Consider the following 72,089-nt stretch of genomic DNA (forward strand, 5'->3'; position numbering starts at 1 on the left):
CCTGGTTCTTAACAGTTCGTGGACCAGTACTAGTCGATGGCTCAGGGACTGGGGATCCCGGCCTAGAAAGTTGAGAGCAATGGTAGAGATGAGTATTAGAAAATTCTTCATGTTCTTATGTTGATTTCCTTCCTCTTTAACTTCTGCTTATTGGCCCTCAAAAGCATGGTGAGAAGAATCCTGCCACCTTTGCACTTCACAGCCTTTGAATGTAAAGATGTCTGTGTCATCCCTGCAATTTATTCTCTTATAGGTTAAATGTTATCAGTTCTCTCCTTCATCATGTGAGATAATTTCCAGCCATTATCTTGGTTGCCTTTGTCTGGATACATTGTTTTGACAGTGTTTCTTTTACAACACAGCATTGAGAAATACAGTGTCCTAGATCTGGCTTTACTAACATCTTGGATTCTGTTCTGTAGAGTTTATTTTACATTTTTATTTTCTTTTTTTAAGATTCACTTCAACTTATACTTGAAATATATGCTTATGCATGACCTCTGATCATATGCTATCTCTCAAATTGTTTAATAGTATCATTGTACAAACGATGTATCTAAAAATAATGTATCACATAATGGATGCTTGGATGAGGTAATAGAAGCAAAGGCTGTTTGTAAGTCATTAAACACTGTACAAGTATGAGATGTTGCAATTAAGGTCCTCATAGTTTCAACATGTCAGTTTGAAATTATTGTTGAAATACCTTTGCATCTGTAAAACTTAATTCTGGTTATTTTATTGAGGCAAAGTAACCAAATATTTTCCAACTCAACAAATGTTTTTTTTCCTGATCATTTTTTTCTTTTTCTGAAATAAATTAATTGGGCCTACATTTATCACAAATTAATCAGGAAATAGTTATTGAGCACTGATAAATGTACTGTTAAGCTCTTCAGTGGATACAAAGAAATCTTGGACACTGTGTCACCAATAAGTCTCTCTCATGAAATCAGGGTGGCCTTGGGTAAAACTGAATTTGTCTTTCCTGTTTTCATTAAAATATTCTTTCCAAAAAGTGCCCATTTGCTGGAAGAAGAGGGAACTAAAGCCTGGGAGATTAGAAAAGAGTGATTGATTTTGGTGTATGTAGAAAATGTGTGATCTTTAGTTTTCAAATATTTGCACTGAGCTGTCGTGGACCGTCCGGACGGGTAGGCACGTCTGCCCGGGGGTCTCTCGACCTGCAAGAGGGTCCCAATACCTGGAAGAGGGAGTGCGCCTGAGAAAATAATAAAGACAGAGAGAGAGAAAGCGAGGCGTCTGGAGGGCTGATAGGCTGTGCCTAAACAGCAAATTTTATTTTTCAAAGGCCAGGAATAAATACACTTTCTTGGCTCTGGTTTACGTCATAGTAAGAGGAATGTAAATGTATGCCTCACATGGCCTATACAGTAGAGAAGTCAAATACACGATGGTTGCAAGACGAAATGTAAATGTATACCTTACATGGCCTATACAATTGAAAAGTCAGATACACAATCAGTGGTTGTAAAAGGTAACAGAATTTCCTGTAATCACAAAGCTTGTTTGCATCCAGACATTATTCCTCCTGGCTGCAGGTGTCTCTGGTTTTGCTTATCAGAATATCTCTTAACCGGATTCTCCTTTGTCTACTCCTAACTCAACTCAATTTCCTCATTCAGGAATCTCTGAGTCAGGAATCAAAGCCATCCCTTATGGTGGCATTTGCTTTGTAAATATCGACAGTTAAACCATTATCTAGGGTGCAAGGCAGTCTGGTAAGTAAGGTTTAAGGATTATTCTTAAAGTCATAAAAAGGTTAAAAGCAGGAACTGGTTGCCGGTAGGGGGTCACTCGGTCTAGCAGCAACGCATAGTTTTAGGCCCAAACGATATTGTGGTTGATATTAGAAACTGATCATTCATCTTTCAGTTCCTATATTCCGGATAGCTCGACTGCCTCCAGTAGGAAACTGTGTTTGGGATCAAACTCACCGTATAGTGAGACTCACGCCTTTTAGGGGTCTCACACGGGAGTGTTCCCCACACTGAGCTGACAGTGTGGACTTGCAGAGAACTCTTGCTTTCTGGAAGTGAAGGCAGAAACAAGAGAAACTGTAGTCTGGAAGAGCAAAGGGAAAGAAGAGGGAAAACAGGGAACAGTGAGTGAGAGGATAGCACCCTGGGAATAGTTGATGGAGGTTAGTAACTAAGCATAGGGAAACTAAGGGGGTGTTTGCAACTGAGAGAAAGTTAAAAGACACACTTGGCATAGCCCAGAGAGTCTGCAGGGCAACGAGCTTTAGCACAGAGGTTTCAACCAGAAGATAAAGAAATTGGGCAGATCTGTGTGGCCTCGCAGGGCAAACTTGGCTGTTACATAACTGAAAAGCAGCTCAGTCTTGAACTAGAAGGGAGGAATAAGGGAGGATGATCATAAATGTCAGCACTCAAAATGGGCTTTTATTATCTTACATTAGAAGCTTGGAGTTAGAGGCACTACAGACAATTCAGTGCCTCAGTGATATGGTCAATGGCCCAGGTAAGCCCTTCCCATCCTTCTGTTCTGCCAGCCTCAACATACTAGCTTCTGTTCTCAGATGAAATGCTTGCGGTGTCTAGATGGTTTCAGTAGTTCCAGACATCACTTTTTCACTACAATTTTATGTGAATATAGGAAGGTGTACAAAGTGGGCCTAACCTACTGCCCTCAAGAAGACTTTGGGGGTAAAAGTCTTCTCCAGGAACCCCAAAATACTTTCCGTATAAAATGGTTGTATTTCCACTTTTAAGTTCACTGCCAATTGCAGCTAGAATGATCAAGATTGGCATGCACCAATCAGGGTTTATATTTTGGAAACAGGAGGGAGGCTCACCTTTCCTGAGCACATGGCCACCATTTCTCTGATCAAATCAGGAAGCAAAAATGGGAGGGGAGCTCTTGATAGACAGTTAACAATATCTGCCACGAATAACCCCGAGGTCTCATTCAACAAAAATATCCTCTTTTTTTAAATTTTTATTTATTTATTTTTTTATTCAAAGGATTTTGATAAAAGAACAAATACTATAGAGCAAGTTCTGGGAGGGATTTATTTATTTATTTTTAATGTTTGTGCCTACTGTGTAGTATGAGGCTAAACTTGTGTTTTTTTTTAACCACCTTGTTTATAGGATATTCCAGAATTTTGGATTTCTGTTAATTCAACTTGTTAATATGAATTCTCATTCTTGGGAATATATGGATTAGATTTGCTGAGTACTTTCTTTTTTGTATATATCAAAATTTTTTATTGAACTAAAAAATGACTTTCTTTATTTTGTGTTTATAATACATTTCTCCCAAAGCAAAATACCACCAAAAGGATTTCAACGTCCAAGAAGTTTGGTGAGACATAAAATAAAAGTTATATGCCTACAATTTCATGCTATATAATTTTATCCTAGTAGTATCATGAAGGAACATTAGGTTGGAAGACAAGAGACCTGAGGTGTATTACTGGCTCTTCGACAAAGTAGCTTGTCATCTTTATTCAGTTATTTTACTTCTCCAGACCTCAATTTCATCATCTCTTCCCTTGAGGGAATTATATTAGATCAGTGTTTCCTACACTGTATTCCATGGAAAACTAGCCTTCCGAGAAGTTTTGTTGATACATGTAAACTGGAAAATTTGGTCAAATAACTTTTGAAAATACTGGGCTAAACCAAGTTAATCACATTTCTTCATTGCAGGATTTTCAGGGCCTTTAAATGCTAATATAATTGTGAGTCTCCAATAAAAGGACAGAGTGTATAGGGTTTTCTAACACTGTTTGGCCAGGGATTCTATTTTGTTTTTGTTTGTTTGGTTTGGTTTTGGTTTTTTGAAGAATCCCAAAACATTTTTCTTTGCAGCACATGTGTGAAACACTGAGCTGGTTAGCATTTGATTCTGCAGTTGTGCAAAAGAGATGTGTTCTTCAATTGTGGATATAACAGGGTGGAGGGATATCTTCAATTATATTGAAGGAGGAAAATCAAAACTAGAACCTGGGGCTGGATGTGGTGGCTCATGCCTGTAATCCCAGCACTTTGGGAGGCCAAGGCAGGTGGATCGTTTGAGCTTAGGAGTTTGAGACCAACCTGGGTAACATAGTGAAACTGTCTCTACCAAAAATACAAAAAAATTAGCTGGGCATGGTGGCACCCACCTGTGGTCCCAGATACTTGGGAGGCTGAGGCAGGAGGATCACGTGAGCCTGGGAGGTGGAGGTTGCAATGAGCTGAGATTGTGCCACTGCACTTCCACTGGATGACAGAGCAATACTCTCAACCAGAACAAGACAAAACAAATCAAAAGAAACAAACAAAACTAGAATCTGCAGAATGGATAGAGTTTTCATAGCTGAAGCTAAGTGGAAGCATTTTTAGATGTAAGGAATAACCTGGATAAAAACATGAACAGAGGGCTTTGGGAAAGCCTCCACAATCTTCATTTGTAACTTTAACCTTCTGTAGTCCTCACCGTGCAGAAATGGGTTGAGAGAGGCGTATAGTAGAATGAGTGAACTCCTATGTATAATAGGCTATGACATTTGATAGAACCGTAGAGGTTTAGGGGTGTGTTTCTCTTGTGACCTATTGGAATGAGAGGTCCTCAGAAGGTACTTGTGAATGTGCCTGTGAGCATGGATGGCATGTGTGGTCGTGTGTGTGCATGTATGTTCGTGTGTGTGCGCAAAAGTGTTTTGTTTTAAGCAGTTTATTTGAATCTGAGATGCTGTTTATACATTCTTCACCTAATTTTAATATATTCTTCTTTTTTCTTAAATCCTTGGGGTTTCTTGGCTATCTTGAAAGAAACTGTAGAAGTCATGTAGAAGGGGAGGTAAGAAGGCAATTCTAACATTGCAATCTTCTTGCTGTTCGTTCCTCTGCCACCTGGCAATTTTTGCTTTCTATAACACTTGAATTCTGGACCCAGGATTTTTAAGGGTAGGAACAGATTTCTATGAAATTTTGTAGTCAAGAAAACATGTATTGTCAACACTGTTTGGAATCTATGATAGCTATCATACTTGGCATCAGGGAAATTGAAATCCCACATGATTCATGCCCTAGAATTTTTTTCCTTGGCTTTTATGTCCACTGAAATATTTCCTGACTTGCTTGAGTCATCCAGCCCAGGAGGTTCCTATCATAGCTGCCTAAGCAAACTGCATAACATGGGTGATTTATGATGCACTAATGATGGAGTTACAGATTTTTTTTATTAAATACCAAGAAAAAAAGGGAAACAAAAGGAAAGAACATAGATCATAACCATTGCTGCCTGAAATCTTTGCACTGAGCATGTGAGAGACAAAGGAACAAGAGGCTCAAGTCTTACTGCGTCCAGCAAACTTGTGTGTGGATTTACTGGTTTCTTCCTCCGGGGTTTTCTGTTTCTTTCCCCTTGGCATTCTTTTTGGAACATCAATCTAGGAAATATTGTCATTCACAAACATTTTATTGAAGTGCATTTATTCAGTCAACAAATATTTGTTGAGCAACTACTCTGTTTCAGGCACTGTTTTAGGCCCTGAGTACACACAGCAGTGAACAAAACAGACAAAAATGCCTTAATGGAAATTATGTTTCTAGTGGGAAGATTTTATATACTCACACACACACACACATACATACACACATACGTATAGTTATACTGTGTGTGTGTTTGTGTGTGTGTGTGTGTATTTGACACAGAGTCTCTGTCACCCAGGCTGCAGTGTAATGGTGCGATCTCGGCTTAATGCAGCCTCCACCTCCCGAGTTCAAGCAATTCTCCTGCCTCAGCCTTCTGAGTAGCTAAGATTACAGACGCTTGCCACCATGTCCAGCTATTTTTGTATTTTTAGGAGAGACAGGGTTTCATCATATTGGCCAGTCTGGTCTTGAACTCCTGACCTCAGTGATCCAGCTGCCTTGGCCTCCCAAAGTGCTGGGATTACAGGTGTGAGCCACTGCACCCAGCCAGATGTTATTTATTATATGTACATAATATACACACACATATAATACACATGCATATATAATCTAAATATGTGCATGTATATATAATAAATTAAACAGTGATGAGTGCCAAGGAGAAAAAAAGACAGGAAAGGTGAAATAGAGAGTTTGGAGAAGGAGAAGGTTTGAAATTTTAAATGGGGTTGAGAGGGAAGGCCTTATGAAGGTGACTAAAGTCTCCAAGGCATTGAATCTTTCCAGGTAGAGAGAATCTCAGGTGCAGTGGCTCTGAGGAGTGTGAGGAAAAGAAGGAGGCCAGCATAGCTGCAGTGCACGGAACAGTGAAGAGGAGATGAGGGCATGGTAGCATGGAGCCTGATTGTATTGGCCTTGTGGGTTATAGTAAGGACTTGGCTTTCTACTCCTGTCACACAGACAGCCGTTGGAGGTTTTTGAGCAGAATCTGAGCTTGACTTAACGTTTTAGCAGAGATATTTGACTTCTGTGGTGAAACACACAAGGGCAGAAACAGGGAGACAGATAGGTAAGCTACCTGGGAATCTGAGGCCTTGTCTTCAGTTTCCTCCAGGGAACTCTTTTGACCATAACCTAAACTGCTGGCTCTTACTTGTACTGTTTTATATGCACTTTATGGGAATCCCTTCTTCATCTTTACCTCAGCAAAATGCAGGAAATGCAGCAACTTCTTTCTGGCTGCCAAAGCCACAAGCCAACCTATCTCTTGCTTTTCAGAGCTTTCAGCAAGCATCAGACACCATTTCAGGGAGTTCCCCTCTACCAGAAGAAGATTAATGATAAACTATTTGAGTGCTCTCTTTGTAGCCTAAATTCTCTTGACTGGGGTCAGGAAGGAAGCACTCTATTCCCCTTCGGGAAAGGATAGACTCATAAAACACCAATAATTTTCTCCCTCGAAATTTCCTTTAGAAATTCTCTAAGTAATGTCCTCAAAGTCTGTCTCATTAGACTTTATTTTAGGAGCTAGTACTACTTCCATGCCTTTTTCTTGAAGGAAAAAAGATAGTATACTATTCTCTGAGGAAATCTTTCTCCTCAAGCTGTATTCTCCTAGTTTTTATGCCCTGGCTGAAAGCAAGGGATTAGAGAGTTTTGCAATTATTTCTTTCAATTACCACTTTTGAAATTTGCATCCTGGTCTGGCATTCTACCTTGCAATGTCATAGCTATTATATTTTGGTACCTTGGTTACAATATCCTATTACAAAGGGAAGGGTTCTTTGCTAATTAATGACTTATGTATTTCTGCCTTGATAATAGCTATCAATAAATGAGAATGTGTTTGGTAGAGAGTAAAAAGAAAATTCAGGATGTCTTATATCATTGTGTCTTGGCATGACAATATATCTAGGAGGTACTTAACAATATTTGTTGAAAGAATACTGAATTTTGTGGTTTGAGTGGAAACTGCAAAGTGAATTCATATTGGGAAAGCAGTTCACAGTCAGAATTAAGTCCATCCCTTGCAAAGATAGTGCAAATAAGGTAATCGTGTCCTCATTCTATATCAGATTACTGCCCATGCTATTGCTTTTTTTTTTTTTTTCTGGCACAGGAGTTGGTCAGCAAGCTCTAAGCCTCAAAGTCTTTATGAGTCTTTAGAAGCTGCCACCTAATTAGATAACAAATGCTTTCATATCGCCATATAACCCAGAGTGTATTGGTTTGTAGAGAGAGTAGGAGAGTTTTCTGACCAATGCAAGAGAGACAGGAGCCTTCATGTCTAACACTCAGACCTGGACTAGAGAAACGTATTTTATAAATGTTGATAAATACTGGAAGTTTGCCTTACCATTACCTACTCTGATGTGGGATTCACACTTAGGCTTTGTATTGCTTTTTATTAATAAATGCATATCAGGAGGATACTCTGAGCCAAGCCGTGATTTGGAAGACAAAGCATATAAATGAGAAAGATTCAATAACAGTATAGGAATGGTTCTGAGGTAGTTCATAGTCAATTGCCAATAAGAGGTCTAAACAATGAGTTCTGTGAGAAGAGAGGAGGAAGAACTCACTGTGGGGTGGGGAAGAATGTGAGGCTTCTTGAAGTATTACAGAAGCTGGCTATATCCTAGGGTTCCACCCTGTAAATTTTACACTCATGTAACATATGTCATGCAAGTGTGAAAAATATAAATCACTTAATCACTCTGTGCCTCAGATTTTCATCTACCCTTTATTACCTTTCAAATCAAGAAATATAACACATGCATAGAAAGTACCTCAAAATAAATGTACAGTTTAATGAGTAAATAAAATAAAGCCACATGTATAACTATGTGAGAAAACATGGACAGTGCTCAGGAAACCCTATGTGTTTATTTCCAAACTCCATCACCTTCCTCTGTCTTCCAGATAACCACTGTCTTGAGTTTTATGGCAATTATTTCCTCAGTTTTCTTTTTAGTTTTGTGCACTACATACTGTAAAAGTTGCCCAAGCCTCGTTTGGGATAGAACTCTTCTCTGTAATTTAATTTGCAACCACTTTTTGGGAGAAGATTAGCATTCCTAGTAAAGTGTCTGAACATTTTCCAATGAACTTTAATGAGATTTAGATTTGTTTTGGAAATTAATTACTCACTCATCAGTTTTGCTCTCAGTTGACTATCAGTCAAAAATCTGCTATTAATATCTTTAACCAAACTTTCATTTCTTATATATCTAGACTAAAAATAACTACCTCACCATTCTCCTTTCCTAAAAAATGTGTAAATGAAGAATAAATGTTTGAATAGGTCTCTATCTTTCCCTTGTATATAAATTTTTAAAAAATACTTGCTACATGCTTATAAGTAAATAGTTCCAGTCTTTTTAGACTATTTGCTAAACACTGTATTCTAGTGAATAGGGCTAATTTTTGAACATTATGAAATAGATTTATATTATACTTATCTCGTCATCTTTTCTCATTTCACTGAATAGTTTGTTTTTAAAAGCCAAACATCTTGTTCTAAGTAGTTTTACTCATTCATTTTTACTGTTGTATGATATTATGTTGGAGGTACATACCAAAATGTATTCATCCTACTGTTGATGGACAGTTTGTTGCTTCCAAAATTCCAGTTTTTGATGGCTAGGAACAAGAGATCTAGGAATGTTCTTGTGTATGTATCTTGACACAAATATGTAAGTATTTCTCAAGGAAATGTACCCAGAGGTAGACTTGATGAATCATAGGATATGCAAACACTCAATTATAGTAAATAATGTCAATTTCCTTTTCCGTTGTGTTTCTATCAATCTGCACTCCTAGCAACACAGTACCAGAGTTTCCATTTGCTGAATTTCCTTACCCAACACATTGTATTTTCAGACTTTCTAATTTCCTAATTAGTTTGGAGTAAAGTAGGAATCTCATTCTGACTTTAACTTGTATTTGTCTGATTAGAAATGAGATTGAACACATTCATATATATTTATGGATCATTTAGATTTCCCCTTTCATGATTTTCCTGTTCAAGCCTCTTGCCCATTTCTCTGTTCTGTCAGGTAGTGTTTCTCTTTTTTATTGATTTGGAGTTCCTAACTATAAAAAGTCCTCTGTTGCTAATATCTTCTCCCACCCTGTACCTGCTTTTATGCTCTTTTCAATACAATCAAATTTAGTAATTTTTTTTGTGGTATGTGATATGATTTGAATGGGGACACAGTCAAACCGTATCACCCATTGTTTTTCTTGAACTCCCAACCTCAGGTGATCCACCTGCCTTGGCCTCCAAAGTGCTTAGATTACAGGCATGAGCCACCATGCCTGGCCTTCACCCATTGTTTTTCTAAACTTGTTTGACTCACAGATTACATTGTTATACTCCAGAACTTGTCTTCTGTGGAACAAACTTTGGGGAAAATAAGTCCTTGCAAGGTATCAAATTAAGGTAGGTTTATGGTCTTTATTTTTCAGATAAAGTAATAGAATCTGAGAGGACTTATATAACATGGCAGTCATGACACTGTGAGTGATAAAACTTGGAGTTGGATTGGTGTTTTTAATCTTTCTCAATATTGCTTTTCTAAAAATATAATTTTTATTGAAAGAAAGGAATTAATGATCAGGGAATCTCCACCTCCTGTCAAATGCACCACTAATGGACAAAAAGATTGGGTTTCACTAATGTCCTCATTGGTATTATTGCCTAGTGTAACATTTCTAACAATTAGATATCTCCAAATTCCCCAGTGGCAAGCCTGCATATATTTCAGTGTATTAACACCTCCTGAGGGCCTCCTATCTAGAGGTAATTTTTTTCCTATATGATGAGATGTATAGTGTGATTCCTACATGAGAAGACAAATCAGATCTGTTAAGGCCTTTTTGGTCAGAGGATGTTCAGGTAAATTGTACAACTAGATTGGATGTAACCCATCCTCTTCCCACTCAATCACTGCTTACTAGTGGTTTCTTAGGAGCTTGGCCTGGTCTCTAGTAAAACTTGTTGGGGTTCTATCTGTATTATTTCCCATGAAGCCATTTTTCAGTCCCATGGTGACTGATATTCTTTTGGATGAAGAAGTATTTTTTTCTTCTATAAATTTTTCCTATTTTGTTTGTTTTTAATTTCCTTATCTGTTGGATTTGTCTTCTGGAGTATGAAGTTTTCTTTCTATGAAAAAATCTTTGAGATGATTGAGTCAGAATCAGCTGTGTAATTTGCAGGACAAGTACAAAATGAAAATATGGGGTCCTTTTCTAGACATTACCAAGAATTTCAAGACAGGAACAGCAGAGCATTAAACCAAGAGTGGGGCCCTTCTGAGCGCCAGGCCCTGTGAGATTTCACAGGTCACATGCTCCTGGAGCTGGCCCTGAGTAGAGTATCAGGAGTCAGAACATTGGGGTTTCAGTTTTGGCCTTTGCCACAATCCAGTTTTCTGATCACTTACTGAGCCATTTTTTTTTTTTTAATCTCTTAAGGAGCTGAGTAAATAGTTTCTAAGATTCTCTCCAATGCTAAGGTCATTTGCAATTTCTTAGAGATAAATAAGTGGTACTTAACTCATTAACTATTAATCTTTAATTATCCTCCACTCTAAAAAACCACCCACATACACATTCAATGCTCAGACAGGGTAGTAGTGGGGCCTCTTTACCACTAGACATTTTGGATGGCTACTTCTGTCTTCATTGTATTTTCAATAACATATGACAGCTAGAGAAAGGCCTTTAGGTTCCCATTTTTCACTTGGGAAGATGAGCACAAAAGTCAGAAACTGAGTTTGCTCATACAAAAAAATTTTAATAAATTTTTAGTTGTGGCTAATCATCTGGCTAGAGGCCTGGTTTAGTCCTTTAATGCACACATTCTTTTCCTCCCACACTTTTTAAGATTTGTTTTTTATTTATATACAGCAAAATTCACTTTTGGGTGTGGTTACAGTTCTGTGAGTTTTGACAAATGCATAAAATTGTGTAAATAGAGGATATAAAACAGTTTGATCATCCTTCCCTGAAATTCCCTCATGCTGACCCCCTCAACCTTAACTCTTGGCAACCACTTATCTGTTCTCCATCCCTCTTATTGTGCCTTTTCCTGAATATCATATAAGTAGAATCATGCAGTACATACCCTTTTGAATCTGGCTTATTTCACTTAACAAAATGCATTTGAGATTCATCCATGACATTGTGTGTATCAATAATTTGTCTACACTTGAGATATTTGGTTGTTTCCAAGTTTTGGCAATTATAGCAATTCATGTATGTGAATGTATAAAAATTCATGTATGTGAACATAGGTTGGTTTTCATTTCAGGATATTTAGGATTGAGACTGTTTAGACATATGGTAAGTGTGCATTTCAATTAATAGGAACATATCAAACTCTTCCCCAAACTTGCTCTACCATCTTGCATTCCTAATGGCAATATTGTTCTTGTTTCTTATTCTTGCCAACAGTTGGTATTGCCAGATTTTTTAATTTTTAGCTATTATAATAAGTAAATAATGATACTTATTGCAGCCCTTTTTTACATTTCCCCAGTGATCAATGATGGCGAACATATTTTCATACTCATATTTTCTATCCCTATTTTTTCTTTGGTGAAGTTTCTGTTTAATTTTTTTTTTTTTTGCTATTTTTAAAACTTTGATTATTTTCTTATACCTGAGTTTTGTGAGTTTTTTGTATATTCTAGATACAAGTTTTTCTTTTTTTTTAGAAATTCAATTTGGAAATATTGTTTCCCAGTCTGTTGCTTGTCTTTTCATACTCAATGCCTTACACCACTAACTCAAAGTAGAAAGTAAACCTAAATGTAAGAGCTATAAAACTCTTAGAAGAAAATAAATTCAACTTCATCATAATTAAAAGCTTTTGTTCTTCAAAGAAATGAAATGGTGACCCACAGAAAGAGAGGAGATATTTGCAAACTATATATCTGATAAGGGACTTGGATGTAGAATACATAAAGAATTCTTACAACTCAATAATATAAAGACCAATAATTCAAATAAAAACAGGCAAAGAATCTGAATAGACATTTCTCCAAAGATAGAAAAAGCTCATGAAAAGATGGTCAACATGACCATCTAAAGCTTTCCTAAAGCTCAGATAATAAATTATTATAAACTAGGTGGCTTAAACCAGCAGAGACTTATTCTCTCACTGTTTTGGAAGCCAGCAGTTCAGAATCAGTTTTACTGGGCTGAAATTAAGGTGTTGATAGAGCCATACTCTCTCCAGAGGCTCTGAATGAAAATGTTACATGCTTTTTCCAACTTCTGATGACTGCCAGCATTCCTTGGCTTGTAGCTGTATCACTCCAATCTTTGCTTCCATGATCATATTACCTCTTTCCCTTCTATGTGTCTGTTTGTTTAAGCTCCCTCCACTCACTCTCGTAAGGATACATATGATTGCATTTAAGGCCCACTGAGATAATCTTACCATATGAAGATCCTCAACATAACCACAACTGCAAAACCCCTTTTTCTTTATGTTAAAAGAACATCTTCAGAAAAATTTAATACAGCTTATTTGAGCAAAGAATGATTCATCAGTTGGGCACTTCTCAGAATCGGCTGAGGTTCAGAGAGCTCCACCCATTTATCTGAGCAGCAAACTTTTATAGGTTGAACATGAGACAAAAGTGGAGAAATCACCTGATTGGCCTTAGCTAGATGTTTGCCTTATTTGGGAATGGTGTGATGAGGCATTTGCCTTAAGGAATATGGTCTGATTAGTTGGCTATGTGTTATTGGCTGAAGTTTGGCTCTTTGTGATTGGATAAAATGGCTATTTGCTACAAAATATACTCTGAAATTATGTTTTGGTTTATTTACTACTGAATTAGGTTATAGCTCATTAGGTAGAAACTCAAAAGTATAGAGAGAGCCTCTGGTTAATGGTCTCCTGCTTGTTTAAGTTAACACTTAAAAGATCATATTTACAAATTCTGCAGATTACAATCTGATATGTTTGGTGGGGCATTATCTGGCCTACCTCAAAATTCAACAGGTCTGTTTTTTAAAGCATCTTTTTGAAGAGAGATATCTTCAAGGGGCATGTCTACCATAAATTGTTTATGTTTGGTGGTAAATTTGAGGAAGAAAGACCAGGTGATCTCTTAATCTCACAAGTCTACCACCTAGAAACATTACTGGATATACATGTTTCCATGATGTATTTAATAACCAAGCCAAGAATTTTATATATATTACCTAATGTACTTTTCAGGTTTTAAGCTATTCAAGGTTTTGTCTCAGATTTGTGGTAAACATGGTGTGTATTTATGACTGGCTGAAATGCCTCATTTTGGTTTGGTTCATACCAGGGGCTAATAGTTTCCAGAAACCTTCTTGGTTCAGGAAAACTTCCTTTTTGTTCATTTTATAAGTTCCTGTGTAAACTGTGAATTTCTATAAACACAAAAGATCATTTTATTGGACATATTCTCCTCTGATAGTTCTCTGATAGTTCTCACTATAGTACCTAATCATGAGTCCCCTGACATGGCTTTAGGCTTTTAAGAAGGAAAATAATATCTTATAAATTGAAAACACAGTGTGAGGATGTACATTTTAAATTTGTGTAAACTATTTATTTTAAACTCCCATTGAACTCTTTAGAGAAAAAAATCTGAGACTCATCTATAAACCAGAGGTAATGAGCTGATTTTTAAACTTATGATTAGAATTTTTGCATTAAAATGGCAGTTTTCTCTCAGTGCTGACTTGAAGATGGTGCACTTATTGTGATGATCGGGCCCCTGTGCAAAAACATTGGTAACTCATTTTGTGTGGGTTATTGTCTTTAGATCCAGTTTCTGAATAACTGAGCTTTTACTAGCTTATAGTCATTCTTAATATTTGACCACAACTGATATCACTTAATCTAGTTATTCACTTCACTTGCCATCCCTTATTCTAAGTGATTTGGGGTTATTTAAGAAAATTAGATTCATCTGTATTTGCTACAACTTAGGCTACTCAAAATAATTGGAGCTGGTGTCAATCATGAAATGGTGATCTGACAAATTTGAGGTAATGGCAACTTAATGAGAGTAAGTGAATAGATACCAAAGTGGAAGACCTTCAACAGGACAATACACATTTGGATATGTACATTTAGGTTTGAATGTGTTAAAAATAAAATAAACTACGTGTCTTGTAGTTATACTTTGCATACTGCAACCCAAAGTACAGAATCCTTTGTCCCTTGTATCCCTTGCCTATCTTCAGCCAAGAACAAATGCCTTTTGCATATCCATCATTTATTGAAACTGGTATAGAATATGAGGAACTAAACAGACATAGTCTCTGATTTCATGGGGATTTAGTTAGAAACAGACAAATAAAAAATATATAATATGTCATGGATAATAGATGCTTCAGGGAAAAATTAAGATCAAAGGGAAAGAGAGTGATGGGTTAGAGCTATTATTTGGATAAGGTGAGCAGGAAAGACCTATCTGATGATGTTTATGCAGAGATTTGAAGTGTCGAGTCTGCCGCAGACTCAACCAAGTATCAGATGAAAAATGTATGGTGACACAGGGTTGGCAGTCAGCGCAGCCAGGAGACCTCTGCCAAAGTCAGCAGTGGCACCCATAAGCCGGAGGCCTTTGCATTTATTTAGTACTGATTAAATGACAAAGGTCTCAAGTAAACACCATTAGAGGGTAGCTAATATTGCTAACTGCCCCCACCCCTAGTAGAGAGCAGTTCTGCCCATGAAAGTTCAAAGGTCGGTCTTAGTACCACATGTGTAAACAAGTTATTTAGATAAATTCTTCTACATTCCCTTATTATCTGCTCTGTGCATTAGCTCAAGGTAAGAGGGTTGTGCTGCTTTCAGCCATAACTTTCTTACAAGGCTTTTGCAAGACCTTCTAGCTTTCCAAGAGGTTTGCATTTTCTAAAATTTCTCCCACCATTCTGATTGATCTCCTACATCGAAGAAGTAAGATAGCTAGATTTGTGGGTATTTTGGGGAGTGGCAGGAGTGGAGTGTTGAGGAGAGCATTTTCCAGAAGGAACACCGTTTGCAAAAAGGTATGTTTGGTTGACATTGTAAGCTATGAGAGTAAACATCATGTCTCAAAAGACCATTCAGGACAGTTTAAGAGCAAAGTACAAATATACAAAGGAAGAAAAATCTGATTTGTATTGGGAAAAAAATTTCTCAATCAAAGCTAAGGATAAAAACTTTTTTCTTTGTGTCTTCTGCTTTTCATCCTACTCATGAGCATTTGAACTTGCTTTCCTTTTTAGTTTTCTGATCTCAAATTATTTGACTAGAATAAACGTAATCATGGTATTCTAGATACGTGTCCATGTACTTAGGATGAGTCATTCTGATTCAGTCACAGTGTCATTTAGCTTTTATTAGTGCATTAGAGTTATAGCACATTGTGAAGGGAAAGGCAGGCTTAGGTGGAATGGGGAAAATTTTTTTGAACAATACTTTTGATTTGGACATTTTCCCTGAATTATCTGGATATCTACCACAATCCTAACTTTTCGCTTTTGGTTTATAAAGATATGCTTTCTGTTAAGTCTGGAGAAAAAACATCTTTGGAGGATGGTTTCTCAAATGTTCTTAAACAGCAAAATGAAGACTCCTGATGAGCCACAAGGATAAACTTTCTCAAAATGAGGCTTTTATTTTATGAAGAGTTGGGACATAGTTGTAGATATCAGACTTTGAAGGAACCATAGAGCCTCCCATGAATTCCATTCCCTCAATTTACTCTTGGTGGCATTAAAGCCCTGCAAGGCTAGGTGGAATGGAAACTCATGTATACTGAGTGCTTTCTATGTGGCAGTCATTGTCCTGGACACCTTCACACCTTCATCTTATTTTATCAGCTCCACAAGTTCCGTGAAGCATTGCCAGGGATATGTGTTAGCTCTTCTCTATTTGCCCACAAAGTCTACTCTGCACATGCCTTTACCTTCTTTGCTCTGGAAGGTTAACCTTTCTGCATCTCATTAGCCAGATTCCTTTGCCGGTGGGACACATAGGCTGGAAATCAGAGGGTGAAAAGAGAGGGAGGGCATGGTCTTTATCCCCGAGCCCCTATCCGGAGTCACAGTTTAATGGCGGTGGGCAAAAATTGAATTAGAGGAAAGAATTGGATGGGAAAATCAGATAAGCATAGATAATTCTTTTAGGCACCTGGGGTGTTTTGTCCTCTCAATTCTTCAAGCATAATTACATATTTGAAGTGTCATTCTGTATCTGGATAGGATTATATCTGTATCTGTTTGATAAGAGGAAAATCCTCTGCAGTTTCCCAGTATTTTCTTGGCTGGTCTTTAGCTTTGGCTAAGCATGAGTCAGTAACTTATTTGACATATGCAATCATGAAGACTTTTCTTTCTGTCTTAATAAATGTGATACAGTGTGTCTTTTGCCTCTGGGATCTCTTAAAATGTGTTTGGAATTTAAAAAATATACATACTCATATATATACTGTATTCATCTACCATTTAAAGATCATGTCATAGTTTCTGAATATGTGGAGCTAGGATTCTAAATGAAAGAATAAAGAGAACCATGGACTTGGATGGTTTTAAAGTATGCTTCTTTGCAATTTTGAGAGGAAAGTCAGAAAAGAACTGCAAAAATGATGTATAAATGTAATCACTCTGTCTTTTGTAGCCTTTGTTTTCTGTTCTCTTTTTCTTGACCTCGAGCCAGTTTTCATTCTGTTATATACAACTCTTTCTAGTAGAACGGATTTACATTCCTTGAAGCCTGGACTTGGCCCCTGAAGAGATATTAGAGGAACAGTTGAATGGTTAGCAAGTTATGTTGGAAACTGAGGTTGCTGAGGCAGAACAGGACACAGTTGTCCAGACAGTTGCTTGGGGAGCAAGATTGTCTGGATGGTGTAAGTTTAACTTAATGGCTTTGGCAGTGGCTGAAGGCAGAGGTTAAAGCATGTCTTAGAGTGGGACAGAGTGAAGGGGCTGCTGCTCTGAAGTTGAGTTGTAGTTCAGTTGCTCACAGTTTCCATTTTCTCTTCAACTAACTTAGGATCCTCTTATTTTGGGGCTTATATAACTCTAAAAAAGGTAAGGTAAGAAGGCATTAGCAAACTGCCTATGGGGAGTTAGGTGTCTCTGAGCAGCACCACAATTGGCTGTGAATAATACAGGGCTGGGCTGCTTATCCTTAGATATTTTAGTGATATACCTCGTGGTCTGGCTTCTTTCTTCTCAGTAAGGAGAACTTCTTTTGCAATAAATGAGCTTATAATGTTCAGGGAGGAGTTTTGGCTGCAAAATTGTATAACTTGACTTTGCTTTTATTCATCATAAATATTTATATTTCAAGATGCACTCCAAACCCCATAACAAAAGTTTTTAAAACAATCAGGCCCTAAAGGAAATATGTGTGAAGATAATGGAAACCAGGCTGGTAAGCCTAAAAGGAATTCCATGTCCTTTATCTAGGTTGTCTTGTATACATGTGTTTGTGATTGCAGAAAAAGGAGACTCGGTGTATGAAAAGGTAGTGTTCTATCTAGTGATATGCCACTACTACAGGGAGGGCTGGGGTTTGAGAATCTATTTGTTCATTTAATAAAAATATTAGACACTCTGTAAAGGTCAGTTATATTCATTAGAGGAAAGGTACATTTATGGCCATAGACTAATCCTTCCATATGCTTTCACCTGGGTTCTTCCTAGGCTCCATAACAAGCCCTTTTCATTTATCTGACCATAAATTTCTTCCTAGGCTTGTTATGGAGCCTAGGAAGAGCTCAGGTGAAAGCATATGGATGGATTAGGAAAACTCATCATCTCAACAAGGGAAAAATAATTTGACAAAACATGGATGTGCAGGTTCACTAGCATGATCTCAAGTTAAAGGGAAATTGTTAGGAGGCTGAGACCAGCATTTTAAACAAAATTCAGGAATAATTTTGAAGACAGAATAGAATTTTTCATTTGGAAAACTTCTATTTTAAATTATATCAGAAAGTAATTTTCTTTTTTTTCTCTTTCTTTCTTTTTTTTTTTTTTTTTGAGACAGGGTCTCACTGTGTTGTCTAGGCTGCAGTGTAGTGGCGAGATCTTGGGTCACTGCAACCTCCACCTCCCTGATTCAAGTGATTCTCCCTCCTCAGCCTCCTGAGTAGCTGGAATTACAGATGCATACCACCACACCTGGCTAATTTTTGTATTTTTTAGGGTAGAGATGAGGTTTCGCCATGTTGGTCAGACTGATCTCAAACTCCTGATCTCAAGTGATCCACCCTCGACCTCCCAAAGTGCTGGGATTACAGGCATCAACTACTGTGCCTGGCCTAGAAAGTAATTTTCAAAGATGTGCTAATGGAGATAATTCCAGGGTCTGTATCATAGTTGCAGTGTGCTAAAGAACACTAAGTTTAATTCCAAAATATTTATATCTAAATGGTTTTAAATTTGTGTAAGAGGAAAGGGCACTGAGATCTGATGACATCCATTTACCTTAGATGATTTTGTTCATTCATTTATTCTATAAACCTTACCTGAGAATAGACTATGTGATGGGCTTTGCAATAAGCACTGTTTGGTGAATTGCAAGGATTCGACACTTCTCAGAAGGTGGGAATTTTGACATTTAGCGAAGAAACTTTCCTGAAAGAGAGCTTCTGGGTCTTGGTAACCAACACATGTAAGTAGAGATACAGGCTCATCTGGAGGTCTCTGACAAATGTTCCATGGGCCTTGGGGATGTTTCCACAATTTGCTTATTTGAATTGTCCTTCTTGAGTTTTAGCTCCTCTTTTACTTTATTTGCCAGGAAAATTCTTCGATTTCTGTATAAAATGCAGACAGTTTAGCTTAGAAAGGGATAAACTGTGTGAATTTTTTTCTTGTAAAAATATCCTTCTTACCTCCTGCTTTTAATTTCTCAGTACCTACAACTACATTTGCTAGGGATCTCCATTTCCATGTATCTCTTATTTACTAATCTTGCATATTGATTTATCTTTTTCCCCAGTATATCCAATGTTTGGGCAAATTTGGTTATGACTTGAAAGACAGATGGAAACTATTTGAGTTTTTAAATATCCAAGGCCTTTGCTGTGGTTTCTAATGTGCCTCTCCCAAGTTTCTAATAATAACTTCCTCTGATCTTTCTGGTGGCAGCCAGAAGCTACATGGGTGATTGAATTGCGCTTTCTAAATGTAATTTATTGAGTTTTCCTTCATTGGAAGAGATGGCTATTCTTGGACAGTAAAAGAGTTCTAATATAATTGATCTGATTTGTTATTTTCATTTTCTTAGTCATTATCTATGCATGAATTTTTAGGGCTTAGGGTAAGAGGTCAGTATAAATAGCAGTTATTTGTTTTCTCTGATCCACTTCCTCTAAGAATCTTACCTGATTTATGGAAATTTAGTGACAGCTTGAAATTGCAGTTTATCTTTTTCTAGGTATGTTTATGCCCTTATTGTAATTTCAGATAGATTAGAAGGGTACCTTTTTAAAAATAGCCAACTTCTTTGTGCTTTAGTCTTCATTCTTCTTGCACAAGTTTTTCTACCTAAAAACAGTGTTTTGTGAAAGTCAGTTTATTTGTTTACTAAATGATCAGTTTAAAGTGGAAGAATCTTAAAGTTGGAAGGAATTTTAGAATTCTTTATCCATCCCCCCATTCCTTATTCAGTGACAAAAAGGCATTCAGACTCTGCTTAAACAGTTCTATTGAATTGAGCATCCCACCTCATGGGAATCATCCCATTTGAAAAAGTTCTAGTTTTACAGAGAGCAAAAATATATCTCCTATAGTTTCTATTCACTTCTTCTAGATGATTTTCTGTAATCAACTGGAATGTCTCTTTCTTTTACGCATTTAAAAATGGTAACATCCTTTTTTTTCTTATACAGCAAATGGCCATGGTGAATTCATACAACATGGCTTTTAGGTCTATTATTGTTTTCTTTTTTTCCATCTACAAGAGTTTTTTTAAGTGTCATTTTGTGCTGGACATTGTGCTACCCATTGAGATTACAAAGACAGGTAACAATTAGACAATAAACTAAAAAGTTGAGAGTATAATGAGAAAGCTATTTTTTCGATATTTAAATCATCTTTATTTACAAAATACCATCCTGAGAATTATAGATCCATTAAGCTTCAATTTAAGCAAAAATGTAATCACTTAAGTAACAGCAGTTACTTAAATTGAAAATGAGATCAGTCAAAATTACTTTTGAAGAGACCAAAAATATTGCCAGATTTCTTGCTATGGTTCTGGATGTTCAGTAACAGGCTCATTTGACGGTGGAATCAATACTGAAAGGAACTCACTTCTACCTTCAGAATGTGGGGGTGGGGAAAAATCTAGGTCTTGGGGGAAGGTAAGGAGGAAAACCCCTCGGTGGATAGACATTTCTCATTGCAAATGGAACATATGGTGTACCTGGGAAATCCCTTTGTGGAAAATAATCTTAAGAAGTTCCAAACATGGCTCCTGGAAGAGGTAGGGGCAAAGGAGGTCCTCTTCTCATGAACAGACCCTTTGTATCTACTGGAAACAATGGACCTCTAATTGGAGTAAGAGGTGGAGGAACAAAGCCAGGGGCATTTGCTTTATTTTCAGCACAGAAAGATGAAGCAGGCACATTTAAATTACCAAGATCATCTTTGGCATCATTTCTACTGGATTTCATTTAGGAAGGCATTGACCCTTCCATTTTATCCAAAGAAGGCATATTAAAACTTTTGAATTCTGCTGGTCCAGACAGTCTACCAGAAGTAGAATAAAATTTGTCTTGCCTTTGTGGAGGAAGAGCTGAATCAGGATATGATTGTCCTGGTGGATCAGAGAAAACAAATAACTGCTATTTATATGGTCCTGTTCCCGCAGAGGTGACAGGGACCCAGTGTCAGAAGGAGCCCTGTGAGGATGGGTTAGCCTATCACAGCTTGATTCTCCTCTTTCGTTGGTAATCTGATGGTCCAGAGGATTCCCTGGGTATCTTGAGCCTCTTCCTCCTCCCCTTGGAAGCAAAGGTGAGAGTCTGAGTGGACCCTCCAACAAAGTTGGAGGAGAAAGAAAAGCTCTTGTTTCGGATGAAGGCCGACCCAGTGGTGAGGGACCATTGCCAAATGCTGTATATGGAACATCAAGTGCATAAGGATCTTTTTCTAAAAGTTCAAATTTAAACTGTGTTTCAGTTAATTTTTATGTGTTGTGAGCATTTTCTTTCCTTAAGTTATTTCAACAGTCCGAGATGCCAAATTATCATGAGCTTTTTTCTCCTGGGAAATAATCTGCCCTTGATGAAAGTAAGTATTTCTCTCCAGTTCTTCAAGATCTTCAGCTTGCTTTCTATAGGTCTCCAGCTCTTCAGTGGCATGTCTGATCTTTTTTTCTACTTTAGAAAGTTTCTCTTCTTTCTCTAATGGGTAATTTTCCTCTGCTGTTAATTTCCTGTGGAGTTTCATTTCATTTTCTTGATATAATTCAGTCATTATTTTAAGTTTCTGTTGAAGCTTCTGATTCTCACTTTCAAAATGTGTTTTCTAGCCGCAAAGAGGGTTGTTCAGTCTGTTGATTTTTAATATGCTGTGTGAGCTTTTCCTTTGTTTTATCAACTTCAGATAACTGAATATAAATTTGGTTTCTTTCTCCTTTTAACGTTTTTAAAGAAGCATTTAATTTAGCAGCGTTAATCAGTTTCTCCAAAGCTCCCTTTGGAGGATTATCTACGTATGCACCATTTTCTGATTCACTGTTCATTTCAAATTCCAAGTTATCATCATCTGTTATGTCTTCTCCAAGCATGTCAGCCCAATCTTTCATCTTTAGCAAATGTTCAGTCAGAGTTTTGATGTGATTTTCATCATTTAGAACTTGTTCTCCATGTACTTTGGAGTCTTCAAATGTTATTTTCTATTTATTAAGTTCACTCCCTTGTTCTTTCCACACGTCAGCTTTTTGTAAAACGGTTTCTGGCTTTCCTGAAGTTGAGTATTTTCACTTAAAACATCTTTTATTGCTATCTTCCATCATTCTTTATTCATTTGAAATATCTTGAAGGTCATTTCGGCTTCAGCTAATTGTGATTTGAGGGATTTTGACTCATCTTCTAGAGACTGTATCCTTTTTGAAATATCCGCCATCAGTTCATCTTGTTTAGAATGTTTAGATTTCTCTTCTTTTAACTCTTTTTCTAGACAGAGTATTTCATCCTCAAATTTAGAATTGGACCTGTTCAGCTTTTCACAGGCTGCCTCCAAACTTTGTGTTTCTGTTGCGTCCTTCTCAAAGCTGGCATTCCTTAAAGATAACTCTACTTCATAGCCTTCATACGCTTTTTGAATAAACCTAAATTTTTCAAATACTTCACATTTTTCTTCAATTATTCCAGAAAGCGCTACAGCAAGCTTTTTCTCTCTTCCCACGTAAAGCCAACTCCTAACCGACCTAAAACTTCTCCCCAAACAAAAAGAGAACAGCAAAAAATTCAGCAACAGCTGCATATATCACCAATTCCCATGGAAAACCATAGGGATTAGAATCTGGTCTCACTTGTAGGCAGTGCTGCCACAGACCTGTATAGCTCTTCCAGGACCAGCCCCAAGTATGGCTGCGGGGTAGTCCCAGTCTCCTCCATAGAGCCAAGGCTACTATGGGAGTCACCGCAGTAACCCTGGCCTGTCGAGGTAACAATAAGTGGGGGAGAACACACAGCCTTCGGCCGGAACCCGAATCTGCACCTGGCAACTGGAGGGGACCACTGTGGAGTCAGTTGCAGGGGGAGCTGGGGAACACAGGCATCCACAGGCCTCACAGGTCCACACTGCAGACCCGGGCCCCCTCGTTACACTTTACATCTTGAGGCAGCACAGGTCTGAGCCTGACCAAAATGGCAGCTTTATTTTTTAAAATTATATTGTAAGTTCTGGGGTAATGTGAAGAATGTGCAGGTTTGTTACGTGGATATACACATGCCATGGTGGTTTGCTATACCCATCAACCCATCATCTACATTAGGTATTTCTCCTAATGCTGCCCTCTCCTAGCCTTCCACCTTCTTGACAGGCCCTGGTGTGTGATGTTCCCCTTCCTGTGTCCATGTGTTCTCATTGTTCAGCTCCCACTTATGAGTGAGAACATGAGGTGTTTTGTTTTCTGTTCTTGTGTTAGTTTGCTGAGAATGATGGCTTCTAGCTTCATCCATGTCCCTGCAAAGGACATGGACTCTTCCTTTTTTATGACTGCATAGTATTCCAGTATATGTGCCACATTTTCTTTATCCAATCTATCTTTGATGGGCATTTGAGTTCCTTCTAAGTGTTTGCTATTGTGAAAAGTGCTGCAGTAAACATACGTGTGCATGTGTCTTTATAGTAGAATTATCTATAATCCTTTAGGTATATACGTAGTAATGATATTGCTGGGTCAAATGGTATTTCTGGTTCTAGATCCTTGAGGAATTGCCACACTATCTTCCACAATGGTTGAACTAATTTACACTCCCACTAAACAGTGTAAAAGTGTTCCTATTTCTCCACATCCTCTCCAGCATCTGTTTGTATTATTGAGACCACTGTTCTGTTATACTGGTCTACATATCTGTTTTGGTACCAGTACCATGCTGCTTTTGTTACTGTAGCCTTGTAGTATAGTTTGAAGTCAGGTAGCATAATGCCTCCAGCTTTGTTCTTTTTGCTTAGGATTGTCTTGACTATGCAGGCTCTTTTTTTGGTTCCATATAAAATTTAAAGTAGTATTTTCCAATTCTGTGAGGAAAATCAGTGGTAGCTTGATGGAGTTGGCACTGAATCTATAAATTACTTTGGGCAATCTGACCATTTTCACAATATTGATTCTTCCTAGCCATGAGCATGGAATGTTTTTCCATCTGTTTGTGTCCTCTCTTATTTCCTTGAGCAGTGGTTTGTAGTTCTCCTTGAAGAGGTCCTTCACATCCCTTGTTAGTTGTAATCCTAGGTATTTTATAATGTTTGTAGCAGTTGTGAATGGGAGTTCACTCATTATTTGGCTCTCTGTTTTGTCTATTATCGGTGTATAGGGATGCTTGTGATTTTTGCACATTGATTTTGTATCCCGAGACTTGTTGAAGTTGCTTATCAGCTTAAGTAGGTTTTGGGCTGAGACAATGGGGTTTTCTAAATATACAGTGATATCATCTTGAAACAGAGATAATCTAACTTCCTCTCTTCCTATTTGAATACACTTTATTTCCTTCTCTTGCCTGATTGCCCTGGCCAGATCTTCCAATACTATGTTGAATAGTAGTGGTGAGAGAGGGCATCCTTGTCTTGTGCCAGTTTTCAAAGATAATGCTTCTGGCTTTTGCCCATTCAGTATGATATTGGCTATGGATTTGTCCTAAATAGCTCTTATTATTTTGAGAAACGTTCAATCAATATCTATTTTATTGAGAGTTTTTAGCATGAAGAGCTGTTGATTTTTGTCGAAGGCCTTCTCTGCGTCTATTGAGATAATCATGTGGTTTTTGTCATTGGTTCTGTTTATGTGATGGATTATGTTTATTTATTTGTGTATGTTGAACAAGCCTTGCATCCCAGGGATGAAACCAACTTGATCATGGTGGGTAAGCTTTTTGATATGCTGCTGGCTTCGGTTTGCAAGTATTTTTTTTTTTTTATTGTATTTTAGGTTTTGGGGTACATGTGATGAACATGCAAGATTGTTGCATAGGTACACACTTAGTAGTGTGGTTTGCTGCCTTCCGTCCCCTCACCTGTATCTGTCATTTCTCCCCATGCTATCTCTTCCCACCTCCCCACGCCCCTCCCCTCCCCCATTTCCCCCCAGCGGACCCTAGTGTGTAGTGCTCCCCTCCCTGTGTCCATGTGTTCTCATTGTTCAACACCCGCCTATGAGTGAGAATATACGGTGTTTGATTTTCTGCTCTTGTGTCAGTTTGCTGAGAATGATGGTTTCCAGGTTCATCCATGTCCCTACAAAGGACTTGAACTCATCGTTTTTGATGGCTGCGTAATATTCCATGGTGTATATGTACCACATTTTCCCTATCCAGTCTATCATCGTTGGGAATTTGGGTTGGTTCCAGGTCTTTGCTATTGTAAACAGTGCTGCAATGAACATTCGTGTGCACGTGTCCTTGTAGTAGAATGATTTATAATCCTTTGGATATATACCCAGTAATGGGATTGCTGGGTCAAATGGGATTTCTATTTTTAGGTCCTTGAGGAATCGCCACACTGTCTTCCACAATGGTTGAATTAATTGACATTCCCACCAACAGTGTAAAAGTGTTCCTATTTCTCCACATCCTCTCCAGCATCTGTTGTTTCCCGATTTTTTAATGATCGCCATTCTAATTGGTGTGAGATGGTATCTCAATGTGGTTTTGATTTGCATTTCTCTGATGACCAGTGATGATGAGCATTTTTTCATGTGTTTGTTGGCCTCCTGTATGTCTTCTTTTGTAAAGTATCTGTTCATATCCTTCGCCCATTTTTGAATAGGCTTTTTTGTTTTTTTCTTGTAGATCTGCTTTAGTTCTTTGTAAATTCTGGATATCAGCCCCTTGTCAGATGGGTAGGCTGCAAAAATTTTTTCCCATTCTGTTGGTTGCCGATTCACTCTACTGACTGTTTCTTTTGCCGTGCAGAAGCTGTGGAGTTTGATTAGGTCCCATTTGTCTATTTTGGCTTTTGTTGCCCTTGCTTTTGGCGTTTTGGTCATGAAGTCCTTGCCTACACCTATGTCCTGAATGGTTTTGCCTAGATTTTCTTGTAAGGTTTTTATGGTATTAGGTCTGATGTTTAAGTCTTTAATCCATCTGGAGTTAATTTTGGTGTAAGGTGTCAGGAAGGGGTCCTGTTTCTGCTTTCTGCACATGGCTAGCCAGTTTTCCCAACACCATTTATTAAACAGGGAGTCCTTTCCCCATTGCTTGTTTTTGTCAGGTTTGTCGAAGATCAGATGGTTGTGGGTATGTTGTATTTCCTCTGAGACCTCTGTTCTGTTCCATTGGTCTATATCTCTGTTTTGGTACCAGTACCATGCTGTTTTGATTACTGTAGCCTTGTAGTATAGTTTGAAGTCCGGTAGTGTGATGCCTCCTGCTTTGTTCTTTTTGCTTAGAATTGACTTGGCTATGCGGGCTCTCTTTTGGTTCCATATGAAGTTTAAGGTGTTTTTTTCCAGTTCTGTGAAGAAGGTCATTGGTAGCTTGATGGGAATAGCGTTGAATCTGTAAATTACTTTGGGCAGTATGGCCATTTTCATGATGTTGATTCTTCCTAACCATGAACATGGAATGTTCATCAATCGAGATAATCATGTGGTTTTTGTCTTTGGTTCTGTTCCTGTGGTGAATTACGTTTATGGACTTCCGTATGTTGAACCAGCCTTGCATCCCCGGGATGAATCCTACTTGATCATGGTGGATGAGCTTTTTGATATGCTGTTGCAATCAGTTTGCCAGTATTTTATTGAAGATTTTTGCATCTATGTTCATCATGGATATTGGCCTGAAATTTTCTTTTCTTGTTGAGTCTCTGCCGGGTTTTGGTATCAGGATGATGTTTGTCTCGTAAAATGATTTGGGAAGAATTCCCTCTTTTTGGATTGTCTGGAATAGTTTCAGAAGGAATGGCATCAGCTCCTCTTTGTATGTCTGGTAGAATTCAGCTGTGAACCCATCTGGACCTGGGCTTTTTTTGGGTGGTAGGCTCTTTATTGCTGCCTCGACTTCAGACCATGTTATTGGTCTATTCAGGGTTTTGGCTTCTTCCAGGTTTAGGCTTGGGAGGATGCAGGTGTCCAGGAATTTATCCATTTCTTCCAGGTTTACTAGTTTATGTGCATAGAGTTGTTTGTAATAATCTCTGATGATGGTTTGGATTTCTGTGGAATCTGTGGTGATATCCCCTTTATCGTTTTTTATTGCATCAATTTGGTTATTCTCTGTTTTCTTTTTTATTAATCTGGCTAGTGGTCTGTCTATTTTGTTGATCTTTTCAAAGAACCAGCTCCTGGATTTATTGATTTTTTGAAGAGTTTTTTCTGTCTCTATTTCCTTCAGTTCTGCTCTGATCTTAGTTATTTCCTGTCTTCTGCTAGGTTTTGAGTTTTTTTGATCTTGCTCCTCTAGCTCTTTCAATTTTGATGATAGGGTGTCAATTTTAGATCTCTCCTTTCTTCTCATGTGGGCACTCATTGCTATATATTTTCCTCTAGAGACTGCTTTAAATGTGTCCCAGAGATTCTGGTATGTTGTGTCTTCATTCTCATTGGTTTTGAAGAACATCTTTATTTCTGCCTTCATTTCATTGTTTATCCAGTCAACATTCAAGAGCAAGTTGTTCAGTTTCCATGAAGCTGTGCGGTTCTGAGTTAGTTTCTGCATTCTGAGTTCTAACTCGATTGCACTGTGGTCTGAGAGACTGTTTGTTATGATTTCTGTTCTTTTGCATTTGCTGAGGAGTGATTTATTGCCAATTATGTGGTCAATTTTAGAGTAGGTGTGATGTGGTGCTGAGAAGAATGTATATTCTGTGGATTTGGGGTGGAGAGTTCTGTAAATGTCTATTAGGTTTGCTTGTTCCAGGTCTGTATTCAGGTCCTGGATATCCTTGTTGATTTTCTGTCTGGATGATCTGTCTAATATTGACAATGGGGTGTTAAAGTCTCCCACCATTATTATGTGAGAGTCTAAGTCTCTTTGTAAGTCATTAAGAACTTGCCTTATGTATCTGGGTGCTCCTGTATTGGGTGTGTATATATTTAGGATCGTTAGCTCTTCTTGTTGCAGTGATCCTTTTACCATTATGTAATGTCCTTCTTTGTCTCTTTTGATCTTTGTTGCTTTAAAGTCTATTTTATCAGAGATGAGAATTGCAACTCCTGCCTTTTTTTGCTCTCCATTTGCTTGGTAGATCTTCCTCCATCCCTTTATTTTGAGCCTTTGTGTATCCTTGCATGTAAGATGGGTTTCCTGGATACAGCACACTGATGGGTTTTGGCTTTTTATCCAATTTGCCAGTTTGTGTCTTTTGATTGGGGCATTTAGTCCATTGACATTTAGGGATAGTATTGTTATGTGTGAATTTGATACTGTCATTTTGATGCTACCTGGCTGTTTTGTTGGTTAGTTGATGCAGATTCTTGATTGTGTTGATGCTCTTTTACCATTTGGTATGTTTTTGGAGTGGCTGGTACTGGTTGTTCCTTTATATGTGTAGAGCCTCTTTCAGGAGTTCTTGTGGAGCAGGTTTGGTGGTGATGAAATCTCTGAGTGCTTGCTTGTTCACAAAGGATTTTATTTTTCCTTCACTTATGAAGCTTAGTTTGGCTGAATAGGAGATTCTGGGTTGAAAGTTCTTTTCTTTAAGGATGTTGAATATTGGCCCCCAATCTCTTCTGGCTTGTAGGGTTTCTGCTGAGAGATCTGCTGTGAGTCTAATGGGCTTCCCTTTGTGGGTAACCCGACCTTTCTCTCTGGCTGCCCTTAGCATTTTCTCTTTCATTTCAACCCTGGTGAATCTGACGATTATGTGCCTTGGGGTTGCTCTTCTTGAGGAATACCTTTGTGGTGTTCTCTGTATTTCCTGATTTGAATATTGGTCTGCCTTGCTAGGTTGGGGAAGTTTTCCTGGATAATATCCTGAAGAGTATTTTCCAGCTTGGATTCATTCTCTTCATCACATTCAGGTACACCTATCAGATGTAGATTAGGTCTTTTCACATAGTCCCACATTTCTTGAAGATTTTGTTCATTCCTTTTTGCGCTTTTTTCTCTGTTCTTGCCTTCTCTTTTTATTTCATTGAGTTGATCTTCGACCTCTGATATCCTTTCTTCTGCTTGGTCAATTCGGCTGTTGAAGCTTGTGCATGCTTCACGAAGTTCTCGTGTTGCGTTTTTCAGCTCCATCAATTCACTTATACTCCTCTCTATGCTGTCCATTCTCGTCAGCAGTTCGTCCAATCTTTTTTCAAGGTTCCTATTTTCTTTGCGTTGGGTTAGAACATGTTCTTTTAGCTCATTGTAGTTTCTTACTACCCACCTTCTGAAGTCTGATTCTGTCATTTCATCACCCTCCTTCTCCATCCGGTCTGGTTCCCTTGCTGGTGAGGAGTTGTGATCCCTTTTAGGAGGAGAGGTGTTCTGATTTCGGGAGTTTTCATCCTTTTCGCGCTGGTTTCTTCCCATTTTTGTGGGTTTATCCACCTGTTGTCTGTCTCTGTCCCAGGGAGTTGGAGCTTTATGAGTTTCGGTTGCACTACTGCCTTTTTTGATTTTTCTTTCAGGTCTGACCCGCCCAGCTAGCAGCACGCCTAGCCACTGCCTGCCCGCAGGGGCTTTGCTGAGCTGCTGTGGGCTCCGCCCAGCTGCCCTGAGCTCTTCCCTGTAGTCCTTTTTATATGGGGGTAGTTAGAACTGTCTTGGCAATGGTGGCCCCGCCTCTGTTATGGCGGACTCTCTCTGTTGTGGCAGGTTGCCTCGGCAACGGCGGGTTGCCTCGGCAACGGCAGCCTGCCTCCATAGCGGTGGAGAGTCTCAGTAATGGCGGAAGCCCCTCCCCCACAGAGCCGGACCCTCCCGGTTCAGCTGTGCTTGGTTTGAAGGGCTCAACCCAGAGGGTTTCCAATTACTGTTTTTGTTTTCGTTGTTGTTGGGGGTGGAGGGGTGGGACCAAAGGAGCCTGATTACCTGGCTCCCTGACTCAGAGTCTTTTCTTTTAAGTTGAACAACCCCGCGTTCCGGTCGCTTGTTGAAAAGGCGCCGGGATCTCCCGTGCTGCGACTCACGGAGTCGGCTCGAACTGTGGCGCCGGCTCCTGGCGGATTTTTTGCCTAGCAACCTCCTGGCCTGACTCGCTATTTCAGATGAATGGGCAACTCTGCCGTCTCAGGGCTCTGCTCGCCGGCTAAGAGGGCTCCCAGACCAGTGGCTTTTGTACGGAGAACCGCAGCAACAGGGCGTGGTCACAGCAGCCACGCGGGCAGAATCAGCCCCACGGGGGCCAAAACAGCCACACCGGCTGGGACTGCGACGCTGGCGACCCCTCTGCCTGGGTATCTCCTGGTCTGTGGGCAATAAGAGTTCGTCTGGAAATGCGGCGTCCACTCACCCTCTGCACCTTCACTGGGAGCTGAAGTCCTGAGCTGTTCTTAGGCGGCCATCTTCCCAGCATTCCGCAAGTATTTTATTGAGGATTTTTGCATTGATGTTTATTAGAGATATTGGCCTGAAATTTTCTTTTTTTGTGTGTGTCTCTGCCAGGTTTTGTTATCAGGATGATGCTGGCCTCATAACATGAGTTAGGGAAGATTCCTTCTTTTTCTATTGTTTGGAATCGTTTCAGAAGGAATGGTACCAGCTCCTCTTTGTACCACTGGTAGAATTTGGCTGTGAATCAGCCTAGTTCTGGACTTTTTTTGGTTGGTAGGCTATTAATTGCTGCCTAAATTTCAGAACTTGTTATTGGTCTATTCAGTGATTTAACTTTTTCCTGGTTCAGTCTTGGGAGGGTGTATGTGTCCAGGAATTTATCCATTTCTTCAAGGTTTCTAGTTTATTTGCATAGAGGTGTTTAAAGTGTTCTTTGATGGTAGTTTGTATTTCTGTGATATCAGTGGTAGTATTCCATTTATCATTTTTTAATTGCATTTATTTGATTCTTTTCTCTTTTCTTCTTTATTAGTCTGACTAGGAGTCTATCTCTTTCATTGGCCTTTTCAAAAAAATCATCTCCTAGAGTCATCGATTTTTTGAAAAGTTTTTCTTGTCTTTATCTCCTTCAGTTCTGCTCTCAGTTATTTCTTGTCTTCTGCTAGATTTTGAATTTGTTTGCTCTTGCTTCTCTAGTTCTTTTAATTGTGATGGTAGGGTGTCAATTTTAGATCTTTCCTGCTTTTTCTTGTGGGCATTTAGCACTATATATTTTCTCTGTATAGACTGCTTTAAATGTGTCCCAGAGATTCTGGTACATCGTGTCTTTGTTCTTATTGGTTTCAAAGAACATCTTTATTTCTGTCTTCATTTCATTATTTACCCAGTAGTCATTCAGGAGCAGATTGTTCAGTTTTCATGTAGTTGTGTGGTTTTTATTGAGTTTCTTAATCTTGAGTTCTAATTTGATTGCACTGTGGTCTGAGAGATTGTTATGATTTCTCTTCTTTTGCATTTGCTGAGGAGTGTTTTATTTCCAGTTATGTGGTCAGTTTTAGAATAAGTATGATGTGGTGCTGAGAAGAATGTGTATTCTGTTGATTTGGGGTGGAGAGTTCTGTAGATGTCTATTAGGTCCACTTGGTCCAGGGTTGAATTCAAGTCCTGGATATCCTTGCTGATTTTCTTTCTCATTGATCTGTCTAATATTGATGGTGGAGTGTTAAATTCTCCCACTATTAATGTGTGGGAGTCTAAGTCTCTTTGCAGGTCTCTAAGAACTTGCTTTATGAATCTGGGTGCCCCTGTATTGGGTGCATATGTATTTAGGATAGTTAGCTCTTCTTGTTGCATTTATCCCTTTACCATAATGTAATGCCCTTCTTTGTCTCTTTTGATCTTTGTTGGTTTAAAGTCTATTTTTATCAGAGACTAGGATTTCAACCCCTGTTTTTTTTTTGCTTTCCATTTGCTTGGTAAATCTTCCCCCATCCCTTTATTTTGAGCCTATGTGTGTCTTTGCATGTGAGGTGGGTCCCCTGAATGCAGCACACCAATGGGTCTTGTCTCTTTATCCAATTTGCCCGTCTGTGTCTTTTAATTTAGTCCATTTACATTTAAGGTGATTATTGTTATGTGTGAATTTGATCCTGCCATTGTGATGCTAGCTGTTTATTTTGCCCATTAGTGGATGCAGTTTTTTTCATAGCATCAGTGGTCTTTACAATTTGGTATGGTTTTGCAGTGGCTGTTACTGGTTACTCTTTTCCATATTTAGTGCTTCCTTCAGGAGCTCTTGTAAAGCAGGCCTGGTGGTGACAAAATCTCTCAGCATTTGCTTGTCTTTAAAGGATTTTATTTCTCCTTCACTTATGAAGCTTAGTTTGGCTGGATATGAACTTCTGAGTTGAAAATTCTTTTCTTTAAGAATGCTGAATATTGGCCCCCAGTGTCTTCTGGCTTGTAGTGCTTCTGCAGAGAGGTTGATGGGCTTCCCTTTGTGGATAACCTAACGTTTCTCTCTAGCTGCCCTTAACATTCTTTCCTTTATGTCAGCCTTGGTGAATCTGATGATTATGTGTCTTGGGGTTGCTCCTCTTAGCGAATATCTTTGTGTGGTGTTTTCTGTATTTCCTAAATTTGAACGTTGGCCTGCCTAACAAGGTTGGGGAAATTCTCCTGGATAGTATCCTGAAGAGTGTTTTCTAACTGGGTTCTATTCTTGTCACTCTCAGGTATACCAATTAAATGCAGATTAGGTCTTGTCACAAAATCCCATATTTCTTGGAGGCTTTGTTAATTTCTTTTCACTCTTTTTTTCTCTAATATTTTCTTTTCACTTTATTTCATTGAGTTGATCTTCAATTTCATATCCTTTCTTCCGCTTGATTGATTCGACTATAGATGCTTGTATATGCTTCACAAAGTTCTTGTGCTGTGTTTTTCAGCTCCATCAGATCATTTATGTTCTTCTCTAAACTGGTTATTCTATTTAGTTATTACTCTAATTTTTTTTAAAGTTTTTAGCTTCCTTGCATTGGGTTAGAACATACTCCTTTAGCTCAGAGGAGTCTGTTATTACCCACCTTCTGGAGCCTACTTCTGTCAATTTGTCAAACTCATTCTCCATCCAGTTTTGTTCCCTTGCTAGTGAGGAGTTGTGATCCTTTGGAAGAGAAGAAGCATTATGGTTTTGGAATTTTTGGCTTTTTTGTGCTTGTTTCTTCCCATCTTTGTGGAGTTATCTACCTTTGGTCTTTGATACTGGTGACCTTTGGATGGGGTATCTGGGTGGACATTTTTCTTGTTGACTGTTTCTATTTGTTAGTTTTTCTTCTAACAGTCAGGCCTTCTGCTGCAGGTCTGCTGGAGTTTGCTGGAGGTCCACTCCAGACCCTGTTTGCCTAGGTAACACCTGTGGGAGCTCTAAAACAGCAAAGATTGCTGCCTGTTCCTTCCTCTGGAAGCTTCATCCCAGATGGGCACCCACCAGATGCCAGCCAGAGCTCTTCTATATGAGGTGTCTGTTGGCCCCTACTGGGAAGTGTCTCCCAGTGAGTATACATGGGGTTCAGGGACCCAGTTGAGGAAGCAATGTGTCCCTTATCAAAGCTGTGAGATCCAATGCTGTCTTCAGAGCTGTCAGGAGGGGCATTTAAATCTGCTGAGATGTGCCCACAGCTACCCCCTCCCCCAGGTGCTCTGTCACAGGTAGATGGGTGTTCTACCTCTAATTCCCTAACTGGGGCTGCTGCCTTTTTTTCAGAGATGCCTTGCCTAGAGGAGGATTTTAAAGAGGGAGTCTGGCCTCAGAGGCCTTGCTGAGCTGAGGTGGGCTCCACCCAGTTTGAACTTCCCAGTGTCTTTGTTTAGACTGTGAGGATAAAACTACCTACTCAAGTCTCAGCTATGGTGGACACCCTGCACCCCCACCATGCTTCAGTGACCTAGGTCAACCTTAGATTGCTGTGCTGGCAGCAAGAGTTTCAAGCCAGTGGATCTTAGCTAGCTGGTCTCTGTGGGGGTGGGATCCAACGAAGCAGACCACTTGGCTTCCTGGCTTCAGCCCTCTTTCCAGAGAAGTGAATGGTTCTGTCTCACTGGCATTCCAGGTGCCACTGGGGTATTAACAAAAAATTATCCTGCCCCTAGCTTGCTGTGTGTCCAAACAGCCACCCAGTTTTGTGCTTGAATCCCAGGGCCCTGGTGGTATATGCACTGGAGGGAATCTCCTGGTCTGCTGGTTGCAAAGACTGTGGGAAAAGCACAGTACCTGAGCCGGAATATACCATTCCTCCCAGTACAGTCTCTCAGGGCTTCCCTTAGGTAGGGGACTTGAATCCCCTAACCCCTTGCACTTCCTAGGTGAGGCAACGCCCCACCCTGCTTTGGCTCATCCTTCGTGGGCTGCACCCACTGTCCAGCCAGTCCCAATGAAATGAACCGGGCAACTCAGTTGGAAATGCAGAAATCACCCGCCTTCTGCATCAGTCTTGCTCCGAGCTACAGACCAGAGCTCTTCCTATTCAGCCATCTTGCCCAGAAGAGAAAGATAAATGAAACATAAGAATTTTGTGTGATTGATGCTAAATAGAAGTGTATACTAGATTCTATAGAACACATAGTAGAGGCATCAAAGACATTTTGTTTTCTTAAAGAGTTAGCTAAATTGAGACTTGAAGGAGAAGAGTTATATAAGCTGAGTAATAGCAAAGGCACAGAAATATTAAATGGTGCAACACATTCATGTAAGCATGGTAAGAGTGAAAACAGTGTATGGTGTAGTAATAGAAGAGAAGGCTAAAGAAGGATCTATGGGTTACAGATAGGGCCCAAATCATAAAGGGTACTGCATGCTTAATGGAACTTGAGCTTTATGCTGAGTACTGTGGGTAGTCATCGAAGTATTATAAGTAGGGGAGTGACTTGATAATATTTGCATGTTAGTCTGATCACCTTGGCAGCAGGTTAAGGGAGAGTGGGTTAAAGTAGAGCAAATCTGTAATCCAAAAGCCTAAGTAGACTACTGAGGAAATTCTGGAGAAACTTTGTGGGGTGCAAATTTGAGGGAATCTGAGGCAGTGGTGAAGGAGAGACAAAGACAATGGACAGAGGAGGTAGATAAGAGGATTATATCTAATGGCTTGCTTTTCAAACTTTGCTGGAAGTTAAAAAAAAAAATACTGTAGCCTGGGACCTGCCCCATGAAATTCTGATTAATTGGTATAGGGAAAGCCTGGGTATCTGGATTTTGAAAAGCTCCCCAAGAGATTCTGATTGTACAGCAAAATTTCAAAACCACCGATCTGTACATTTCAGGAACTGAATAGGTACTAGTTTTCAATATCGTATTTATATGGTACCAGAAGTAGACAAAATGCTATAGATATGTTCTGATTAAGTAGGAAAATTACTTTCCTGGATCAAAACACTATTCTTCTTTATTAATGACGCCTAACTCGGAATTTGTTTCCTATTTTGGCAGTCGTATCACGTTTTTTCATATAGTAAGTTTATAATTAAGTAACGTACATGCCTTTGTCACAGGAATTATGTTAAACACGGTCTCTTCTAGACCCCACCTTGTGATTGATATTTCAGATCTACTTACAAGTCTTAACATTCAACCATGTTTAATGTTATCTTATTAGTTTTTACACATGGTTCACTAAGTCTTGATTCTTTATTTAAACTCTCATATTCTTGTAATCCATAGATATAGACATGCCTTCTAAGTCCTCAACAAGGTAATTAATAAAATATATTAAATAAGACAAGGACAATAATTTTTGAGTTTTAACAGAGTGTAGAATACTCTCCTAGATGTTTATGTGTGTGGGTGTGTAGGGGTGTTTGTGGGTATGGGTTCACACAAACTTGAGGACTGAGAGTTACAAAACCTATTTTCTGGGCGGGCGCGGTGGCTAACACCTGTAATTCCAGCACTTTGGGAGGCCGAGGCAGGCGGATCACGAGGTCAGGAGTTCGAGACAAAACCTATTTTCCCAGCTTTAAAGCTTGTAGGCTCCCATTTAGAGCTCAGATGAAATATTTTATAAAAGATCCTGGGAGGTCTAGTTGGGTGAATTCTGCTTCTGTGAGCGCCTGTAATATTCTCAGGAAGCGTCCTTTACTCCAGAAAATCTGATGTATTTCTCACTACCTTATCACCACTAGAAATAGTATGAGAATTCTTAAGCCCTAGAGTTACAAAAATTCTCAAAGAAGTCTCCTCATAAAGGCTTGATAGTCCATTGAAAGGTATTTGGTCAAAAGGTCTTCTGCAAACTATAATTTATAATATGCTAAGGATAAAGTTTGGGAAGGAAATGACCACTAATATCCATTTCTTTGGAGAAAAATGCTTTTTAAGCCCTAAATGACTTGAATAAATGCTGTTTTGTTTAAAGCATTTTGACTTTAACCTCAAGGGTCTGAAGATGTCAGAAGTCCAAATATCACTAAACAATAAAGCACTTGTTAAACTGACAAAGGAATGTAAATGCCATTTTCTGACAATTGATGGAAAGCCACTGATAAACTGTGAAACTTGCTAATATACTTTCATTGAATTTCATTTAGAAGAACTAAACAAGACAGAGGTCTTTGACTGAAGGGACTTTGCTATAGACTTTCCTCCCAAAATGAATCTTTTCTGAGTTATAAACTTTAGCAAAAGAGGATTTGTTGTAAAAAAAAAAAAAAAACCCAAAGACATTTTTAATCATAGCAAATTGAAGAGGATTTTTACTATGAGTAAAGCAGACATGTGGGAGTGCTGAAGCCTTCCTTTGGAAAACAATTATAAAACTATTGCAGAATTAGAAAACTAATTAAAATAGTCATCTTTAATTTTGATAGGTGAAGTTTTTATTAGCGCTGGTCCTAATAAAAAAAAATGCCAAAGAAGATGAAGTATTTTTTCTGGTCCTGGTGTCACTGTTCAGTTTTTTGGTCTCTTCTGCCTTCTGATATGCCTTACCCCCAGATGTCTCATGCCCTTACATACTGCCACCAGGGCTGTCCTCCCACCCTCTGCAGTACTACAATTAACATGTCAAACCTAAGCCTGTGGGCAGCATCCTTCAGGCTCTCTTTTTTGTAGCCTGCATTGAATCTTTTTCTTTCAGCTTCCTCATAGAAACCATTTCATTCGTTTCCAATAAAGAGTTCACTTTGAGGGCATATGTCTTGTTTTATTTTATCCTGAGGGCAATTCACAGAAGAGAATATGCAAGTGTTTAATAAATATATATGTTTTTAGGTTATGTCACTGGTATGCAGGGTTATGGGAGGATGAATTACCCTAACACAATCTGACCTACGCATTTTTACCCCTCAATCTTTCTCTCCCGTGCTCACTCTCCTCCTGTCACCTCGCTTTCAACATCTTAAGCATGTACCCCTTCATGACTTGCACATACTTTTTTTTTGTTACATTGTAAGTGAAACCTTCCCTACTATTCTATTTAAAATTTCACTCTCTCTTCCCAGATATTCACTAGTCCCTTCCCTCCTCTGTTTTTCTCGAGGCATTTGTTGCCACCTGACATGTGATTGATTGATTGATTGACTGTCTGTCTACAACCTCTACATTTAAGCTATATCAGAGCAAATTTTTTGTTTGTTTTGATCATTGCTTTATTCTATGTCTGGACTGGTACCAAACAATTGATATCCCTCAATATTTTCTGAATATATAAAGTAACCCTTTTGGAAAAGGATCTGGCGATATTTATTCATACTAAAAGTGTGCAGGATAATTTTGCTCAGCAATATTACTTACAGATTAAAGTTGGCTGCATATGATTTTGCTACTCCTCCTATTGATAGATTTATGTCCAATCCTCTTAAATCTAGGTTGGCTCTATGACTGATTGACCAATAAAATATAGTTGAAAAGACGCTGCCAGTTTCTAAGACTAGGCCTTAGGAGATTAGCATTTCCATTTTCTGTCTCTTGAACACTTGCTTTTAGAACAAGCTGTCATGCCGTGAGGAAGCCTAAGCAGTTCACGGAAAGATCTAGGTGGAAAGAAATTTAAGTCCTTTGTCAACAATCCCAGCCAATAGCCAGCAACAATTTGCTGTGTGAGTGAGCTCTCTTGGAAATGAATCCTCTGTCCACATTTGAGCTACCCAAGTCGAAGCTGCATGAGTTGTGCTAAGCATTGCCCCAATTTTAAATTCATAAGCTTTTTTGGTGTGGTTCGTTATCTAACAATTAATAACTGGAATGCCACTTTTTATGAATCTATTTTATAGAGATAAGAACCCCAGGAAACAAGAATGGATGTATATGGGAATGTTTATAACAATGTTCATCATGATTCAAAAAAAAAAAAAAAAAGAAACTAGAAACAACTTGAATGTCCAGTCTGTATATTATGTTTAAAAATATTGCACAGCTCCATGTGGACTATATTTGACTATTTTTTTATTTGTTTGTTTTTGAGACAGGATCTCTCTCTGTTGCCCAGGCTGGAATGCAGTGGGATGACTAAGGCTTATTGTAGCTTCAACCTCCTGGACTCAAGCCCACCTCAGCCTCCCCAGTAGCCAGGACCATAGGCACACTCCACCATGTCCAGCTAATTTTTTTATAGAGACGGGTTCTCCCCATGTTGCCCAGGCTGGTTTCAAACTCCTAGGCTCAAGCAATCTTCCTGCATTGTCCTCCCAAAGTGTGGGATTACAGGTGCAAGCCACCTTGCCTGGCCATATTTGTCTGTTGAAACAAATGAGTTAAGGCTATATATATCAACATGGAAGGATATACAAGGTATTGATAAATGGGAGAAAAAAGCAAATTTCAGAGTAAAAGTGTTTAGTCTAATTTCACTTACATTAAAAAAAAACAAAGAAACAAAAAACACCTCTATAGGCTGGGCATGGTGGCTCAAACCTGTAATCCCAGCACTTTGGGAGGCCAAGGCAGGTGGATCACTTGAAGGCAGGAGTTTGAGCCCAGCCTGGCCAACATGGTGAAAACTCATCTCTACAAAATATAAAAATTAGCTGGGTGTGGTGGCACACATCTATAGTTTCAGCTACTGTAGCGGCAGAGGCAGGAGAATCACTTGAGCCCGGGAGGTGGAGGTTGCAGTGAGCGGAGACCATGCCACTACACTCCAGCCTGGGCAAGAGACCCAAGACTTCATCTCAAACAAACAAACAAGCAAACAAAACAAAACAAAAACCAAAAAAAAAAAGGAAAGAAAGAAAATAGTATAAATATGTATACTTTATATATATTTACATAAGCATAAAACATAAAAAGTATAAAGAATCTACAAATGAAATTATTAACAGTGATTTTGTCAAGGAAATGGGATTGAGTAGGGAAGCTAGAAATTGTTTTTTTCTTTAAACTCTTCTATATTGGTTAAATTGTTGCAAAAAGGTTACAAAATTTATTATGCTTATGACTAAAAAAGGTATCCTGGTTTTCAAGCAAAGTGGTGGTAATATGTGTGTATGAATGCAGGTATATATTTGTTGGGGAACTTTCCTAGAAGTGCTACTCTGTTCAAGGAGAATGGTTTCTTTGTGGGTGCAAGGCTGGGAAGAGGTCCTCGGGAGCTAGTGACATTGAATCAGTTTTTCTTCCGTTTCTGACAATGGCTTTGTTTGGGGGCAGCAGTACAAGTGTGACTAGAAGAAAAAGAGAAAGGAACGTTTCTGCTTTCGTGTAGTCACTCCTCCTGAATGTTAGCAGAGAGGAAATCTCTAATACTGGTATGGCAGGGGCCAAGCTTTGTGTTGGTTTTGGAACCTGGTTATAGGGATTTCCAAGGGGAAAACAAAATCTGTCTAGTTACTAACTTTGGAAGTTTTCAGACACCTTTCACTCCTTTTTTAGGGGATCTTCATAGAAACAGATTCTCAGAGGGTGACTAGTATATCATTTTCCCTCATGTGTAAGAATGAGAAAACACTTTTGTAATGTAGTGATTTATCTGCTGTGTGGAGAGATGATGGTGAAAGCAGAACTTGCTTTGAAGATTAGGGACCTGTCTTTCATTAGTGGTAAGGAAGTGGAAAGAAGAATCAAAAGAACCAGGCTCCGATCCTGGTTCTACTACTGACTTGCTGAATGACTGATAGACCTCTCTGTGCCTCTATTTACTTTTCTACATGGAGATATGACACAGAAATAAAGATTATGCCTTTTATTGCCTATAGAAAACGATCAGAATATTTGCTTTCCTACAGGATTTATAAAAATAGGTTAAGTCTCACCATTACAGCAGCTAGATGCACCACCACCTCTAACACTTCTTTTCAAATACTTCAACTGTAATTGCAGCTAGTGCAGAATGTGGTTTCTTTCCTTCCATGAGAGCATCTGTCAAAAGGGATGATTTTTAGATGAAAAGGAATTTAGCGATGTTGTTTTGAGACATCATGGATCTCTCCGAAGGAGATTCAGCACAGATAAACCTGAAGTTTTTGAGAAACTTGTAAGCTGGGCAATTGCAGAGGATAATCACTGTATTGTTATTATCCCTTGGGTTTTAGTTGCCCTAATTTCATCAGCATTCTCTCTTTGTTCCCCAGAAGGCATGCTGACAGGCTTAGCCTGAGGGAGTGAAATTATGTGAGCAGGGCCTTGTTCAGTTAGGGAGATTCTGTCCTTACTACATCTCTAGATACAAGGGAGAGGCGTCCTGTGCTTTGCTGACTCTAGAATCATAGATTTTAGCAATCCACAAGCAAGCCAACTTCTGCATTTTACAACTAGGTACACGAGACCCAGAGAGTTTAAGTTATTTGCTCAAAAAATAGTAGATAGTAGTCTTAATGCTCTTATCCCTTGTTTTTCCACTTGAAAGTTGCTGCCTGTATTTTGTGTATGTGTATGTCTTCAACTTAGACTGCCTTGGATGTTACCACTAAGTGAGAATTTGCAGAATCACTTAATATTGAAAAAAAAAATCCCATAATCAGGGTGGAATTTTAAACTATTCTATTTCCCTTATCACCAATGAGCTTCAGAAAAAGGATGATTTGGGCAACTGGGGAATCATGTGATTAAACCCTCTGTAATTAAACTTTTCTGTTTCTTATAAACAAGTTTAAATAATATTTTGCCTGTCTTACAATATTGTTCTGAAAACTGATGTGAGAATTGAAGAGAGTAAAAATTAAGAGTAAAAATTTGAAGTTTTCTGAAACATTACTTTAGGAACAGCTCAATGTTTAATTATTTCTTTGTCAAAGAAGTTAGTTTTGATTTTTCAAAATTTACTCATTTATAGTTTTTTTTCAGTTTACAAGATGCTGAAGAATATGCTTAATTAGCCCTTTCCATCTTTAGTTTTACCTTTATCAATTTAAACATAAAAGAGTTGTGCTTTCACCTTCATCCATGCCCTGGTATGCGTGAACAACAATTATGGAAGTAGTGATATGCTAGCATGTTGTTAATTTCCTTGGTTGTTCTTTCTTCAAATATTGGGTTACTGAATTGTGAATTCTGAGGAGTTGCTAGGATTTTAGAAACCTGCTTGAAAGACTATTGAAGTTTTATTGGGTAGCACTTTGTCTAGTAGTCATATTTTTTTCCTTTATATTCATCAAGTTGATTTCTTTCACTAAAAATTAAATAATTGTTAGTTTACATTTTTTCTTTTATGGTTTTATTTACAAACTTTTTAAGTCCCTATGTACTGTGTTGCAACTAGAAATCACTTTACTTAGAACTCTGAGATGAGCATGGTGAACAGTTTTATTAGGATATTATGCTGATAGTAATTTGATATTTTGGGGGTAGTGCTTCCCAGTCTGAAAATTATAAGATGAAGAAAATAAACTGAAGGACTTTTGCATGATAATAGTTATATTTATGGTGTGTGTTGAGAGTGAAAATATATATTGACAAAAAGCAACTATGAATTTAGTAACACGGTTTACCTGACTTGGTATTTTATTAGTCACAAAACACACATATATATTCACATGTATATTTTTAAAATAGGAATACTTTTGTGAGCAAACTATATTATTCATTTAGTTAATAGATGATACTAGGTGCAGCTAAGAATTTAGGTGCAATTTCTCTGCAGCTTCTGTTATCAGACCAAACTGTGGTCTGCTCACCCAGCACAGGAAGACTAGATGTCCACACCCAAGTCTGCAGCAGGAGAAAGGAAAGTGTTTATTTGCAGCATGCCAAGCAAGGAGAATCAGGCATTTCATGCTTAAGACTCCAACTCCCAGAGGGCTTACAGGTAAGGGTTTTAAAGGCAGGGAGCAGGGGTTACAAGTAAAGTCATAAATCAACATACAGAGGCTATACATTGGTTTGACCTAAAATAGTGGTACATCTTGAAGTGGAGGGGTCCATAGGCCATAGGTGGGTTCAGGTATTTTCTGATTTGCAGTTGGTTAAGGAAGAGAAGCTTTGCTTAAAATTGTGAGGTCAGCAGAAAATAGTGTTAGCTCTGGCTTGTGGGTGCAACTTTCTCCAGGCCCCTCAGGAAGAAATTTAGAAGAAAAGTCAGTGTGCAGTCCTTAGCTCCCCCTTATCTGAGATCTCAGTGCCAGCAGATCCATTTGATGGGGGTCCAGGTTGCTGAAAAACAACTCAGGTATATATGTTAAGATGTTACCTTTAGTTTCTAGAGAACCAAACATTCTGGTGATTCGAACTCCTTGGTTATTGTTTCAAGGTACTATTACCTTCCCATTTATCAAGTTGCTTATTTACTTCATAAGGATAGCTAGATGCCTGGAATTTCCCTTGAAGGAACTCAAGATTTTCCTTTATTTTCATGGTCATGTGGGGGTGGTGCTCACAGGTCCCTATGAGGGTCCCCAGCTCTGTTTCACTTCCCCCAAACTGTAATTTGGAAACACTGTTCTAGAATGGTAAGTATCTCCAGGTGAATCAAGTTTTAACAATTTGTATTCAGCAGCAGCTAAAATGTATTGGGAGCTTAATATGTTCAAGAACCTATGCACAATTGCTTTACATATATGGACTAACTTAATCCTCATAACAGGCCTATGAAGTAGGTGCTCCCATTGTCTCCTTATAAATTCAGAGAGGGAAGCTTAGAGGGTTTAACTCACTGTTTCAGGGTCACATATTTTCAAAGATAGCCCCGTACAAGTTCAATGCATATCCTGAGTTAAAAAACACTGGTCTAATTCATCTTGTTTATTTATATTTGAGGAATTTGACGTCCAGATGGGAAGCAAGTTACTCCTATGCCAGATCTAATATTAAAATATTGGCCATCAACATAAACATTTTTTTTTATGTTTTCAGAGTTTTGAAGAGATAGACTATTTGGCTGGCTTGCAATCTGAATAGGAAGATAGGACGCAGGCAGAAAAAACAGAAATACTACAAATAACTAGTGCTATGTGGAGAAATGAGGGGTGGCAGAAAGAAAAAATATTTAGTGGCAAGAGACATCTTTAAGGGAGGCTTCAGAATGGAGTTTTAAAAGAAGAGTAGAACTTTAGTGAAGCCAAAGAGGAGGAGTAGAAAGCTTTCTAGCCTGTAGTAGTAGTATGAGAAAAAGAAAGGAAGATAGGAAGATGAAGAGAAGTTTGGGTTCAACGAACAGAAACTTTCTAGTTCAGATGAGTGGACTTTTAGGGGACAAATAAAAGATCAGTTATGGAAGTGAGTGGGTATAGATAGTAGCCTCTTGTGCCGGACTAAGAAGTACATTTTCCTATTGGAAGTCGAAGCAATTAAAAGTTTTAGAGGATGGGTAACTGATTAAAATATTTTCATGCCCAGTGGCTGAGTTTCAGGGTGGGGAATGGGATTAACTTGATGCTTTAGGGCCTCTCCTTCAATAGTAGTAGAACTGGCTTGGAATTAAGAGTTGGAACAGCAAGTATAGCTTGCCTGAGATGGAATTGTCAGATGTAGACTCTGATAGCAAATAAGCAAGGAGAGTCTTGCTCAGGACCCACAAAGCAGTGCCCTGAACTACTTTCCATGTTGGAACTTCCACTGTGTGTTTAAAAAGTTAGTATTCTTGCCAGGCACGATGGCTCACGCCTGTAATCCCAGCACTTTGGGAGGCCAAGGTGGGTATATCAAGAGGTCAAGAGATTGAGACCATCCTGGTCAACATGGTGAAACCCCGTCTCTACTAAAAATACAAAAAATTAGCTGGACATGGTGGTACGTGCCTGTAATCCCAGCTACTCAGGAGGCTGAGACAGGAGAATTGCCTGATCCCAGGAGGCGGAGGTTGCGGTGAGCCGAGATCGCGCCATTGCACTCCAGCCTGGGTAACAAGAGTGAAACTCTGTCTCAAAAAAAAAAAAAAAAGTTAGTATTCTTAAATTTCAAAGAGGGTGGAAGAGGTGTTTAGAGCTTAGTTCAATGTTTCATAGTTTGTTACTGTCTATTCTCACTCTAGCTCAGTATGCTGATTTGTCATTATATGGACCTCAGGGCTTTTCACGTGGTGAAATTGATTCTGGGTCAGAAAAAAAGTAAATAAGAAGACTATAATAACTTTTCAGGAAGAATTTATTTATTTTTGTTTATTCACTGTCAGAAGCAAATTTTTGGTGCCACAAAAGAAATAGCACTTGAACATAAATTTTCTCAGCAAGGCAATATTTACTTCTATAGAAGGGTGCGTCTCATAGATGGCACAATGGCAAGAGCATACCTGAGCAGGGGAGGGAAAGGAGTTCTTATCCTTGACACAGACAGCCCTTACTGCTGTGTTATTAACCTATTGGGTAGGGTTGGACTATACAGTCTAAGCAAATTCCTACTGGCTGTTTTAAAGGGAGCAGGAGTACATGCCAAAGTCTGGGGGTGAGTAGTTTCGGCAGGAGAGACAGTTACAGAACAGGTAACTAAAGGTGACTCAGGTCATAGCAGGTGACCAGGAGTGAGTCAGGATGGGGTAGGTGACCAGGTGTGACTCAGGATGGAGCAGATGACCAGGGAACATATGTGAACTACTGATTAGAACTAGTGAGAAGATTGTTTACTGAAACTAGGGGCAAGGGGTCAAAGAGAGCAAGGAAATTCAACTTTAAAATGGAGAACAAAGAATAAGAGAGCTGAATATACTGACATACTGGTTCTTTGAAGAGAAACTTGGAACTCACTGTATTTAAATTCATCCTTATGGTTTTAAAAAATTAAGTAATTATAGATCCACATGTAGCTGTAGGACATAATACAGAGAGATCTTGTGTACTCTTTTTTTTTTTTTGGAGACAGAGTTTTGCTCTTGTTGCCCAGGCTGGAGTGCAATGGTGCGATCTCAGCTCACTACAACCTCTGCCTCCTGGGTTCAGACAATTCTCCTGCCTCAGTCTCCTGAGTAGCTGGGATTACAGGCATGTGCCACCATGCCCAGCTAATTTTTTGTATTTTTAGTAGAGACGGGGTTTCACCATGTTGACCAGGATGGTATCGATCTCTTGACCTCATGATCCACCCGCCTCGGCCTCCCAAAGTGCTGGGATTACAGGCTTAAGCCACCGCACCCAGCTCTTGTGTACTCTTTACTCAGCTTTCCCCAATAGTATAGTAACATCTTGGAAAAACCAGGTTCAGTATCAAAGCCAGGATACTGACATTTATTCAGTGAAGATACAGTACATTTCCATCATCACAAGAATCTTTCCTGTTGTCCATTTATAATAGCCATATCCAGTTGCTGTCTGTCTCCAACACCACCTTAACTTCTGGTAACCACTAATGTGTTGACCATTTATATAATTTTGTTTTATACACACACATACACACACTCAAGCAGATTTATTTAAATTGAACAATGCATGATGTAACATTTAGGGAGTGGCTTTTTTCACTCAGCCTAATTTTCTGGCGTTTCACTCAGGGCATTGAATATATCAATAGTTTGTTCTTTTTTGTTATATTCTATAGTGATTTTGATGTATCTCTTTGAATAACTTGTTTAGTGATTGCTCTATATCATATTATGTGTACATTACTCTTCATAGTCTACTGATATCATCACGTTATCACCTCAAGTGAAGTATAGAAACCTTACCTTCTTTAAATCTTACTATCCTCCCCTATTTACAATACGATTGTCTTAAATACTTCCTCTGCATACATTTAGAACCAGATCAAGTAGTGCTATATTTTTTGCCTCAACCATCAAACATGATTTACAAAACTCCAGAAAAGAAAAGAAGAGAAAAGAAAAGTCTGTTCTATTTACCTGCATTTTTGCTTACCATATTCTTTCTTTCTTTCTGATGTTCCAAGGTTCCTGTTTTTATAAATTTCTTTCTGTTTAGAACATTTTCTTTAACCATTCTTTTTTAGTAGTTCTGCTGGTGACAAATTACCTTCACTTTTTTTCATCTGAGACTATCTTGATACCCACTTTATTTTTGAAGGATATTTTCACCCAATATAAGATTTTGAGTTGACAGTTCTTTCCTTTTAGTTCTTTAAAAATAGCATGCCGTTTCCTTCTGGTCTCAATATTTTTAAAATTAATAATTCCTGTCATTTAAATTTTTTTTTCTTCTAGGTAAGGTACATCTCTTTTGCTGCTTTCAAGACTTTTTCTTTAGTTTTTGAAATTTGACTATTATGTGTAATAGTACAGATTTTATTGAGTTTATTCGTTTGGCATATTCTCACCTTCTTGAATCTGTAGGTTTGTAGTGCTTTTGCAAAATTTAGGAAGTTTTTGGTCAACTTTTATTTCTTCAAGTATTTTTATAGCCCCATCCTCTTTTTTCACCCCTTCAAGAATAACACATGAAAATTATATCTTTTGTTATGGTTCCAAAGGCCCCTTAGAATCTGTTAACTTATTTCAATCTGTTTTCTCCCTGTTGTTTAGACTGGGTAATTCCTATCATCCTATCTTGTAGTTCACTGATTCTTCTGTCCCCATTCTGCTGTTGAGCCCATCCAATGATTTTTTAAAAATTTCAGTTATTATATTTTTGAGTTCTAAAATTTCCATTTGGTCCTTAATTGTATCTTTTACCTCTTTGCTGAAACTTGAAAAAATTTCTTTGCAGAGACGTCCTATTTTGTTTCAAGTGTATTTGTAATTGCTCATTGAAATATTTTTATCATGGTTGCTTTAAAATTTTTGTCAGGGAATTCTAAGATCTCTATCATATTATTGGCATCTGTTAACTGTCTTTTTTCATTCAGTTTCAGATTTTCTTGGAAATTGGTGGAATAAATAAGTATCAATTGAAACCTGGACATTTGGGTACTATATTATAAGACTCTAGATGTTATTTAAATCTCGATTTGAGATGGCTTTCTCTGACACCAGGAGAAGGGTGAGTGTACCTTGTTACTGCCAGGTTTGTGTAGCAGTTCATTCAGTTTCTCCAGTTTGGATACCTTGATAACCAAAGCCATATACTTCCTGTTACTACTGGGCAGGAATGGGAGTTGCAGATCCCCTCTAGTCTCCACTGATACCTTTCTAGTTGGGCAGAGTAGGAGGGCATCCTTGCTGCTCTCTTCCTAGCTACTACTAACACCACAGGGAGAGGATGAGTGGCCTCATTTTCTCCTGGAGAGTGACGAAACTCCTGACTTTCCAGTAGCGCTCCTCTGACACCACTCCCATGAGAAAGCAGAAACATACCTCATTACTGCCGGGTTGTAGAAGTGTGCTCCCTATGACATCTTCATTGCTCTCCAGGTAGTCTCCATTGACACCATGGGTGTTGAGGGGGGCTGGCTCATTAGTGCTCAGTGGGGAATACATGTCTCTCTTCCTCTGCTACTGTGCTGAGGGGTATAGAGATGCCCCGTTCCAGCCTGGCAAAAGTGGGTTTTCTCTGGGCCTTTACTGCTGGTGGTGGTATAGTGGAGTGGCGATGATGTTCGACTGTAGTAGAGCAGCTATTTTCTAAACATTTTTTGCCTCTTTCCAGGAACGTTGACTAGAAAAAAGCAGACTTTTGTTGTTATTGTTGTTCTTGTTTTATTTCTGCATTCATTGGTGTTTTGTGGTTGCTGACTTCTTTAGCTGCAAATCTTGAATATATGAGGCAATGAGAAAATGCAGGGACCTCATCACTGTATTGTCACTCAGATCCTGAGGTCCTTAGCCTGTCTCCCTTTTTTTTAACCTGTCAGTGTCCTTATGTAAATTTTACATATACAGAGTTTTTAGTTGTATTTACTTGGACAAATAGAGAAAAGAACATCTACTCCATCTTCCTGAAAGAGGAAGCCCCATGAAAAATTTATTAGTCTAGATCTTTAGGGTTACAGATGTTCTGAGATGCATAATTTATAACTTGTCCACCTTCATACTGATTTATACCTTTAAAAATTAATAAATTTTCTTTGTGTATATTTGAGTTATTACTTTTTAAGTAAAACAGTTAAATGGGTGCTATTAAGAAAGAACTTTTGGTTTTAAGTGACACTTGGCTCTCTAAATCAGTTGACACTTTGCTCTCTCAGTATTTATTATTATTTCTTGCTGGGGGCAGTCAAATAAGTCTCTGAGAATCTAATTAAAATAATATGCCTTTTGTGCCTTGATTTTGCTTGTGATTTAGGAAGTTTATATACAGCATATAGAACCCTGGTAAACAATTCATTTTCTAAGCATTGGTGACATAAGAGTTATGAAACTAAAAAAACTCCAACAATGGAAAGAAAAAAAAAATAGGAAATATTGGACTCAGGCCTCTGTCTTGAGTTAGGCTGGGTAATACTCATAACCCAGCTCTACAGTAAAACTCTATTTGATTAGCCTAGGTCGAAACATGACTCTTCGACATACTGGAAATAGCTTCTGTCAATTCTTACTAATGCAATCCTTAAAGGTAGTGGAGCTACCGTTCTAACTAGATCTTCCTTACATCAGTGTTTATACTTTACTTCTTAATGTCATGTCTTAAGCACACAGTGAATATTTTTCTGTCTGTATATTAACAGCAGTTTGAGGAATTTTCTAGTTATGTAATGGTCATATCCTTACCTTTGGCTGACCAAAATTTGGCATAAAATATAGCCATTATGTGAACAAAAATGGTATGTTAGTGAAGACTTAGATTTCTTTTTCCCTCTTGATCAAAAGTTTGAAATAAAATATTGAATGACTCTTGAGGAAAGACTGCTAAAGAATGGTTTTTCAGTTGTCTATTGCTGTGTAATAAACCACCCCAAAACTCAGTAGTCTAAAAACATAACTATTTATTCTCTTGTAATCCTCGGTTTTGAACAATCTAGATGGTACTTCTACTGGTCTTGCCTGGGATCATGTGATCACAGTATGTGATGACTTGACTGGGGCTGGCAGTTCAAGATGTCCTCCCTAATACTTCTGGGCAGTTGATGCTGATAGTCAGCTGGGGTACCTTAGCTCTCCTCCACGTGTCTTCTCAGCCTCCACTTGGTGGAACTAGACTCCTTGACAGCATGGTGTTCTCACAGTTAGTTCCAAGAGAGAAAAATGGAATGTATAAGGTGTCTTAAGGCCTGGCTTTTGAAGCCACAATGCTATTTCTACAAATCAAAGGCCCAGCCCAGATTTTGGCAAAGGAGAAATAGATTCCATGTCTTGATGGGCAGAGGGGCAAAGTCATACTGCTACAGGGCATGTGAGATGGGAAGAATAGTTGTAACTATATTTGCAAACAGTCTGCCACAGGGGACAGAGAGGTAAAATGCTGATGAGGTTGAGGAGGTTGCAACTAGTGGTAGGGTGAGCTGCTGACACAGGGCCATGTGTCCTGGAGAAAACTTGAGATATGAATAGCAGCCAAAGAAAAGAGTGTGAAGCAGTAGTTGGCAGGGACCCTTTCCCTGATGACTTTAGACCGCTCTAGGGACTGCTCATTTGGACTCAGCCAATGGACAGAACTGTGCTTTTTTTTCTAGAGTTTTCCGTTTATTGGACACTGAGACCTAAATAAACAGGTTACAGTTCAATCCGGATACATAGTCAGCCTGAGCAAAAAGATTTTCCCAAGCTAAGCACCCCATGGGCTTAAATAATTCAAATATGAAATGAAGCAGTCTGCAAAATACCTATTATGCAAACATTTTGTAAGCAATGAAAAAATGAAGACTAGGAATTTTGCAAAGTAAGTAATCATTTTGGTGCTTAATGACCCAGTGGATTATCAACATTAGATTAGCAAACTAGTTCTAAAGGGGATATTGTGGCTATTTCTTGGTAAAGGTAGTACTGCACCATTTAGTATTGTACCATTTTGATTACTTAGGTGGGAAGTTTATATCAGGTATTCGCTTCTGGAATGAGAGCTCTTAGGAGAAATGTGACTATGCCTGCAAGACAGAATGAATGCCTAAGAATGATGTTTTGGAGGATTAAAAGAAAAATGAGGGGAAAAAAGACAGAGTAGATGCAGAATCAGCTATATCTAGGAGAGACATGCACATGATTGATCCCATGGCAGCATTCCAGTACTCAGTGTATGTCCAGTCATGTGTTTTATAAGGCTGGCTTTTAAAGTTTTACCATTTGGGATCACTGAGTTCTAGGTATGCAACCTTACTCTAACACAGCAGTAAGAAACAGCCTAGTAAACAAATGTGACTAGAGCATGGCAGTGATCGCAGACAGATGTCGAGAGCCACCTTATTATCCTACATATATTTTATTACTTTAATTGGAACATACAGAGAGTATTGGCAATAGATAAGCCATTGTTGTGGAAATTAACCAGATAGCGCACATGGCTGGCTTTGTACATGTATGCAATAGTAGAGTGATCTGAAGAATTTTAAGAAAAAGTTACTACAAAAGAACATTCTTTCTGGTTCATTTCTAAGGTCTGAAATTTTACCATTAGAGCAATTCTTTTTCCCCTTTTCCCTCTTCCTTTTCCTTCTAATATTGTTTTCTGTAAGTTTTTTCTCTTTTAAAATGCAAATACTGCTGATATGTTACTGTACTAAGTTTCATGATATAGTAGAAATTATACAGGCCTTGATTTCTGACCCTGTCTTTACTGTCTGTGTGATCATGGCAAGTTATTAAACCTCTGTTAAATTCATTGGGTTTTGTGAGGATTAAGTGCTATAAAATTATATGTATATGCATCACTATATATATAACATATAACACAATACATATATAAAATAATGTGTATTATATACATATTGTATATATACTATATAACATATAACACAATACATATATAATATAATGTATATTATATACATACTGTATTTATGTTATATATGTATTTTATGTATGTATTATATGTGTTATATAATATGTATGTGTCATATTATGTATGTTATATATAGAGAGAGAGAGGGAGAGAGGAACTGGCAAACAGTACATGTTCAATAAACATTAGTTTCTGGCTCCTCTTAAAAAAGCAAATTAGCAAAATACTTGGGTAGTACTTTCTTTCACTGATTTTTCCTGACTTTAAGGCAGAGGTTTTTATCTTGGGCTCCATAGGTAGAATTCAGGGGCTCTGGGAATTTGGATGGGGAAAATCACATCTTTTTTTTCATTAACCTTTAACTGAAATGCAGCATTTCCTTCAATTACAAATTTAGGTTACAAATCACAGCAATATTGGCAATATCAGCTAATCTGTCACCAACAGAAGTCATAGATGCTTTCATGTAACATTATAGCAGTTACAGAAATCTTGAAACATGATTTATGCTCATGTCTGCTTTGAAGTTGTGATAGTTATTAGACTGATGCTAGATCTTATTATTTCATGCATTGATTAAGATACACATACGTCACTACATCACAACTTGTTTAGTGATTGGTAAGTTTATTTCATGGTAATTGGTTTCATTTTAAATTTTATGTATTTTATTTTACAGTTAAAAACATTATTTTTAAATTGGGTCATACACAGTAAAGGGAAAAGGTAGTAACATCTTAATGATATTTCTTGTACTTGTTCATTAGTGGTGTTTGTGATACCAACTTTTGTTTCTTGTAAAGTTTAGTCATTTAATCACTTACTCTTAGGGTTTTTTTAATCAATTGGCTGTAGGTATGACTGCCGTTTAGCAATTCACAATTTTATTGTTCAAATAATTTCTTCACTATGATTCAATTTATTATTGAACAGTTAAAATTTTTATGTATAGAAGACTTTAATTAAACCATGGCATATCTATAAAAAGAATATAAACTAGTATAAAAAGAAATAGGAATAACTACACATACTGCTATAGAATGATTTCCAGGATGGGCTGTTAATTCAAAAGAGCGAAATGAAGACATAAGTATATAGTATACCACATTTTATCTAATAAATAGGATATATAAATATAAAATAAAAATATATAGCTCAATTTTTATTAAAATGGCCTAAATGCCATGAGATATTCTGGACACTGGAAAAGAAAGAGGACATTAATGGAAAAACTAATGAAATCTGAAAAATGTTCATAGCTTAGTTGATAGGGTGCTAATTTTTGACATTGTACCATGATTATATAAGGTGTTAGCATTGGAGGAATCTGGGTGAAGGGCATATATAGTCTTCTCTGTGTTATCTTTGTGACTTTTCTGAAAGCTGAAAATTATTCCTAAATAGTTTTTTAAACAAGAGTAAAAAAATGAAAAGGTAAATAAGAAACTAATAAAAGTATTATTTACTGAGGGAGAACAGGATAGAGGCAATAGGAATAGAAACTAGAGGCCTCTGAAAGTACATTGTTTTATAAATTTAACTCTGGAACTATGCAATGTTTTAAGTAGTTGTAAAACAAAAGTGAAGGGAATAAAGTTCCTAAAAGAAAAAGCAAAACTAACCTAAAATATAACTACTTTTTGCATTGCTGGCTTAATTACACAGAGGGGAATTATGTCAAGTGATTTTAAAATAGATAATTTGCCTGTACACTCCTAGTGGGATGTATATTATGGCCAAAACAAACTGTAAAAAATTTTTTAACTGTTTTGAGTAATTGTGTACTAATATTAGCACTGTTATTTTGAACCCATTATATATATATATCTCCACACACACACACAGATATATGCATATGTATGTGTGTCAGTGTATATAATATATAGTAGTATAACATTAATAAAGTATATTTATATTATTACTAATCAATATTTTCAGTACAATAGACAAAAATAAAAACAAAGTCAAAGAAGTAAGAGCCCTATAGTCATGTATTTAAACTGGAAAAACTGGAATGAATTCATGATAATTTTCTCTTAAAAATATCAGAGGCAACATGATATTCTTTTACTGATGACTAAAAGAAGCAAATTAGAGATAAAGATATAAATAAGATGATTAAAAGACATAATAAGGTGATTTATTGGTAATTAAAAGAAGCACATTAAGAGATGAGTACATAAATAAGGAAAAGAAGTCAGATTTTTAAAAATTTAATGAAATCAGCACAGTGGTCTCCAGTGTTGAAGGCACTGTGGAAGATGGTGGAAAAGGATAGTGTACTTATTACAGCTGTTGTCAAATGGAGGAAAGAGACACGTTGGAGGTAATGAGTATGGGGCAAACCATCCTTTATACTTAATCTCTGAGGATATTACACTAAAATTAATGATACTGACAATTATGATTTGAATTAAGAAAAGCTTCAGTCATGACCATATCGTCTTCTGGAGAGCAGTCAGATGTTTTAAAATATTAGAAATAAATAAAACACGTTTCTACATTTAAACATAAGTTCAGGTATGGAAAAATTTATGTATGTGGCGTGCTTTATTCCCAGATGATACTGCAAAATGTGGAGTAGTTATATTTGGAAGCACTTCCAAATATGAGCTAATGTCCCCTATTGATTTGCACCATGTGATACCTTAAAGTATCTTGGTAAGAGTAACAAGTGTCTGGTCTGAGTCTATAATTATGAAAGGAATTGGCTGATAAGTAGTTATATGAAGCCATGTGTCTCTCAGAATGTAAGTGCTGCCTGAATAGGTCATTGCAAGATGATCAGGGCTGTCTAAATAAATATACAGTTAATCTCCAAATGAATCTGGAGCATCTCCTCCCTTCCACACAGTGCCTTGCACATTGGAGACCATTGTGCTCCTTTAATTAAGTATTTTTTTTCAATCTGACTTCTTTTCCTTATTTATGTTTTCATCTCTTAAAAATTAGTAGTACTATAGCTTGCTTCACATTTTAAACTAGCGATTTATTGAGTCATTAGTTTCAGATATCAATGACAGAATAGTCTTAGTTGAACTTGTCCTTATGTGACATACTCAGACATTGATGGCTTTCTTTTTTGGTAGAGTGCTTAATTTCTTTAATTATACTTTACTGCTATCTGTTTTCTGGGGCCAGTAAATAAATATACTGAACTGATATTTGAATTGATAAATTGAATTGAACTATCACATTATAAGGATAACTGATCTTATTTTTCAAATAGGGAAAAAATGTGCTCAATTGTATAAAATATATTAATTCTTTCTTCCCTAAATATCTATATACCAGGCACTATTCTCATACTGTGCCATGCACGGGTGAGTTACACATAGAGAATATCCCTCCTCACACTCTTGTCTGTTCCTGCTGTTCTCCTCTGTTGTCTAAAATTCATAGCATAGTTGTAATGCAAGTGCCATTCATGTATTTTAAAAAGTTTTTAAAAATGCATATATATCTGGAATTGGTAGAAGACTGACCTCTTAGTGTTAGCAGAATCAGCTTACTTCCCGTCTAATACCTAGCTAAAATGAATCTCATTGATGGAATAAACTTTGTCTTATATTTAGTGTTATGGAAGAAATTGTTGATTAATTTGGCACATTAAATATTTGTAGTGTGGCCATTTGGACAGCTGGGTGACAGATGAGAGCGATGAGTATCTAAGGAGTCTGGGGTAGTGGACAGAACGGAGTAAAGAAAGGAAGATCCATTTCTAAGGACAAACTGCTTTTGTCATTGTGCCACAGACTGACTTTGTAGCCTGTATCAGAGCCAGTTCTCTTGGCCTCTCATCTCTTGCTCCACTTGCCCTCATCTCTCCCCTTGACCTTCCCTTTTGTTGAGGCTGTTCTTTATTTAGGATATATCGGTCAGAATCTCCTCACAATTTCCATACTTAAAAAATTGCCAGAAAGATGTTTTATAAACCTAAGCCAAATAATATTACTCCACCAATGAAAACCTTTCAGTTGCTTCCCAATACGTTTAGAATTAAAGTCAAACTTTATACCTCAACCCTCAAAAGTGCTTCATCTGGCTTGGGCCTGTTCTGTGATTTATCTCCCACTGTCTTAGTTTGTTTTATGTTGCCATCACAGAATACCACAGGCTAGGTAATTTATAGTGAACAGAAATGTATTTGGCTCACAATTCTGGAGGCTAGGAAGACCAGTATTGAGGGGTTGCATCAAGTGAGGGCCTTCTTGCTGAGTTATAACATGGCAGAAGGCATCACATGGGCAAGAGACAGTGGGAGATCAAACCCACAGCCTCAAGCGCTTTTATAATTAGCATTAAAACATTCATGAAGGTGGAGCGTTCAGGACCTTCCCATTAGGTTCCCTTTCCCAACACTGCTGCATTGGAGAGTAAGTTTCCAACACACGCTTTTTGGGGGACGCATTCAAACTGTAGCTCCCACTGTTGTGGTGTTTAAGTCATGTTGCCTTTCTCTCCATGATTTGGACATCCTGAGTATATTCTTGATTGGCAGCTTTTGGACTTCTTTTTTTCTCTCTCTCTTGACTGTTTCCCTAGACCTTTGTATGTCACCCCCACGTTAATCTCTAAATGGAAATACCTTATTTTTTTGTTTACCTGTTAATTGTTTCTCTGATTTCACTGGAGCATAAGCTCCATGAAGGCAAAGCTCTGTCGTGTTCTCTGTTATTCATTAAAGATATGTTAAATGAGTAAATAGAGTACATTTTATTTTGATTAATTTTACTTATTATTTTAGGAAAATACCCTCTGTAAGCAATGCCTTATTTTCATTTAGTTTCCCTCTTTATAAAAAGCCCAAAGTTTTCAAATAAATATACAAATATATGCACAAGATGAAAAAAAAACTTTGCCTTTTGTTTAAGTCTCTTTAATTTGGGGGAAGTTGAGATGGTAAAAGAGCATGCAGCTCTCTTTTTCTTAGAGTGCATATTTGTGCTGGAAGACTGAAAAGTATTCTTAAGTGTCTTTGATATGTTTCCTGGGGCTTAATCACTGTTTTCCAGAGAATGTTATCTGTTGCTGAAGGAAAAAGTAGGCAAGAAAAATGTCAGTTCAGCAGTATTGCTTTCCATTTTATGTGATTTTATTCCTACTGCATCATCCTCCTTTTCACTTCTACATCCTGCAAGTAGTTTGGAAGCTTCTTAAGAATGGAAATGAGGCCAGGTGCAGTGGTTCATGCCTGTAATCCCAGTACTTTGGGAGGCCATGGCAGGCAGATCATGAGGTCGGGAGTTTGAGACCAGCCTGAACAGCATGGAGAAACCCTATCTCTACTAAAAGTACAAAATTAGCTGGGTGTGGTGGTGCATGCCTGTAATCCCAGCTACTCAGGAGGCTGAGGCAGGAGAGTCACTTGAACCCGGGAGGGCGAGGTTGCGATGAGCTGAGATCGTACCGTTGCACTCCAGCCTGGGCAACAAGAATGAAACGCTGTCTCAAAAAAAAAAGAGTAAAAATGAGAACATCTGTTTTTATTTCCCAACATTGTGTAGCATAGTGCTAGAGAGTAAATAATCAATAATCACTTTTTCACTAAAAATAATATTTAAGTTTTACATAGATATTTACAGTTTAGCAAGAAATACAACACCATTTATTATAAAAACCCAGTGAAGTAGCAAGGCAGATAATAATTTCTTTCTTTTACAGATTGAAAGACAGATTTCAGAGTTTACCAGAGTTACCTGAGTTCACTCAACCAGTAGTGGCTTAGATGGGAGTAGGGACTCTGGAGAGTGCTCTGTTCCCTCTAAGGGCTATTGTCTCTTTGTGACACATTGTTAATGATGGTATTGCATACAAATTAAAAGAGTCAGTAACTTCATGTAAGATTTAGCGAAATACTGTTCATTCTTGATAATAAAGTGAAAACATGGATTAAGCATTTGAAACAGAACTCACATACAATCTCGCAGATAGCATTGAGGCCTTAGAGAATATGCTGGCGTTTTAGAGCAATAGTGGAAGAACAAATAGTTCCAATGGGCCTGAGACTTCAAGCTTTATTGTCTTTTGCAAACTTGCTTATAACCTGCTGAACATGCCACAGAATTGCCCTATCATTAGAGAATATAACAATGTCAAATAATTTTGCCTTTTTCTTCTAAGAGAATTTCGAAAAACTGTTAATCTCCTTGCATATTTTTGACAGTCAAACTTTTTGTAATAAGTAAAATAGTTGGCCAGGCACGGTAGCTTACGCCTGTAATCCCAGCATTTTGGGAGGCTAAGGCAGGCGGGTCATGAGATGAAGAGATGGAGACCACCCTGGCCAACATGGTGAAACTCCGTCTCTACTAACAATACAAAAATTAGCCGGGCCTGATGGTGCGTGCCTGTAGTCCTGGCTACTTGGGAAGCTGAGGCAACAGAATTGCTTGAACCTGGGAGGCAGAGGTTGCAGTGAGCCGAGATCGTGCTACTGCACTCCTGCCTGGTGACAGAGCAAGACTCCGTCTCAAAAAAAAAAAGCACACACAGTAAAATAGTTGCAAATGATGCAGTTGCCACTGTATTATAAATATTGACATACTAAAACAAAACTGCTGTATGACTTTTTAGAATATGTTCGGTGGCATATAAATGCAATTATTATTAAAAGGCAATAATCTGTTTTAAAATACTTGCATAAACTCTTTTTGACAGTTGGAAATTTTCTCTCTCTCTCTTAACTACAATTTTCATTCCATAAGTCATGATGTAAATACTTTTATGCTTGCGTTACTATATGTATCACTTATTACATAGCTCTTAAGACATATGTCCATTATTATAAAATTTAAAACTATTAATTTTCTGTGACCATAAGGCTCTATTTAAAAACATTCTCCTGAATTGCATTATCGTTACAATATTATTACTGCATGATTAGTAAAAGCAAGATAAATATATATTTTAAAATAATATCTAATTATTAACACAAAATGTAAAATTTTCTTACTTTATTACCATTATTAGATGTGGCAGATCTTTTCCCAATCAATTCATGTGTTTATGTATACTGTTTATTGCTAGGAAGAAATGGGATTTAGCATCAGTTTTATTTCTGTTAATTTTTAAATGCATAGATGCTGATAAATCTCATTCATACAAATAAGTAGATAAGAATGCACACCTGCAATCCTAGCTACTCAGGAGGCTGAGACAAGAGAATTGCTTGAACCCGGGAGGTGGAGGTTGCAGTGAGCTGAGATTATACCACTGCACTCAAGTCTGGGCAACATGGGCAACAGAGCAAGGCTCTGTCTCAAAAAAAAAAAAAAAAAAAAAAAAAGAATGAAATGGAATGGAATAAATTTGTTATAGCAATGTTATCCAGTGTGATATTGGAGCAGAATTCACTTAGTTCTCTTTTTTCTTGCAATAAATACCAAAATTCACACAAGTTAACTTTAATCAAGATTAATTTTAATGATCTATCAGCTCACAAGTTGATTTTGGCCCTCCTTCAATTTTGCTAAAAGCAAAGAATTTGAAACTATCTTATTTTCCAAAGGTTTTGCTTCCCTGTCAGAATAATTCATTTTCTAAAAGCTGATGCTGATATTTGAAAATGTTGCTTTGTTTGGTCCCCAGAAATTTTGACATTTGTGGGCCATGAACTATGGTAAGATTCTGGATGGGTAAAAAGTTTGAGTATCTTTTGTGAGGAGGGAAAAAGAGATTTTGAAGGAGCACCACAGGCATATCTTCAGGCAGATCAGCTTCAGTAAAAAGAATGTATAGAAATTGAATATCTGGAAATATAGTGATCTGCAAATACCATTTTGAATGTGCCAGGGTTAATGGACTAGCTGTGGGTATTGAATAAAACAGCCTGATAAACTGGATCAGGAAGAGGATGATCAGGAGCTGCCACCACTCACATTTTCTTATTTATCATTAATTGTCTTGCTTCAGAGGAAAACTCCAAAGATGGTCAAATACAGTGACTTTTCATTGATTTCTCAGAAAAGTGCTAAGTCGGTAGAATAAAATAAGACATGTCTCCAATTTTTATTATTTAGAGATGTTTTGCTTATTTTTTGAATATGGAAATTTAGTGTTTGCTGAAAGCAAACTTGTTCACATATTTTTTGCAGGGATAAATAATAGGAGGTCTGGTTTTTGGCAAAATTATGAGATAGTAATGTTGATTTTTGTGATTTCTCACATCTTCTTTCAACATACACCTTTCATTTTTCGGATTCTTCAGGTCTTCAACTCTTGAGTTGCCACAATGATCTACCCACCGCCTAACCCCAACCTCCCCATCCTTACCTCTGACATCTGAATTTTAAGGGGAATTCCTAAGGAGTCCAAAACCTTCAACACACAAAAGAATGCAAGATACAAAAGAGTGTTACAGGCAGTGAAAAATGTTCTTTTGAAGTAAAGAGTTACTTCCTCAAATATAGATACGTAGATAATACTACTTTTTTTTTTTTTTTTCCATGGTCAGGTCTGGGGGACTGGGAATAATACGTAAAGTACAATGTAGTTCCTGTGTGCTGGACCAGTTGTTTATGATGTAGGCCAAGTAGTATTTTGTAAGCCAAATGACCTTCTTAGACTGAGTTCCACGACAGGGCTATTTAGATAGGATCCACGTGATACAAATATTGCATATCATATGAAACTGAAGACAGTGACCAGATACTGACCTCCCAGGATGTGGCGCCGAAAGATTAATGAATGGATGAAGTTTGCGTTTCTGACAGCATTTTGGCTTTTAGAAAAAGTTGTGAGCAATGGTAGTGACAAGCAAGCAACGGACTGTTGTATCTAAGTCTAAGTAAATAAAAGATAGGAGCAGACTGAATATAAATAGATGAAGGTTTTTTTTTTCTTAGTGCCATAAAGCACATAGCAAAGCACAATCTATTTGTAATTATTACAGAGTCGAGTTTGAGTTCATTGCCCTTGAGAAGAATAAGCAAATCAGTGTATTTTTAAACATCGTCCATGCTAAATTTTATTTTTAATGAAATCATTTGCATCAGTTTAAAGATAAACAATATTATTGAATCCATATAACTCCAATTTTTGACATGAAGAATGTGTTTTAATAAGACACTTATTCTGCAGTTTTTTTAATGGAGTCAGTTTCTTCATCAAAAAGCAAAACCATTCTTAACTCTTTAAGAAAATGACAAGCTGTTGTATTTCCCATTCCCACAAAGGTTACTTCAGCACAGGAAGCTGCAGCCATTATAATAAATCTTTGAGCCAATAACCAGAGTGTTTCTGTGTTGCTCATGAAGCCTTAGCATATTTTATATCCTACACAGTGTGATGGAGAAAATTAAGCTTTGCAACAGCTAGGGACTTATGCCAGGGTAATTTCCTTAAATAAATTTATTTATTGAATTTATTATAAAAGTCATTAATACATAGATTATAGAACTTCTGCCATAAAAAGGTATGAGGAGATCCTGAGTCAATTTTTTTTTTTAAATATCTAGAGTTCTAGAGATTTGTCAAAGATCACCTTATGAGTTGGTTCCAGAGCTGACTCCCAGTCCAGTGTTCCTGCCACTTTTCCAGTTACCCTCCTGAGATGGCCCACTTGTCTGTATGCACATACAGAAAGAGGTACTGGGAAAAGTAGGGAATAATACTTAAAACCCTTCCATTTGTCTTTCCAGAGCCTGTCAGAGAGAATTCAGCTACCAAAGTAAAGTCTTGAGAGACGTCAGAGTATTTCTTCTTCACTCCGATGTCCAAATTTAGACCTGTCTGAGATCTAAGATGTTTGGTGAACTATAACATCAGTGATACTGCCTTTTAAATTTTAAGAGTCGTACACCAAAAAAATGCTGGGATGCAGCAGAGATTCACTGGGCAAGATCTGGGTATAGGGACACATGAAGCAATCTGGGAGAACTCAATGTTTATGGTAAACATTTGCGAGTTTGAAAACCTTGTTTATACCAATAGGTGCTCTGATTGAAGTCAATGGTGAGAGTTCTGGAGCTCTGTCTACTTGTCTTTTTCTTTCTTCTGAGTAGCTGCTTCTTCGAAGATCCCTGAGCTTATAGAAAAACACCTCTTGGAAACCACAGGGCTAGGAAATTGACTTGCAAAGAAATCTTTTATTTGAAATTACAGGCATATCACTTTCCTTCTTTAATTCAACAAATATTTACATGATTAGAATGGTCTTTTATGCACATTTATGATGTGCTACTTTTCACTCTTAAGATAATGTTGAGTGAGCTGATTGTTCAATAATAATTTATTTTTTCGTACCAGTTATTGGAGGAATGTCTATGGCCATAGCACCCTGAACACGCTTGGTTTTGTCTGATCTTGGAAGCTAAGTAGGATTGGGCCTAGTTAGTACTTGGATGTGAGGTAGTGGACTGTATTTTATGAAGTGTTTTCATATACTTGACTCACTTGATTTTTGTAACAATTCTTTAAAACAGATACTTTAAATATTCCCTTCTCAGGTGAAGTAGCAGAGCCTCAGGAAAATTAAGTGAGTTGTTCTAAGGCTGCATGAGTAGTCACTGAGGAAACCAATATCCCAAGCTAGGCTTCCAACCGCAAGTCTGGGCATTTTAGACTGTTTTCCTTTTTAACCTATGTGGGTTTGCCCATTGTCTTTGGTACACTTTGTGAAAATGCTGGTATAGCCTGTGGTCGTGGAATTAATCAAATCCAGATTTGGTTTATGAAGTACAGAAAACCATGACCTCGGTTTCACTTGCACTCACTAACTAAGCTAATTGGCTGAGGGGAATTAAAATCTCCATGGTAATTATCACTGAAGCTTAAGCATGCTTAATTATAAGCTGGAATCGTGGATTGTTTTCATTAGTGTCGGCTTCAAGAGTCACTATTCTTATTGAAGCATAGTTGTGTCTTTGAGTCCTATAAGCAGAGCTATCTCTAGATAGTAAAAGAATTTTCCCTAAACTTTCATCGCTATTTTTTGTGTTAGTGTCAGGGAAATGACTTAGGGAGGAGGGTGATGGGAAGAAGGAAGTCATCCTGCCAACAGATGCACAAAAAGACTTACATGAATATAATCAATCCACAGTTTTGCCATTTTATGCCCAAAAGGATAGAGTCTCTCATTTCGCCCTCAAGCTGTAATTTTCTGACATCATTTTAAAATCACTGCCCCAATACTCCTTTTATCCAACTTTATCTCATCATAATAACTGAGATATAGAGAAAGAAGAGGAAGCTCACACTGATTTTCTTCCTAACCCTGTCCCTTTCAGGAAAGTTGCTGCTCATCAGCACCAGCACGAGCCTTTTATGTGTTCTTATATGATGCACAGCTATGCACTGAGCACACAGAGAGGCACATAACACAAAACCAGTCACTTGGTGAGCAATGAAGAATCAAGGGCAGGGGGAAAGTTGCAGTGAGATTGCTGGCTGTTTCTTCTTAGGACAGTGTTTTGCCTGACTAGAATGTGAGATTGGAGAATTGTTGGCTCTGGTTTACAAGTCTGGCCACATTTACAGAATCCTTTCCATGTGGGAAATCATTTCGATTTGATAGGCAGCCACATAGTTGTCTTATTTGTCTGGGAGTCCAGTCATCTCACCTCTTTAATTTTAATTTCCACTCGAACTTTCCCACCATATGGTTAGGAGTTTGAAAATATTTGATATGGTCAGACCTCCAAGGTTTCTCCAATATGAATTTGTAATTGGCTCTGAAATTCTCAGGCCTGGGAATCAGTTGCTATCAGCCAGAATCTCCTGAGGTCACTTCATACCATAGCAGGCCACCTCTAATCTTCTGTACCCAATGGTATTTTGGCAGGGTATTTAGACTTCCTTTCCTTTCTTGTTTCTTCTTGAAGTTTGGTGCCAATTAGATGCCCCCACCATGACAATTTCCTCAGTGTCACATCTCCAGGTGTAGGGAACAAGTGTGTCTAGTGCTATATTTGAGTATGACCCAAACACATATTTTCTTTCTTCCCAGGCAAGCCCGGAAGCATTTTAGCTATCTTTTCTGCACATATTTTTGAGGAGATCCTGACGAGAGAGTACAAGTTGTGGTTTTCATGTTGAATTTATTGTCTTTCTCAAACAGTAGTAAGAAATGAAGTCTCATAGTTTTCATCTGTGCGGAGTTTCTGGTGCAGCTTTTGATGTTTTCTGGTTTATAGCCTAGTATGGATCTCCTGTATTCAGCAGACATTTGATCCTTTTTCCCAGCACCCTCCTATTTTTTAAGCACAGGAAAGTTAAATTCCTGGGATGGCAGAATACAGTAGCTGATACAAAACTATGGTATTTTAATCCTATCATACATTTAATTGTTAAGTCCTTGGTTGTGGGACACACACTGTAAATATTTAAAGGCCTCAGAATTGGGGAATGCCACTGTTATTTATTCAGCATATATTTATGAAGCCTCCCCTTGGAGGGACAATGCTGGACGAGGCGACAAACTAGATTCTGTTAATTTATTTCAAATATTTTATATTGAGGAAAGGCGAATTGTTTCAAAGAAAATAAGAAGGCACTGGGATTTATTTTTAGCTATTGGTGTTTTCAAAAAATGACCATACTAATTGATGTGTGTACTGAGTAAATATATTTGTGAGATCTCACTATAGGCTCAGTTACTAAACAGAGATAGCAAATGAATCTCATTACATCTTCTCAAGTCTTTATCTGAGAGGCACGATTTGTCTTTGCAAATGGAAAAAGCAATATTAATTAACATGATATATCGCTACAGGAATGATGTATGATGTGGAATCCCACCCTTGGGTCTTTAATGCTTGGCTTGGTTCTCTATTTCCTACCTCTTGGAATATGACACATGAGGACGGGTGAAAAAAAAAAAGGATATAATTAGGAAACTACTGATTCTTCATGAGAATGTCAGTGTTAAGTGGCTGAGATAATAAAAAAGCAAAATAATTTAAAATCATGTATTAATTTTTGCAACCAATCGTATGCATACAGTCACATACCACATAATGATGTTTCTGTCAATGGTGAACCACACATACTGTGGTGGTTCTACAAAATTATAATGGAACTGAAAAATTTCTATCACCTAATGATGTCGTAGCTGTTGGAGTGTCATAGTGCACCACATTACTTCCGTGTTTGTGGTGATGCTGATATAAACAAATCTGTGCAGCCAGTTGTATCAAAGTCTAGGACATGCAGTTATGTATAGTACATAATTTTTGATAATGATAATTAATGACTATATTACTGGTTAATGTATTTATTGTACTATACTTTAATCATTATTTTAGAGTATATGTTTCTTACTTATTTAAAAGTTATCTGTAAAACAGCTTCAGACAGGTCCTTCAGGAATGTTCCAGAAGAAAGCATTGTTACCACTGGAGATGACAGCTCCATGTATGTTATTGCCCCTGAAGACCTTCCAGTGGGACAAAATGTGGAGGCAGAAGACACTGATATTGTAGGCCTAGGCTAATGTGTCTCTGTCTTAGTTTAAATAAAGTTTAAAAGATTAAAAACAGGTTTTTTATAAATAGAAAAAAACTTATAGAATAATAATATGAAGAAAAAGTATTTTGTATAGCTATACAATTGTGTTCGTGTTTTAAGCTAAGTATTACTACAAAAGAGTCAAAAAGTTAAAAATTTTTAAAAGTTTATAAAGTAAAAAAGTTTCAGTAAGCTGAGGTTAATTTATGATTGAATAAAGCATTTTAAGAATACATTTAATGTAGGCAAAATGCAGTGTTAATATAGTCTCCAGTACTGTACAATAATGTCCTAGGCCTTCCCATTCACTTACCACTAACTCATTATCCACCCAGACCAACTTCCAGTCCTGCAAGCTCCATTCATGGTAAGTGCCCTATACAGGTGTACCATTTTCTGTCTTTTAAAAGGTAGTTTTGGCCGGGCACGGTGGCTCACTCCTGTAATCCCAACACTTTGGGATGCCGAAGTGGGCAGATCACGAGGTCAGGAGTTCGAGACCAGCCTGACCAACATGGAGAAACCCCATCTCTACTAAAAATACAAAAATTAGCTGGTATGGTGGCTCATACCTGTAATCCCAGCTACTCGGGAGGCTGAGGCAGGAGAGTCACTTGAACCCAGGAGGCGGAGGTTGCGATGAGCTGAGATTGTGTCGTTGCACTCCAGCCTGGGCAAAAAGAGTGAAACTCCGTCTCCAAAAAAATAAAAAAAGATAGTTTCACTGTATTTCTTGAATATTTAGATGTTTCAATACTGTTGCAGTTGCCCACAGTATTCAGTACAGTCACATGCTGTGTAGGTTTATAGCCTAGGAGCAATAGGTCACACCTTATAGCCTAGGTGTGTAGTAGGCTGTACCATCCAGATTTGTTTAAGTCACTCTATGAGGTTTGTACAATGATGAAATTACCTAATGAAGCATTTCTCAGAACATTTCCTTGTCACTAAGCAATGCACAACTGTATTTATAAAATCAGATATATCTTCACTAGTTTGCTTTATTTAGGTTCATTTTAAAATGTTTTCCAAAAATCACACTAAATGATGACTTGGAAGTTATCTTACACAAGTATCTGAGGTTATAAATGTCTTTTGAATATCTATAGTAGATGTTACATTCTGTATTTTTTCATATTTAATAATTTACGTTATTATTTTCATTTCTGCTACCACGAAAGCAAGAGTGAGTTTAGCATGGTATTCGTAACATGTCAAAGGTGTACTGGCTGGGTTGGAGTCACCTCTCCAGATCTGTCTCTTTCTGTTCATACCTGCTTCACCCTGCTCTGGGAGCTAGAAATTTGCTAGTTATAGGCTAGTCTCTGGTGCCTCTAGCTTCTGGAGGGAGTCAGTGGGAGCCTTGGTCATATTTCTGGGCATTTTTCCTGAGTTTACTTTCAGTGGCTGTCTCTCTTTCAAAGGTGGCCATCTGACACAACAAGTTTCCTCTTGGGTTGTGGTCATTTCACTCCTCTTTCACTGTGCTTGGGAGTATTAAGAGATCCTTGAGTATTAAGAGCCTTCAGGTTACCTACTTACTATCTCTTTCCTCTCACCTCCTTCCACACATTGTATAGCACCTTGCTATAAATAAAGCATCCTCAAACCATTCTGCGTTCAGTGTGCCATCTGTTTCCTGTAGGGATCCTGGCTGATTTTTTTAAAAACGGAAAGATACAGAGCTCGGGGTGTAGGGTAGCTGTGGATTACTTTCATTTGTAAACAGAGGGGGTACCAATAGAAGAGGAAAAAGAATAGAAAATTGCAGCTCACCTTCAGATTTGTTAGAAAGGACTTAAAGCCCCTAGGATAAGCACATTTACTATCCCAAACAGATATATAATTTACATATATATTTTAACCTTGTGTTTGCTCAGTTTTGTACATAGCTCAAAATTTCAGATTTACTAGTATACAAATATGGGTGAAGAACAGCAGTTTAGATCCACCACACGGCTAAGACTCAATTCTTTTCTTTTTTTTTTTTTGAGACGCAGTTTCGCTCTTGTCGCCCAGGCTGGAGTGCAATGGCGTAATCTTGGCTCACTGCAACCTCTGCCTCCCAAGTTCACATGATTCTCCTGTCTCAGCTTCCCTAGTAGGTGGGATTGCAGGTGCCCACCACCATGCCCTGCTATTTTTTTTGTATTTTTAGTAGAGATGAGGTTTTATCATGTTGGCCAGGCTGATCTTGAACTCCTGATCTCAGGTGATCCACCCACCTCAGCCTCCCAAAGTGCTGGGATTACAGGCAAGATGCAATTCTTTATTCCTGAGAGTCTTATGTAGTTCTTCCAACTGGCCCTGAGACGATTCTTTATTATCCACAGGGACTGTGCTGATGGAATTTCTGAGGATGACTAATATTTATGTCAGAGCTGATTCCATTTAGAGTCTTGTCTTTGGCAAGTCTCTTTTCTTTGGCAAGTGACTAAAAGTATTGTTGTGTTTGTTATTCATTGTGGTACTGTTTTCTCTATTCAGAGGCTACATGAACTATAGCATTCTAAATGTATAAACTCTAAACCTAGTATTCTAGATTGGCAGTTGGAATGATGAGTGGCAAAAGACTTTCCTGCTCACTCAGGACTTTCATATATAGGATACAGGACAGGATAGGTGAAAAGATAACTGCTTTTTTAGCATTTGTTTTGAGATAATTTTAGATTCACTGAAAGTTACAAAAATAGTACAGGGTATTCTTGTGCACCATTTTGCCAGCTTCCCCCAATGATAGATCTTTGCATAATCAGAATTTTATATTATTAAGAATTTATATAGAATAGATTTATTGATTTATTTCTGTCCTCCGTGTTTTAGTTTGTTCATGAGCTAATATTAAAGAAGCTCGACCTTTTTATTTTTATTTTGAGAAACAAATTGAGGATGCTTTTTAAGAGGGAACAAATAGTATAATAAACAAATTCATTTTGTTAGACAGTATTAGATTGTTGGATAGTGAAAAGCTACTTTTCTTGTAGAATTTTTAGCAATGACAACAAAATAATTGACTTTTTAAAATTCCAGAGCAGAACAATTGGTTGTTATTCGTTACATACCAGAGATGGCTTTCCCTAGCAGTGCCAAAGTGTATTTGGGGAAGGCTGTGTAGTTTATAGGTGGACTTTGTTTAAAGAGAGAGAGAGATGGAAATAACTACTTTTTCCAATATTTTAATTTATTACAGCTAGCACATTTTTACTGTTTATAAATTCATTTCCAATGTCTGTCTACCAAAAAGTAAAATCTGATAGAGTATGTTTGAATATTTTATTTTCAGACATATGGTCCTGAAAGACCTCTTAACATTGAAAGATCCTTTAAAATAAAGCTCCGAATTGCTAAGAGCTGAAAATTTGTAGTAATAAATTTTATGCTAAACTTGACTTTTGAGTACTCTGTAATGATTATTGTCTCTTCTGACATCCACTTACATATGAAATATTTTACTTTTGTAAGATAACTTGTATCTTTTATAGCTATAGAATGATCATATTTTTATTTAGATAGCCCTTCCCTCAAAATGTGGCCCTGGTCAACCAAACCCCGTGCATTTAAACACCTGTTTCAGATTCTGCATTCACTGAGGAGGTGGAAGCAAGTGGAAATAACCTGCTCCTGCAGCATTCATTCAGCTATAAAGAGGTGGGCCATTGATCTTTTAACAGATGGTTGTGTACTTGCTGCTTTTCCCTGAGGTCCAGTTTACTGATCAAGAAGCAGATACATCAGCTAAAAACTAGTAACTTCATAAATGACCCATTTGCCAGTTTCCAAGCATAATTTGAAATATTTGGATTAACTTCCCATAAAAATTGGTTATTAATTGCAATAAATTTTCAAGGTTCTATTTCTATAACATAAAGCAAATTTATACTATATTAAATTGTATGTTTATTGTGCTACTTTCAAACACTGAGCTGTAATAGCCCTGAGGAAGACTACAGCTTGTTTTACTATGCTCAATAACAAGTCAAGGCTTGGCTTGTATGTCTATTTACCTCCCATTTGAAATTCTTTCTATAAGTATCTTTCTGCTGAAGAGAAAATTTTAAAGATGAAACTGTAGTACAAGGAACATGTTCAATTTTGGTCAATACTTTGTTCACTTAATGTGAACACTACTCCCAGGATCTAGAGAGGGCCTTGCCACTCAATGGTGTGTTCTTAGGGAGCTGTGTCTGTCAAAAGGAACATGACTTAACTTCCTTCTCTTCACTTTTCTCCTCATTAATCCTCTTAACGGTTTTTTGCTTACTGAGATTGATACTACTAATGTTGTAAATAAAGAGGCATTTTTAATAAGTAAGGCAAACCTCTTAGGTACCTACCTCTTAGGTACTTTATTAGATGTTCATAGTGACCCTCATACTTGTTTATTCTCTGGGCCATAGTGTAATTAATGACCTGAGAACTGTGTGAGGATCCTTGTTCATTCTCTTTTATGGTCATAAACTTTATTTCTAATCTGCCTGTATACTACTGGTTATAAAGATGATGGGATAACAAAGAATAAATCCATCACTACTACAAGGAAAATCTCACTGTTGGGATTTAAAGAGGTGGGAGACATGGTTTCTGTCATCTTGCAGTTCATATCTAATGAGTTGGAAGTAAGCACAGAATTACAATGCAGTTTGTTAATGGTATAATTTGGGTGTATGTATGTACTAGATCTTTTTCTAAGGGTGAGGTTTGGGTCAGGGAGAGCTACCAGGTGGAGGTAACCTAAAATGTGCATTCTGGAAAGACAAGTAAGAGGGCTACATAGGCAAAGGATAGGGTTGGCAGAGCGGGGAGTTGTTATGTGAGGTGCAGCACAACAGAGCAGTAGAGTCAGAATAGTTAGGTAGTTAGATTGAGATACTATTATGTGCGACCGTGTATCTGAGCTTTGCAGTTCTCACACACTCTCATTTCAATCCATTCTGTAGGCAAGCAAAATATTATTCCTGTTTAACAAGTAAGAAAAGCCAGGCCAGAAATGTTGAATGAATTGTACAGTCTTATAACTGCTATAGTCAGGATTTGAATCTAGGTCTGATGACTCTAAATTCTGTCCTTTTAGTGTTGTACTGAACCGAGCATAGAAAGTCAACACCAAGACAAAAGTATGCCAAATTGCAGGGTCTTTATTGCCGGCAGAAACGGGGGGATTCACGTCTCTCCAACCCATGTCCCAGAAAGGAGGGTGTCAAGACCTTTTATATACCTAAAACCACCTCGGAGGTGAGGGTGAGGAGCGGGGATGAGGATGGGGGCTTCAGACATTCCCAGGGCTAATGGATTCTGTAAATCACCTCCTGGGCAGAGATGAGGGTGAGGGGCTCCAGACATTCCAAGGACCAGGGGACTTCTGTCACTCCGATTGTTACTGAAGTGGTTTACAGAAGTCAAGATAAGCGTTAGTTTGCACATTGTCTGGGTAGTGGTGGGAATTACAGACTTTAGTTACATATTACAAGTCGCAGGAGCCAAGATGGCATGGTTTTGAACTGCCTGCCTGTCACATTAGGGTCACAGAGAGCAGTTTCAACAGAAAGTCAAGGTATGGTTGAAGTATGCAGTTTTATGGGGCTTTAACCATGTCACATTGGTATGCCATTTTGTTCAAGTCCTTTTAAAGTGAAGAGTAGGACTAACTCTTCACTAATAAAAATGTACCAGTTTTCTTTCTGAGACTATACAATTTTTAGATGTACTTTGTTATCTCACTTTGTACCCTCAACTGTGCTTAGCATGGCACTTGACATGTAGTAGGTGGCCAATCATTGTTTTGAACTGAATTGAATTGACCTATGGGTATTGTAAAACTTTGTTGAACGAATGAAAATCTTGGCCAGGACTTTTCACTTTTCTTCTTGTTACTTAGTTGTTTTCCAGTCTGTTCTTACATTCATGGGTGTCAACATGCACTAGAACTTCATTACCAGATCCTAAACTTGGAACTTCAGCTTCAGCTTCTCACCCTCTAATCAGACTCTCCTTTACATGTGGTAGAGGGTTCCTTTTCAAGTACATTTGTGTAGAACCTATGCCACATGTTTAGTTTTTTTCCCTTCATGTTCTTCACTCCAAACATAATCTTGACAAAGAAAATTATGCCTTTGTCTTGGCGAATGGTCTTTGTTTTCAGTTTTCTTCTCTTAAAACACTAGTAGAAGGCATAGGTACTTAGGGCTTCCCGTGAAGACCTTGGAGTGAGTATATACTATGTCTCACACTTGCTGTTGGCTAGGATGATGATAACTCTTTTTTTTTGAGACAGAGTCTCTGTCTGTTGCCAGGCTAGAGTGCAGTGGCATGATGTTGGCTCGCCGCAATCTCTGACTCCCTGGTTCAAGTGATTCCCCTGCCTCAGCCTCCTGAGTTTTAGTGTTTTTTGTTTTTTGTTTTTAACCTCTACATGACATTGATGAAAAAGGAAACTATACTGTTTGTCTGGAAAGGAAATTAGAGATCATTTGATGCTGACCTGATGTTAAATGAGGACAAGGCTGAATTTAAGCAAAAGAACTTGTTTTTACTGACTACTCTCCACTTTCCAGCCTTTGACTTGTGTTGACATTCACAGGAGTTGTGTGGGGCCAATTTTGTGTCAGAAAACTTGAATTTCCAAAAAAATCTATGGAAGTAATTATATGACTCTAATGGTTCATCTTCCCACTGTAATGTGAGAGACAGGTCCTAAAGGACAAGCTGCGTCAGTCATCACTGGAAAAGTCTGTCCTGTGTTGGAGTGGACCCGTATTGAGTGTTTCTAGTGTTTCTAGTGAGGAATCCACCATTTCTCTTGGCAGCATTTCCAATTATCTGTCCATCACAGCTTTTCCCAGATGATGAGGCTTGTTTTCTGCAGCTGTGTTTGGCCAGATGGTCATGGGTCATTCTCTGAGGCCCATCTCCATCATGCCCGATAATGTGTGGGGCACAAAGCCCCGATTTGGATGGGGTTGGGGGAGGAGTGTATATGTTGTTAGTTTAAATGTTCATGTTTTAGTGTTACATTTTTGCTCTTAGTTAAGCCTCCAGAATCCCTGTTACTTGTTTCTTACAAATGAGAGATATCAAACATAGATATCTAGCTTTACTTTTTATCATCATTTAGTGACAAACCAGTACCTCTACATCCAGTCTTTGTCAATGTCATTACCTCTTCGTGGGGACTTAGTGTGACAAGAAACATGAGACATTCACTTGACCAATACACGAAATGTTCCTGGCCCCACTTTGAAGCACTGCTTTATTGGAAAATCATCCATAATTTTCTGGCTGCTGTCATTCCTGGGCTCTGCTTTCCATAACCTCTCATTCCTGTTGAACAGCTGTGCTTCTGATTAGTTTTCTCTGGAGGTATTAACTTTTCAGCACTCTACACAGGGAAACTTTTGAAGTGATGGGAACAATGGGCCCATCCTTACTTTGTTCTAGCCAGTTAGTCTGCTGTGCTTCAGAA

General features: G+C 37.9%; 1 pseudogene; it reads right to left on the minus strand.

Annotated features, from left to right (window-relative positions):
• Positions 1-20,743: 20,743 nt before the first annotated feature.
• On the minus strand, positions 20,744-23,047 carry LOC101047499 (melanoma inhibitory activity protein 2-like; annotated as a pseudogene).
• Between the last annotated feature and the right edge of the window lie 49,042 nt (positions 23,048-72,089).

The sequence above is a fragment of the Saimiri boliviensis genome, chromosome 1, assembly GCF_048565385.1.
Source record: "Saimiri boliviensis isolate mSaiBol1 chromosome 1, mSaiBol1.pri, whole genome shotgun sequence".
Classification (NCBI taxonomy): domain Eukaryota; kingdom Metazoa; phylum Chordata; class Mammalia; order Primates; family Cebidae; genus Saimiri; species Saimiri boliviensis.